This window comes from Zingiber officinale, chromosome 5B (assembly GCF_018446385.1).
Source record: "Zingiber officinale cultivar Zhangliang chromosome 5B, Zo_v1.1, whole genome shotgun sequence".
Taxonomy (NCBI): domain Eukaryota; kingdom Viridiplantae; phylum Streptophyta; class Magnoliopsida; order Zingiberales; family Zingiberaceae; genus Zingiber; species Zingiber officinale.
In genome coordinates, this window is record NC_055995.1 from 117,002,600 (window position 1) to 117,072,037 (window position 69,438).

Sequence of the window (69,438 nt, forward strand, 5' to 3'; positions counted from 1 at the left end):
TTTAATGATGTCATATCAAAATTATATATATATATATTATCCTAAATATTTTACACCGTATACTTGTGCACATCTAAAAAAATTTGGTATGAAATTTTTTTTATATTTAATATTATAATCTAACCTTTAAATTATAAAATAAAATCTTAGTCGCATAGCTGAGAGGTTAACAAAAATCATCAAAACAATAAAAGTTAACAAAAAAATTTTTTTATTGTGGGTGACTGTGTACATGACTCTTACAGGCCCTGCTATAAAGATAGCATCGAATTAACCCTATATTTCTATGAGTTTAAAGGATTAAAAGAAACAGAGGACCAGCCTATTGAGAATTTAAATTTTACCAGAGTATATTATAACTGGAGAGTTGAAAAACTTAAGATATTGGTCTTTTTTGAAAATTTATTTATACTTTCCAATTTATTCTAAAGGTCAATGAATATTTTTTATAGAATTGAATCGATTGTATATCTAAATTATTAAAAAAAAATTCTTGGGATATGGTGCGATGGAAAAAGATATAACAGGCTTTGTACAATGAAAATTCAAAATTTTCATAGGGCATATCATACGTTAGGGATGACAATGAGTAAGATTTAGATAGATTTCATATCCTCTGTACTCATTCTTATTTATTATATATATATTCATACTCATCTTATACCCATTGAATATTTAACTTTTATACTCATCCCTATATCCATTAGAGTTTTGGATATCCATATACGACTCATCATTCTATTACTCTCTATCATTCTTGTTTTTTTTAAAAAAAAACTATTCCAATATACTTGTCAGCTCTTACTCGACTCGCGCTCCTACGATCGAGTGAATATTTCTCGTGGAAAAGAAGATGAAATACGTGTTGATGATCGGATAAAGAGACAAACTAAATTTTTTTTTTGAGAATTAAAACGACTAAAATTTTTTTTTTCTAATAAAAACATGAGGCTATATATATAGAGAGAGGATTTTATCACATCCGCTTCCATACATTAGGTATAAAAATTATCTCTATATCTTCCTCCATTTAGGTCAGATGTCAAATATCAAATTATTTATTATATTCGAGTAAAATGGTCATCCCTATTATAAATATTATGATCTTTTTGAATTTACTTTGATGGTATGAGAAAATTGTCTGAGGCAGATCGATTTAATCGTTAGGTGAATATTTAGATTAAAAAAATACCATTAAACTCTCTTCCACTCGAGTGAATAACTTTTCGTTGTGCCTGCAAAAGTTTAAAAAATAAATTGCAAAATGTTTTTGTAATTAATAAGAAATCGATGATAAATTATTTTGTACCATTCGTGTTAATGTTTAAAATTATTATTATTATTATTACTTTTAACATGGAAGGTGGAGCTTTCCTCAGTGTATTTTAGTCTTTGTCTTTACTTGCACGAAATATAAAGAAAAAGAAAGCCATTTAGGTTCATTTATTAAATTACAGATTTATTTATTTATTTATTTATTACCCCCGCATCCTGACATCCGCTTGATTTCGAAGGAAATATTAAAAAAAAAAAAACTATTTGACCCTTTTTTCATTATATTGCACTTTTAAGTAAAATAAATAAAGTCGATTAATTTCTTTAAGATCTAACTTCTTTATTTTACACCTTTTGTCTCCGGGAATATGATGCCATAGAAAAATTTTATAGGATCCGTTAGCACGGAGCATGGCATCGTGCTAATAATTATAAGGACAAAATGATAAAAGTAAAATGTTAAGAGGTATGTTGACATTTTGGAAACTTTTCGTGGTCGAATGAAAATTTCCTCTGATAATCAAATTAATTAGATTAGATCAAGCATGTGTATAATTAAAAATTAAATAGGGCTAAGCGCCATCGTGATCGATCTCATCGGCCTTCCCTTTCCTTCGCACAGGTTAACTTTGGATCGCCCACCGCCACCCACTTCCCGATTCCTCCTTCCTCGATGACGAACAGCCTCCGCCTGGAATTCCAATCCAGCTCCCGATGATGGACGACAGCAGATCTGTCGAGTTCGACGTCGAGAGGCGTGGATTCATCGAGTTATCGTGCTCGCCGGAGGTCGTTGTTTTTGTAGCCCGATCGCCATCGGCGGAAGTGAGGCGATGAGGAGGGTGCCGTCGCGATCAAAGGGGCACTTTTACTTCACGCGTAAGTACTTCGATCTGACCCCGTCCTAAAAAGTCGTGTTTTTTTCTCGATCGACGCGGAATCTTTGTTCATGTTCGTGTTCGATCGGAATTAAATGCGAAATGTTGGATCTTGATGCGTCGGTATGGGCGGCGATCTTCGGATGTGGCTTTGGAAGCGTTGAAGGATGCGCCTTTAAGGGCGGAGGCGAGCCTTTGGGAGCTGAAAAGGTGAAACCAACGCCCTCGCCATTATCCTTGATCGAGGACGAGCAAAAGCAACGCTATAACTGCGAATTAACATCCCGCAGGAGAGTGAGGCAGTTGTTGGGTGGGTGGCGATTGCAACACTGCCTCCCACGAGCGATCGCTTTCAGTAGCTCTGTGCGGGCTAGCGACCAGGCTGTACGCTTCGTTTTCCACGGCTGCGATACAAAAAAGAGAACGGAACGCCAAGCCGCGACGGGCAAGGCTCGTGGCTTTTACTGACACACCTAAACGCAGAGGATTAAAGAAAACAGTCTTTTGGGTCTCATGCTCCATTCACTTGCCCCTTCCCTCTTCTGTCACACGTCTGTTGCTTTGCGAGGGAGAGCGTTGGGAAGGCGTGCCCACCGCCGCGCGTGTCTAGGGATCGTGCGGGATCCAAGCTGCTATTTGGGCTTGGGGTGCGGCTACCGAGTAACTATTCCGTATAGGTTTCGGCTTGTTTTCCTTACATCAAAGTGGGCTCCGTAGAGTCGTTTTGTCCTCTGTAGCATAGATTTCGATTCATCTCGCCAAGCCTTGGAGTCGGAGTGAGGTTTGGCCTAGGAATCCTGGAGTTCTCCGTCGATGCCGGTGTGCGATGGGTGCCGTTTAGTCGGCGATTTGCGCGTTGCCTGTAGAATTCAAGGTATTTCCAGTAGGATTTTTTTTTTTTTTTGCATTCTTTATTCCGCTTCGACTATTTTGTATGGAGTTCACGAAACCAGATGTAAAATTTTGGGAATTTGTGTGGTCGCCTTGCCTCTCGTTTTTATTTTATTATTATGCAATAGTGTGCTGAAAGTTGGCTATTGGTGCACTGCTTCTGAGGTAGACGTTAAATAAAAAAAATTTCATCTAGATATTTGGCTGTATCGAGTTCCAGGGATAAAATTTTTACCATTGTCTACTAAACTTGTTTAGTTGCTACGAATGGTTTTTAGATCGAAGTTATCTTTCATAGAGTGCGAGCTTCAACTATTGATTTGGTTTTGTAGTGTATGCAGGGTTTGCTAGAAATTGATTAGATAATTTGCGGTGGCATTCCATGCTTGTTTTTTTCTTCTTTGTTTATGGTTTTCTCTTTTTCTCCCTTTTCTTTGATATGCACAAATTTTCATATCTAGATGGTTCAATTCTATGCACTTTACATAATTTACGTATGTCTATTGTGCTTTTGAACTTTAATTATTACCATCTTTTCTGAATTGTATCTTCAGTTAACTACTGCATCTACAACAGTGATGCTCAATTGCCTTGTGGAATTCAAGTTTCTTCACTGTAGCAGGAAGAACTTCCTGAATAGTAACCAATTCTGATTGACATGATGAGCCTTGATGGAGGAGAAGATAAATTTTTCGATGCAAACAATGAGATCAGCAATTCCATAAATTCCTTGTCAGCTGACAACTCTCTTGCTACAAATCAGCAACTGTTGTGGAACCTTGATTATGAACTATGGACAAGCGAGCCTATGAGCGTTCAGGATAGGCGAAAAAGATTCTTTAGAGGAATTGGGTTTGATGAGCTTGTGCCAGCTTCTGTAGGCTGTTCCAACTCTACTGAAGTACCAACTGTCGTATCCTCAGAAGAGCATCTGGATTCGGACAGAATTACAAATACAAATGGCTCAGTCTTGGACCCTTTGTCATCTGCTGATGTGGGTATATCTGAAGATTCCTTCAACTACATTAGGGATCTGGACACTGGTAGAAAATTTATGATCCATGATGTTGCTAAAGATAGTGTACCCAGTACCTTTAAAGAACTTGGCTCAGAGAAGCTGATGACACTGCATGATTTTGAAAATGCTATTGGCATGTCACCCTCTGTTCAAAGATACTTACAAAGAGAACTTGTTCCTTGCGGGGAAATAACTGCATGCACAAATGATGCAAAGAAAAGCAAATATTTAAAGTGGTGGAGATGTTTAATAAAAAGGAAGCCATCATCTGGATCAAATAAGTATTATGATTCAAGTAAAAAGCCAAAAATATCAAAATCAGTGAGAACAAAAGTTTTTCGGTACAAGAAAAAATGCATGGAATTCACGGCACTCTACTTGGGTCAAGAAATTCAAGCACACAAGGGCATGATAACCGCCATGGAATTTTCACCAAATGGAAGGTATCTTGCAAGTGGCGGTGAAGATTGTGCTGTACATGTTTGGCAGATTGTTCAAGTAGAAAACTCTTACAGATTTAACAGCGCGGATGGATCATTATTCTCACCCAAATTAGTGGATAAAATTAAAGTTATTAACATGTTTGTAGGAAAATGTCATAATTCAGCTCCTGTTTTCATTCCAAAGAAGATATTTAAGATTGAGGAAACCCCGTTACATGAATTGAAAGGGCACACTGGTGATATCTTAGATCTCTCTTGGTCACAAGCTGATGTAAGTTCTGATTTCTGACCAACTCATCTCCTTATCACAAAGTGATTGTGCTTCTTGCCCTTTTTAAAATTTTGATCTACATTCATGATTCAACTATAGTCCTTTCTCATTGTGGTAGATCTTATATTTCATTCTCCCAGATGATCTGGGAATTCTTTTGGACAACATTATATACTATAACCTTCTATCAAGCTAAGCAATTTATTAAAGAAGTTTATTCCACTGTTGTTTTGATGCTACTTTCAATGGTTTTAGCTGACTTCAACCTTTTTGTTGCAGTGTCTACTCACATCCTCTAAAGACAAAACTGTTCGCATGTGGAAAGTAGGCCGCGCTGAATGCCTTAAAATTTTCCAACATAATGATTATGGTAATAAAGAGTTGTAACATTGTTTTGTTATTGTTAGGTTGGAGTATTTCTTTATATTTTATAGGAAATTTTGTTGACTTTGCCCATTGTGATCATATGAATCAACCATTTGTTAATGTAAATTTGTAAGTTCAATTTGCATTTGTGTTCAACATGGGCTTGCTCTTGAAGTCGTTATTTTAAGAATTTCACGTATATAGGTTGAGTACATGTCCTAGATTTTCATGCAACTTTTTTTAGATTTCTTGTTTCATTTTTTGAGAATTTTGTTCAATGATGGAAAGTCTTATTTTTTTCCCCCCTTTATTTTCTATGGTAAGCAGTGACATGCATTCAGTTCAACCCTATTCAAGAACAATTATTTGTTAGTGGCTCAATCGATGGTAAAGTTCGTATATGGGAAATTCAAAAGAATCGTGTGATTGATTGGGTGGATGTAAGGGACATGGTAACTGCTATATGTTATCAGCCAGATGGAAAGGTTTCCTTCTTTTTAAAACTATGCAATTCTCTGTTTTTCATCCTTCAACAATGCCTATACTTATTTTTTACTATGGAACAGGGTTTTGTAGTTGGTTCGATCAAAGGGGACTGCAAACTATATGATTGCTTGGGTACTCAGCATAACTTCTTATCTCTCTTGTATGGGATATGGTTCTGCTGTATAATGTTTTTCGCGTTCTTCTCTTTTATAATCCTTTCTCCCAATTCTTCTATGTAGCTAAACCAAGCCAACTTGCATTGCAATTTTGCCTTTTCGGTAAAAAGAAATCTTCTGGCAAGCGGATCACTGGATTCCAGGTTAGGCATTTGAAATTTTTATAGTTGTTAAGCATGTTTAAGGTTTTATTGGTAAAATTTTGGCCCAACCATAGGTCTTTTCTTGCAGTTCTTCCCAGGAGATTCTAAAAGAATTATGATCACATCTGCAGACTCTTTAATCCGGATCTGTGATGGGCCTGATGTCGTTCAAAAATTCAAAGGTGGAGATCAATTTCATCTTCAAACTTCATAGTCTTAAAGACGAATATTTCTTATTTATTTGGAAATGCTATGGATCAAACTCAAATACTAACCTAATGCAGTTAAATTTAGACGTAATTCGATAATGGTTTTGGCATTTCAACCTGAGTCTTTTGTTGACATGTCTAAAAATACAACACATTGGGATATCTGTTTTTCTTTTTAGATAGCTTTTGTATGAAATTCTCTTTTGCATTATTTCTAAACTGTGTTTCTTAACTAAATGATGCTTCATAGGTTTAGGATGAATGCAGTTAGCAAAAGGAAAGTTGAAACAAAGTTATACATGCAAACAATTGGCCTAATCATTTAGAAATTTAAGTAGCATGTCGATTTACAACGTACATGTATGCTAATCTACTGAAGAAAAATTTTGTATGAGCATGTGAAACATCTGTATTCTCGGTAAGTAGGCATGTAGTCCAGGGCCAATATTCTTGAGTATGCCACTTGCATTGTCTATTTCTCTGTGGGAAGAGGAAGCATCAATATATCTCTCAGCAGAACGATGTGGAATTCATTTTGCAATCTAAGTTGAATGTGTTACTGAGATAATAATTTGTCCATTGCTTGATTGATGCCTTCATCGACGAAGTTTTTCAATGTAGGCCCCCGGAAGTCCAAATGTCATTTATCTGCATCATTCTCTTCCGATGGAAGGCACATTGTATCTGTAGGCGAGGACTCAAATGTCTACATCTGGAGTTGCGATAAATTTGACAAACAACTATACAGAGGTGCCAAGTTGGCCCGTGCTTCAGAGTTCTTCTATTCTGAAGGTACATCCATCGCAGTGCTGTGGCCCGGCATGGTCAACGGAGAAACAATCACAAGTGACAATATTCAGGTTCCCACTCAACCCCGCAGAGCAACATCAGAATCAATCCCTTGGCTAAAGAATCCAGACTGCATCTCTCTTGGAGCATGGCTTTTTCCTGACGGTTCCTCAAGATCATCAGCTACATGGCCGGAGGAGAAGCTTTCCTGCCAGACGAAGCTGCCATTGCAATCTGGAGACACTCGCGAACACTGTCTACGACTTCGTGGAGATTGTTGGAGCCTCACACCTAAGCAAGCAGGCGCATGGAGTACAGTCATTGTAACAGCAGGAAATGACGGGGCGATTAGATCCTTCCACAATTTTGGTTTACCTGTTAGGCTGTGAATCAAGAAGAGTTTCACACAACTGTGGATAGTCCAAAAAAAGCAATCAAGGCAAGAACAACCTGAGATGCTTACAGTAAGGACTTGTATTGTCGGTCGTGATGAGTCCGGGAAGTGTGGGCAGTATAAGGCGAATGGAGGATCATAATAGATCAGTTCTCATCAATGTTGTGTTTGGTTGAGAGAGTGAAATGATGATCATAATAGATCAGTGTTCATTGTCTTATTTCCCCAAGTCTAGGGAAAAAGAGGGATTTTTTGTTTGCCAATGTATATAGCAGAAGGCAATCACTTGCATATGTGAAGTATAACACAAGATCCTTTCCCACAAAAAGGAAAGACCGTTGACATTGCTTGTGTCTGACAATGGTTTGAATATTTATAGTTTTTTGTGATTTCTTGAAAGAAAGAGGGAAAGGAATTTTTAAAGTTTACAAATATTTAAAAACTGATTAGTTAAATAATCCAAATTCGTTATATAATCTGTTATTGTCGTGTTAGTTTGATCTTTTTAAAACAATATTTTAATAGAATAGAAAAATTAATTTTTGTAGACAACATAATAAAAGAATAAAATAAGAATATATTTATAAATTTAACTTACAAAATTAAATAGATGTTGTAATTACCAAAAAAAATATTTTTTGGATAGTATTTTTTTTTTAGAACAATATTAAATAGTTAGAATCTGACCAATCAAAATAAAATCTTTTACATTTATTTTTAGAATTTTTTTTTTTTTGGTAAAATGAGATTAGTTGCAGGTTGATTGACATCTATTTGTAAACGTGTCGATTAAATGTCAACTACACAGATAACGTTTACCTAACACTTAAGTTTTCAACGCTAAAACCCTTCAAGTTTGCCGGCTGCTACTAATTTATTATTACGAAGATGAGCTCACAATCAATTTTATATCCCTCGTGCCGTAATAAACTTAATTACTCACCTAATCCTCAACATTATCAGAATACCCCCAGCAAATTTGTTTTTTTTCGTGAGGATTTTGATAATTTAAGAATGAGAAAGAATGAACAAATTTCGAACCTTTGTGAACTGGAAACTGAAAAGTCAGCGGGTGATCGATCGGAGTAGCAACAGGGATCGTGATCCTGATCTTGTTTTTAGAACGAACGAATTGAAGCTTGATCTTCGGTCAGATATCTGGAAATTGGCTCATGAGATCCCAAAAGGCTCCGGGGGAAGGCACGGTAGGAGTGGAGAGCAAATTGGCGACGGGGCTATTGTTGATGAAGTTGCTATTGAAGCTGTTGTTGGCGAAAATTGGGCTCAAGTCGTGGAAGAAGCTAATCACGCCGGGGTCGAACGCCGGCGGCGTGAAAAGAGTGGGGGAGATCGGCGGGAGCGAGGCCGGCACCGGCGACAAGATCCCAGGGAAGGAGGCGGTCGGGTCGAGGGTCGGCCCACCCTCGATCTCCCACCGACTCGAAACCCCCGGCTGCGCCCTGGCCTCCCTCACGCGCGGCGAAGACGCGGATGCCGATCTCTCGAAGGAGGCGATGCGGGCGGCAGGGGAGATCGCCCCGGACCGGGGCAGAGGAATCGGAGCGGCCGGGAGGGGCGGATCGGCCGAGGAGGAGCCGGAGCCGGTGAGCCTCTGAACCAGGGTCATGAATTCGCTGGGCTCGATGTGGATGGGTTTGGGGGAAACGGTGTAGATGATGACCGGGTCGCGGGGCCGCGGCGGCGGAGGGTCACCTGCAGGCGGGTGGCGGTGGCGGGGCGGAACGATTGGCGGTTTCCGGATCTTGTAGGAGTCTTTCCCGACCTTGAGAGGAGATGGGCGGGGACCCTGGAGCTCTCGCCGCGGCGACGGTCGGAGATCCGACGGATCCATAAGTTTGTGGGGGAGTGGTCAAGGAAACGAGTAGGCGGAGAAGGAAAAAGGTTCGTTTGAGGGACGCGGACGTTAGTTGGTTCGTGTTTCAAGTATCGCCCAAAAGAGGAAGAGACAAAATTGTTTATTTCTGAGAAAGAAAAGTAAAATTGGTTACTTGTGACTGTGTGCCAACTCAGGGCGAGTATAAAACTTACACGTGTTCCGCGATTTTGAATTGGCCCCGGAGTCGGCCGGCGACGGCGGTGGGGTTGACGGAATAGCGGGAGGATATGAAAATTTTGACAAAACTGACTAAGTCAATGCTTCAAGCGGATAGATATGAAAATTAAAATAAATACGTTAAATAATTATGTACATAAGTAGACGGAGGATTCAAGTCAAAATTCTAAGGTCAATAGCTGTCATCCGCCGCCATCTCAAATCTCAAGGCGAGCACGCAAGCTATGGTTAAACGTAAATTGTTTTTACAATTAAATAATTAATCATGGATGAATTTCTTAATGGGAATTAATTTCCTAGAAGATAATTCTGGAACACTGACTTTCGCACTTTCAAATTTATTCAGGAAATATATTTAGGAAATTAATAAATATCCCAAGTCCGAATGATTTCCAGCCGGTGCCGATCTCTTACTAGGCCTTGGCCTTTGGGCCTTGGGCCTTGGGTGGTGCTCGATCGCTGCTTTCCTGTTGTCGGAGATTGTGGCGGCTGGGAACCGATCGGGACCGCAGATCTTCCAGCCGCCGACGCAGCCATTGGCGTTTGCCTCGTCAAGGCCGCCATTTTCAGCGCCGGGTGAGTTTCCGGTGGAGGTTTGTCAGTGTCTTCTTCGTTCTTAAAATGAACTGAAACGATGCCTCGATTTTGTGTTGCACTTGCGTTGTTAATTATTTCATTGCTGGTTTGGAGGTTCTAGATTCTCACCTGGGAAGATTTATTCACTCTAAAAATTAGTTTGGTCAAAAGTAGATGTATCATCGAGGTGGTGTTGTCCAGGATGAAAAAGAATGAGAGGAAGAAACAGGGGAAGTCCTAGCTCATGGACAATCTCCTCCACACCACGTCTCCTATTACAGCTCAGTCTGATAGTGGCTCACGAAATTGGAGAGAGGTGCCGACCACTCTTTCTTGGCAGTTGAATTGATAAATTAATGATCGAGTAAGTGTGTAGTTATTCAATACCTAACTGAATAACAATTGTATGTCTCTGTCTGTACACTCTGTGAACTGAAATAGGTGGACCGCTCCTGTTTTCTTTCGAGGAAAACAAGCTGACACGTCGTTTGACAATCGAACAGTTTGCAAGTTTTAATATGAAATTTCAGTTTTGATTCATCTTACATGTAAATTGAAGTTATAAAATATTTAGCTGCAAAAATTTATCAGCAAAAAATAATCACTTTTTTTTCCAAATCGTCAAGAAAAAAAAACGTCCACTTTAAATTTTTTTTACTAAAAGAACATACAACTATCCTACAATACTCCGACTATGATGCTACAACTAACCGCGTGTGCTTCCAGATTTATTCTAGTAGTTGATGAGAAACTTCTGTAGGACTAGACCGATCATTCCAAGAATAGTCAATGAAACTAATTGAAATTATCATTTTTTTTTACTATTATTGTCTACTAGTAGCCAAATAAAAAGCTATGAGTTGTCAAAGCTTTCCTAATAGTTAGGTTGTAATAACTGCTATTACATAATTATAATAGTTACAATTACACCTGTTATAACTATGTGACAATTCAATTGTAGAAATTATGAAATCATAATTACTATAATTGTGAACTCATAATTACTATAATTGTGAACTCATAATTACTATAATGCACCTCAATTCAGGATTTAGATGGAAAATATAAATGAGATATAATTATGAGAATAGAATAGTATAGTGGATGATAGTTGAATAATTGTTTATCGAAGTGGGACACATAAAAAATAAATAAAATAAATAAAAAAGTGAGACATCTTAGTGATTCTAAGAATAATGCGTGCCTTTTTTTTTTTTATCTTGTCCAAAATTTATCGCAGTATCTCTAAAACTACAATTTTATAAACTTTTTCTAACTGACTACAATTGTTGAGCAAAAAACAGTGAATCTTGAGTACAAACAAGAATCTTCCAACTGTTTTGATTAGGATATATATACATAGCAGACCAATTATAGCATCAGAGAATTTTTTTCTTCTATATTGCTGTGTGGACCATCAGCTAGTTCTTCTCTTTTTTCGTTGTTCTTTTGTTTAGTTTCGGGATGATTATTAATGGCATACATGGAAAGAACAAAACATCCAGGCCTACCATCCTCCTCTTCCTTTATGGCAGTGAACTTGCTAATCAAGAGACAATAATATTGTTGCATCAATAATTGCCTTGCTAACCATATCCATTCATATCATGTAATCACTCATGTTCAGTTGATAGATTAGATTTACTTACTTTTAGACCAACATGTACAGCTTTCTGTGTAAGAAGAAATAGGAGACTCATTTGTTAAATTTAGAGAGGCTCATTTGATCAAGTATGCATGCTAAAATTTATTGGAGGGGCAGTGAAATTTTTTCTTCATTGTTCATCCAGTGTTAACTGTCGACCTCCCAATTCAATCTCCCTGCGCACCAATAAATCCATCAAAACCAAATTAAAGCCAAAACTATTCTCTGCATTAGGTGAAAAATAGACAAACCTTTCTTCACCACCACGAAATGAAAAGAATAATCAAGATTTACTCATTTATTAATCTATAAAATGTCATAAATAGCTTGCAGATAAAGAGTATTCAATGGCGTTCGTGAAGTCAAACGTCGATGCTGCTTTTCTTTTTCAATTAATTATAGCAATTAATCAGCATGCCAGTTTTCAGGGATCCATTACTTTACCGTCTCCTTTATTTTTAACCAATTTTCTTCCTGTAGCTAAAGCGGTAAAGCCAGACAACAACGGCTACAAGACGATATATAGGCCAAAAGCTTTGATTCTGACGTCCCACAGCTTCCAATCCTGTCTTTTTCTCGAGGATGGAGGAGCAGACGAAGTTTCTGCGTCCTAAAAATTCGATCTTTACCGACCAACGTCGTAAAAATCTTATCTTGATCCAGCGGCCGTCAACGGTTCTCCGTTTCTTGTTATCCTAATTCCTAATCCTGGAATCCTTATTTGGCTGTGTAACCTCCGCTTCATTTTCGCCCAAGCTATGGCGGAAGTGCTCCGGTTCCCCTCCCTCTTCTCTTCGTCCCAGAGGCGAGAGCTTTATTGCGACCCGGTCGATGGCTCCAGCAGCGGAGAGGAAGAGGAGGAAGGGCTTGGGCGTGGCGGTGGCGGTGGCGGCGGCGGCGTAGTGGAGGGGAAGGACGAGAGGAGGAGGAGGAGGAGGAGGGGGAGGAGTGGAGGAGGCGAACAGGAGGAGGAGGAGCAAGGGCAGCTGCCCGTGTTGGCGTTACTGCTGACGGTGCTTCGGAAGTCACTGATCGGGTGCAAGGCAGTGGCCGTCTGCGACGAGGCGATGGAGATAGGCTGGCCTACGGACGTGCGCCATGTCGCCCACGTCACATTTGACCGGTTTCATGGCTTCCTCGGCTTGCCTGTCGAGTTCGAGCCGGAGGTTCCCCGCAGAGCCCCCAGCGCAAGGTCTGAAACATCCCCATCCTTCCTATTCATGTTGAATTAAATCTGAGTTTTTCGGTTTCTTGCTGGTGTTTCCAACAATTTCCTCTCTGTGCTTGTCTTCTCTTCTCCTCCTTTCTTTTTCCTTGTTAGATCAGAATCATTAAATTCTCTTTCAGCAGAGGTGCTGGATAAAAAATAAAAAAATTGTTGTTTTGTGAACAATTTCAGTGCCACCATCTTCGGTGTCTCTGCCAAATCTATGCAGTGTTCGTATGATTCCAGAGGCAACAGCATTCCAACAATCCTCTTGCTAATGCAGGAGCGTCTTTACGAGCAAGGCGGCCTTCGGGTATATTTGCTGATTTCAAATAACAAGTAAATGTGTTACAGCAATACATTTCGATTCGCAGAATTTAGTTTCATCGATCGATACTGTAACAGGCAGAAGGAATTTTCCGAATCAATGGTGAAAATGGCCAAGAAGAGTATGTGAGACACCAGCTAAACAACGGAATAGTGCCGGAGGGCGTTGACGTGCACTGTCTAGCAGGTTTAGTGAAGGTAAAGAAGTGTTTAACTACAACCTCAAATTAAAGACAAGAAGAATTCCTCGGCTTTCATTTTTGGTAAAAAAAATTTCCCTGGACTGTTCTGCAGGCTTGGTTCAGGGAACTCCCGACAGGATTGTTGGATTCTCTTTCGCCTGAGCAGGTAATGCAATGTCAAACCGAGGAAGACTGTGCTCGCCTAGCTACATTGCTGCCCCCAAGCGAGGCCGCATTGCTCGATTGGTCTATCAATTTGATGGCTGATGTTGTCCAACAAGAACACGTAAACAAGATGAACGCACGAAACATCGCAACCGTGTTTGCCCCAAACATGACCCAGGTGAATTCTAAGCTAGCGCTTTGGCATGCATCGATCCTGTAAACTCGATAAATTAACTTGGACGATCTGCATTTCGTTTCTCCTCCTGAATTCAGATGGCGGATCCTTTGACTGCACTGATGCATGCAGTGCAGGTGATGAACTTGCTGAGGATGTTGATCTTGAAGACGCTGAAAGAGAGACAAGATTCTTTGTTAGAGGAAGTGTCTGTCTCCAATTACGCTGATCCATCCGATGAGAACGGCCACCGCAGCCCTGAGCTTGATAATACTTCTCAAGTTGCAGATCAGGAGAAGTTCTCAGGAAATGAGGCATTTCATTTCCCTCAAAACTCTCATGAGAATCCTGCACCTGAGAAAGAAGGCATCCCTGTTCGATCATCGAACGGACATGAATTAGCGACGAATGGCCCTAACTTTGCGAATCGTATGAGAAAGAAGGGGCGCAGCTTGAGCGGGCAGCATCACAGGAAAGGAAGAACAAAAGAACACTCGACGACGAGAGCTTCCGTGCGAGATGAGAAGTCACAGGGGACGAGTAATTTGAGTCTAATAAATTCGAAGGTTGAACGTGTAGAGGCTATTTGATGGTCGTTAATGAATATCAATTGTGATCGATGTGTTGTTAAACTAACTCTAATGAATTCTCTTTTCTTTGTTCTTCTGTAAAGTGTGTTCTTGTGTTAATTCGCTCAATAACTCGCTGTTCTCAGCTTCTCGTGTATATCTAAATGATCAAGATGCTATTTTTATGTCCTGCATATTCAATGATTTGATAAAAGTTGTCCCGGGATTATGACCATAAATTAGTCATGATCGATCTCAAGTCCGGATAAAAAAAGAGAGTTGTGTTATGTTATTAGCTAGCGTTAAAACTATGACAAATATTCAATAAATGAATCCATTGAACTATTATATTAATACTAGGTTATTCTCTGGAAAGAACACATTGTAGGGTCCGACTGTAATGTCTCAGCAAGAATCGATCTTCAGAACTCGGGTGTAGTGATAAATATATAAGAGTTCGCGTTGTATGATCCGACTGTAACGTATCAATAAAGACTGCTACATCTGTAGGATAGAGGCACATGAGGGAGGGAGGTGAATCACCTATATTAAAAATTTGTCTTTTAAATCTTTTCAAAACAAATTGCGCGGTGGAAAAAATCAAAACAATTAAGTTAAGAAAAAATAAAATACAAACACAAGAAGTTATTTGATTCGGAACCTTTGGTGACTCCTACTCTAAAACCTACGATTCCTCAGACCGTATCGATGACCAATCCACTATAAATCTCTTCCGAAACCTCCAGAAGAGAGAATCAAATACAAGTACGAAAAAGGGAAAGTATAACAATCTACACTTTCCTTTTGCAAATATAAAAGATGTACAGGAATATTAAATTGTTACCAATACTTTAGAAATGTAGAATCTAAATGGACTCATGTGTCAGTGTCGATCTGACGGCAATGGTTGGATGTTCTCAGAGCACTAGTGCAGTCACAGAGTGTAGTTGAAGTAGTAGAAGAGTCCTTGAAGCTTGTAGAAGAGAGGGATACATTGTGCTGCTCGGACACTTCTTTTAAAGAGTGTTGAGGACACCTCCAACCTTAAGTTTAATCATTTAAACTCCAGTCATGATAAACAACATGGACTTTAACTTCTATCTGTTGAAATCCCAAGGTTGTTTTGATGTGATCAACAAGTTAAGTTAGATCCTGTCGTATTTTTAACCTTGTATCTAAGTGTGCAGGAGCTTAGGAGCACAAGGAGTCGAGTAAAAGCCGCAGCTAGCGAGAAAGATGGCACGGGAGGGAGCCGACGGGCTCGGTGCGTCTGAGGTACGAGGCACTGCGAAAGAGTACGAGGCGGACGAGAAGGATGCGCTCGGCGTTTCCGAGGGACGAGAAGCTGGAGCGGAAGGTTGCTCGAGAAGGCCGAAATTAGGTTCGGATGAGCCTTATTTCGGTTGGCCGAAATCACCCAAGCGATCGGTGCCAAGCGGAAGACCCGGACCGAGGCGAGCAGCACCGAAGCAGAGGGACCGGACCATTAAAGTCAATAGGGCCAAAAGTCAACCCTATTGACTTTAATGGTCCGGGCGCCCGGAGCCATTCCGAGTGCCCGGAGTTGAACTTTGACCAGGATCGCGTCAAACGCGATCCGTTGCGAAGGGGATAAAAGTTTATCTCCTCCCAGGCGACTGGACCCCTTCCAGGCGCTCCCGACCAAGGTTATAAATACAACCTTGGTCCAGAAGCTTCAATTCATTCCAAGCAATTCATTCATTCAACACTTGTACGCTTCGTTTGTAGTTTAGCTTCTTTATTTGTGCGCTTCATTACTGTAAGAGGCTTCTCCGCCTGAAGGATATATTCTAGTGCGACACTTTTCTTGGATTAACAATCTCTCCGGTTGTAATCAAGTAAACATCTTGTGCATCTTCTTTTCTGTTTTAATTTATTTTATATTTTATGCAAGTGTTCTGTTGAAAGTTCGAGAAGGGTTTCTTTTTATTATTTTTAGGGCTATTCAACCCCCCTTCTAGTCGGCCAACGCGATCCAACAAGTGGTATCAGAGCGAGGTTGCTTCAGGAGGACTAACCGTCGATCGAAGCGAAGACGATGGTCGGACCGAGCATATACCCACCGAAGTTCGAAGGGGAATTCGCTACCCGGAAAAAGCGAATGCAGGTATTTTTTCAAAATCGACTTTGAATTACTTCTTATAATGGAATTTGGTTTTGTAGCGCCGGAGGGCAAAGAAAAATATCAATGGATGAAAAAGGAGCAGACTGACTACGTGGCAAACGACAAAGCAGAGTATCATCTGCTGAGCATTCTTCCGCCACAAGAAGTTAACCGAATCGGCAACTACGACTCCGCGAAGGAACTTTGGGAGAAGTTCCTAGAGCTGCACGAAAGGACGTCCAAAGCCAAGCTCACAAGACGGATCTACTTCGCAACCAGCTCACCAACCTACGACTTGGAGAGACGAAACAACTGTGCATCTGCACTCGAGAGTCAAAGAGCTTATCACCGAACTTTCGAATCTTGGAGAAAAGGTAAGTAACCGAGATTCGCTCAAGTACGCACTAAACTCTTTTCCTAGAAATACGAAACGTGCATCACTAGTAGATGCCTTTTATATTTCTAAAGATTTAGAAAAAATTACTTTAGAAGAATTATTCTCGACATTTGAAGTGCATGAATCAAGATGTGCAGGTACGAAGGAGTTCAAGCACAATGTCGCCCTCAAAGCATCGAAAGACGAACCTGAGTAAGAGTCCTCTTTCGACGATGAAGAAATGGTTATGATGGTGGTAAGACGTTTCAAGAAACTTTGTAAATCTAAGAATACTAATCATCCGCAGAGTAGAAAGAAAAGGACAATTCGCTGCTACCATTGCAATGAAGAAGGGCACGTCAATGACAACTGTCCCAAGCTTAGGAATAAGGACAAGGACAAAGGTAAGAAGTCTGTCCAAAAACGCAAGGTCTTAAAGACGACGTGGGACGATACTGCTGGTGCGGCTAGCACTAACAGTCTAACTCAGGTTTTGATGAATGACAAATCGAGTTAAGTTAGGTTTGTCGTGATCTAACACTCTGACCGAGTGTGCAGACGAAGTCCAGACAGGTCGACGGGCTGATCGGATGTCTGGCACGAAGTCCAGACAGGTCGACGGGCTGACCGGATGTCTGGCACGAAGTCTAGCTAGGTCAACGGGCTGACCGGGTAGCTGGCGAGAAGTCTAGACGGGTCGAAGGGCTGACCGAACGTCTGGCAGGTAAGTAAGGTAAGTCACTGGAAGGGAGTGACTGTGAGGACGCATTCCCGGGAAGGGGACATTAGGCGTCGATCCGACTTACATCCATTTCGGATATCTAAGTCGAGATCGTGACTAGATTCCGGTCTCGGAAAGACGGAATTTAAGTCATACTTTTTATGTCAAACGTATAAACTGTGCTAACACTTTGTTTTGCAGGATATACAACATTTATTTGCCTCGGACTAACCGTGTCTTGCAGGAAAGCTGGTTCCTGGAGCAAGGTGATCCGGGCGCCCGGGAGGCAAAACTCATCCTGATCGCTCGTCGCCACGTGGAGCTTGCTGGTTGGACCTGCCACGTCCCACCAGGGCGCTCAGAAGGGATCCAGGCGCCCCGAGCCTCCTATATAAGGAGGGTCAAAGGTAGAGCACAAATACAACTCAGAATTCTCAGACTGCTTGCTCTGCTGCTCTACGCCCCAGCGACGCTAATGAAGCTCCGACAACTCGCTCCTGTTATTTTAATTTCCTCCTTTGTCGGTATAAGCTTTGTTTTATTTTCATTAGCACTTCTGTACTTAACTTTCTGTAATCAAATATTCGAACTGCTAGTGGATTGCCCAACGAAAGCACTCGACGAGTGCGGGCCTTGGAGTAGGAGTTGACACAGGCTCCGAACCAAGTAAAACCAAACTGTGTTAGCCTTGCCTTGCTTTCTTACTTTATCTTTACTCTATTTCCGCTGTGCGCTTAACTCTCTTTTCTAACGAACGTTTTTCGATATTCACCCCCCCTCTATCGAACGTCTACGATCCAACAGATACGTCGTCCGAATCGGAAGTCGAGGCATTCTCTGGACTTGCACTAATGGCAAGTCATCAAGACAACGACTGTGAGTCAAGCTCTTCCGAAATGAGCATCGAGAGCATCAATGAAGGGGGAGCTACGTCGGAAGATAACAGCAGTTCAGGGGGAGACACGGACAACGAGATCGACAAGATAAGCCAGGTATGATCTCTTCCTCACAATAAACTATTTAAGTTTATTAAATTGTTAACTAAGGATTGTTGTAAGTTAGAAAAAGAAATTAAAAATTTAAAAGTAATACTTGCTAAATCTTGCCCTTTAAAGGAGTTAGACAAATTAAAATTAGAAAATGATAATTTAAAAATACAAGTAAATAATTTAAAAAATTGTGCATGCTCATCTGATATAAATGTTAGAAAATTTAATAATCTAAATTGGTATTTTAGATACCACAAGGGACAAATTAGGAATATCTCAAAAAGGTATGTCCCTAAGAAATTTGTAGTCAATCTAGTAGGTTGGAACCTATATTAAGTTCCAAAGTCTTGTTTAACTTGAACTTAAACTATTAGATTTAGAGCTTTCAACAAGAAAATTAGACATTAAATTTCTTTATGAGGTTTTGTCTAAGAAAGTGGTTGTTGCTCCAATAACCAAGAAGACCTAGTGCCTCGCTATTGCCTGAAAACCAAAATATTGAAATAAAATGTTTAATTAACTTTCTGATAAAACATTAAGATTGGAATTTAATAATGCTTTAAAAAGTTTTTAAACATTTTTTTTTAAATCTTTCAAAATTATTTCCATAGAAAAAAAATTTTGCGTAAAATTTTTACTTAGAAAATTCTCAAAATTATTTTTGCCTAAGTTAAAATTTCTTCTGAAATTGTTGCTTAAATTTTTTTTACCTAAAGTTCTTACGTCGAAAATTCTCAAAGATTTAAGTTAGAAATTTTTTCAAAAATATTTCTTTTGCAAATTATCTAACTTAGATTTTTTTTAGAATTATTTTAAAGAAACTTAGAAACTTTGTTGAAAATTATTGCAAATGGTTAAGTAAAATCAAAATTATTTTTAAAATTTTTTAAGTTTTACCCTTAGATTTTTTATATGAACCCCATTTTTTATGTGATCAAAGGGGGAGAAGGAAAAGTATAAGTCTAGGGGGAGGTAGACCAAATTTCTCTATCTTTTTGCATTTTATTGCAATATTAGTCATTTATATTTATGTCTATTTACTCTATCTTAACTTGGGTTGCTCACATCAAAAAGGGAGAGATTGTTGGAACCCTAAGGTTATTTTGATGTGATCAACAAGTTAAGTTAGGTTCTGTCGTGTTTTTAACCTTATGTCTAAGTGTGCAGGAGTTTAGGAGCACAGGTAGTTGAGCAAAAGACGCAGCTAGCGAGAAGGACGGCATGGGAGGGAGTCAACGAGCTCAGTGCATCTGAGGTACGAGGCGCTGCGGAAAAGTACGCGGATGGACGAGAATGAGGCGCGCAGCGTTTCCGAGGGACGAGAAGCCGAAGCGGAAGGTTGCTCGAGAAGGCTGAAATTGGGTTCGAGTGAGCCTTATTTTGGTTGGCCGAAATCACCCCAAGCGATCAGAGCCAGAGCGGAAGACCCGGACCGAGGCGAGCAGCATCGGAGCAGAGGGACCGACCAAAATTCAACCCTATTGACTTTAGTGGTCCGGGCGCCTAGAGTCATTCCGGGCGCCCAGAGTTGAACTTTGACTAGGATCACGTCAAACGCGATCCGTTGCGAAGGGGATAAAAGTTTATCCTCTCCCAGGCGACCCAACCAAGGCTATAAATACAGCCTTGGTCCAGAAGCTTCAATTCATTCCAAGTAATTCATTCAACACTTGTGCGCTTCGTTTGTAGTTTAGCTTCTTTATTTGTGCGCTTCATTGCTGTAAGAGGCTTCTCCGCCTGAAGGAGATATTCTAGTGCGACGCTTCCCTTGGATTAACAACCTCCTCCCGTTGTAATCAAGTAAACATCTTGTGCCTCTTCTTTTCTATTTTAATTTATTTTATATTTTATGCAAGTGTTCTGTTGAAAGTTAGAGAAAGGTTTTTCTTTATTTTTGTAGGGCTATTCAACCCCCCTTCTAGCCGGCCAACGCGATCCAACACTATCCATGTAACACCCCAAATTTCATGATTTGGAGTCCCAAAAGACCTTATTAAAATCTAGAAATGTCATAGAAAAATTCTAGAGATTTTTAGGAATTTTTAGAATATTTTTATGCAATTTTTGGAGTTCGTTTGGTATTTTACCAAGAAGAAGAAGTTTAAAAAAAAAAGAGAAAAGGAATATGTTAAAGCCAGGTTTTGAACCTGCAATCTGCAATCTGGGACTTCGAGCAAGACCAGCCTAACCAGCTGAGCTACACGATTTTTGTTAACCTTATATGGAGCGAAACGTATATATGCAGTAGATGGAACGTTTAAAATAAATTGGAGAAAAAAGGGCGCGGACGGGAATCGAAGCCCAGACCTGCGGCTTCGAGCAAAGCCCAACGGACCAACTGGGCTAGCAGTTGTTATTTAATCAAATAAGGGTCGAATTATACTTAAGCCGTAGTTCGGAAATCAAAATTAATTAAAACGAGAAAGGGCGCTGCGGGGGAATCGAACCAGCAACGGTTTGATTTAATCAAACGCTGCTGACCAGGTGATCCAACGGGAATTTCGTAATAAAAAGGAAGCGAAATATTCTTAAGCTGTAACAGAAGTATTAGGTTATAAAAGAGGTTAAGTTAAGAGAGGAAATTTACTCTCTCGATCCCTCTCCCCTTCTCTCGAGTTCGACGGCGCGACTTTTCTCGGCGAAAACGCAGCCGAGCTTTAGGGCGTCTCCGGTGGCCGGCCAAAGGCTCATTCAAAGGCTTCTTCATCTCCTTGCGTTCCTCTCGTCGAGGAGGAGCCGTGAGCACAAGGAGGGACCGAAAGCTCGAGTTCTCCGAAGCCCTAGAATTGTTCTCGCCGGCTGTAAGTCCAAGAAAAGCCTAAGGTAAGTGCTTCCTCACCTGCAGTAGGATAGCTCCGAGGTTTATTCCGTGTTCCTCTTCTTGGTTTCGGATTTTCAATTGGTTTTCGATTGGTTTGGCTTTCGAATAGTAATGGGTAAGCAAAGTTCCGAGTTCCTGTTGAGATGGTTCATAAGCTAGGGTTAGATTCGAGTTCCATTGAAGCAGAGACGAATTTTTGTATTCTGTTTTGATGTGTTAACTCCAAGTGATGTTCAGATTTCGTTTGTGAGTGTTTATGATATTCTGTGAACGGATTTAGGATTGTAGTTTTGATCTTTCTCTTTGGAATTGTAAGCTACAGATGTGAACTTTGACTAGTAGTACATAAATAGATGCTTCACTAGGACAAGTAATCACTGAGGATAAGCTTAGAAGCACTAAGTTAACCCCGCATTACATGAATTGCAGTCCTATCTTTATGAAATTGTGAAGAACGGCCCATTCCTTTTGTGCTATAAGTTGAACAAGAACAGCCCATTAAACCTATCCTAGCTTTGGAGCTTGCATTGCAGATTTTTGATTGTCTAGCATAGCAGATTTTGAATGGTTAGCATTGTAGATTAGCATTTCAGATTTTTTGGTTTATTCTAGCATGCTGTTTGGACTTTTCCATTTGCTATTGAATATGCATGATTAGATTTCATTTTCTATTTCGTTGCTAAAGGTTTGAGCATGAGTAGATTTAGATTTTTAGTTCCTTATGTTATTAGTTGAACATGAGTAGATTTAGAGTTCTAGTTCCTTATGTAATTAAATGTGCATGAGTGGCATTCCTTTAAAGCAATCAGTTTCTGGTTTATTTTGTATTGGCTATGTATGTAGAATTTAGATTTATCTTTAGTCCTTATTTGCTATTTTAACAAGCATGAGCAGCTATACATGTTATTTATTTCAAGTATTCAGATTTAAGTTTTCTTGCCACCTCAATATGCATGAACGGTGTTATTTATAAGCATGCAGTTTTATTTAACATCTCAGCGTAGTTTTATTAAGCATTTCAGTGCAGATTTTTGTTAAGTGAAATATGCAGATTTTGTTAGGTTTTATAGTATTTTGAATTTAAGAAAAGTATAAGAAAGATAAAGAAAAGTATAAGAAAGATAAAGAAAAGAAAAGGCCGAGGCCTTAAGTAGATCCCAAAGTCGAGACTTTCGGGATTTTTGGCACACAAGGTGCCTATTAAAATGCCGAGGCATTTAAAGAAGAAGTAATTAAGATTATAAGTATTTTACTTTTAAGAAGAGGCTAGTACCCGACATCCAAGAGCTTGTCGTTAAACAAATCCAGGTCTGCTCTTTTAGGATTGGTGGCTCGCTACCCCAACCTATTAGGGAACGCGCATAAGATGGTACTATGCCTGGGCCCAAGAAGAAGTTGATTATTATTTTGAAGTATTATAAGTATAAGTTTTTGAACAAGTAAAGCAAGTTTTACATAAGTATAAAGTATTAAAGAATAAGTCTTTAAGCAAGTGAAATAAGATTCAGAAGGTGTTTAGAATTCAGTAAGTTTAGTTCTTTATGCTAGCATGATTGTATAGATTTACTTTACATGTTTAGCCTTTCAGTATGTTTCTTTCACTAGTAGATGAGCATGAGTAGATTTCCTTTTGAGTATTCAGTTTTTAGCATGTTTTTACTTATATACATGCATATCGAGATTTTGTGAGTTAGATAGTGCTTACTAAGCAAATTTTGCTTATAGACTACACTTCCTCTTACTGCAGATACAGGAAAGGAAAAGATATAGAAAGGAAGGCGACAAGGAGGTGCGGATGGATGTGTGATGCCAGGACTATGGAAGCCTTGGGACTAGGAAAGAAGTTTTAATTTTAGTTTCCGCATTTTAGTTATTGTAAACATTTGAGTTGTATTTTAAGTTCATGTCATTTGAGATTTATTCTGTTTAGATTGCATGTAGGATGAGTTCAGTTTAGTAAGTAGATAATTGTGTGTTTGACACTTATTTAACTGCGTGGTTGATTGATATGTGTTCCAGCCGCTTGTGGCTGTGTATATTATGTCATGTATTAATGATTATGGTCACCGGTACAGGGGAGACTCTGTCGGAATTTTTCGGTAGGGTTTCCATGTGATTTTAATCACACCGGTTAAGTAGAGTTAGTAGTTAAGTAACGGTCATCCTTAGAGAGTAGTAGTAGTGTAGAAGGGTGGTCGTTACAATCCACTAGAAAGCACCTTCCAAGCGCTCCAAGACACCTCTAAGCATGTATCAGGGGCACCTCCAGTGCACTCCTGGGCGCCTCCCCGTAACACAAACTTTATCTCCTTAAGGGTGCCTCCAACTGGTCCAAGGCACCTCCAAGCCTGCTCCAAGGGACCTCCAGTCAACTCTGTGATGCCTCGAACACTGTTCATTCGAGGCTGTTTTTGCTATTTTAGTCCTGCAAAATGTGTTATTCCAAAAATAAAGTGTAACCTGCAAAACAAATTTAACACAATAATAAAATAACATTAATATTTAGATCTTGTTTTCTCAAGATCAGAATTTAGTTATGGTCTCAGTTTATGTATCCAAAATGGACCTAAATTGGATTAGTGCCTAAAATCCCTAATTAAGACTCGTCCTCACTGGAGCACTCTCCTCAGTGACTTATCTTACTTACCATGCAGAATTGCTTGACTTGCTTTTGACCTACTAGGTCTTCCAGTCAATTATTAGGTCCGCAGATCCAACTAGTCTTCAGCTAGTTATCAAGTTCCGCGAACCCAACCAAACTTCTCGCTAAATATCGGGTTAGTCCTTGATTTATCTAGACTTCTCACCAGCTATCAGGTCCAATAAACCTAGCTAGATTTTAACCTTGTGTAAGGTCTTCCAGACCTATCAAGTCCTGAACACTTGGTAACGAGGTTATATCACACCACACCTAACTTTAATCCATTTATCATTCATCAAAAGAATTGACCATTGGTGCTAACTGCACTAATAACATCTTCATGAGAACTTGAGTGTAGTGTTAAATAGGTAAGAGTTCTCACACCATAGGTTTGATAAGAACAAATATAATAGAAAAACTAATAATCTAATATTTGAAACATAAAACATAGGAATCCTCACTAGTAAATCAATATAGCTAGTAGATACAATGATTATGAAAAGAATTAGTATTTTGTGTGTACAAGAAACAAAATGTGTAGGAGAGAATGCAAAGATGATAGAGAACTCGAGTTTTAAGTTATAGTACACAAAAAAGAGTAAAGTAAGAAATAGAATGAGTATTGTTGCAGATAATTCGTTAAATGATGAAGTTATAATGGATAGAATTTTAACCCTTAAGATAATAGTAGTGAAAGAAACTATGAACATAATTAGTATATATGCGTCGTAAGTAGAATTAGATGAAGCAACCAAATTAAGGTTTTGGAATGAATTGGATGAAATATTACAAAACATTTCGCCAAATGAAATGATTTTAATAGGAAGTGATCTAAATGGGTATGTCGGAGTGCAAAATAAGGAATATAATTGGAGTTATTCATTTGGAATGAGAAATGAGAAAGGAAAAATTATATTAGATTTTGTAATAACATATAACTTTATATTAACTAATATGTTTTTTAAGAAAAGAGAAGAACACTTAGTCACGTTAAAAAATGAGAATAATAAATCGCAATTGACTTTTTTATTGTTAGGCAGAATGATAGAAAAATTTATAAAGATTGCAAGGTTATTCTTGGAAAAAACTTAACTACCTTACATATGTTAGTAATGTTGGATATATACCTCAAACATAGTATCAATAGAAAGAAAATATATACGACTCATAAAATTAAGTTGTGAAAGTTAAAAGATAGGAAATAGAATATATTTAATGAGAAGGTAAGAGTACAAGCATTAGATGAAATATACGGTGACTCTAATATAACATGGGATAAAATGATATCAAAGTTGAAAATAGTAGCTAAAAGTGTACTCGGTCAGTTAAAAGGATATGCACCACTAAGTAAGAATCTTAGTAGTAGTGTTAAGTATTTTTTAAAAAAAACAAACAAATACACTCATGCCATCCACGTGCACAAACCCTCCCCCATACCCCCCTCCTTTTTCTTCTCTTCCCCACCGAAGCCTCAAACCCTTCCCCCTCTCTTCTTCTTCGTTTTTCTTCTCCAGCGGCGACGAACAACAGGGCTCTCCCTGTTCTTCTTCTCCAAGCTTGCAAACCCCTTCTCTTCTACTTTTCTCTTCTCTAACGGCCACAAGCAACAAGTTTCTTCTTCCTTGCTGCTGTCCTGCTTCTCGGCAGCATCGTCGGAGCTCCTCAGAGTGTGCCGGAGCTCGCCGGACCACTAGGAAAGGGGGCAAACAAAGCCCTAGTTGCTCTCTCCTTTTCCCCACCAACAGCGGCACCTTGCTGCCTTTTGTTTCCTCCAACAGCAGCCCTAGCTGTTGTCCTTTTCTTGGCAGCACCGCCGGAGCTCGCCGGAGCTAGCTAAGACGGCCAGCGATAAACCCTAGTTGCTGCCCTCTTCTTCCAGCAACCATAGTGATCCATAAAAGGTATATTTTATATACCTTATGTTGATCGAATTGTGGTTAAGATGAGTAAAGAATTAGATAATAATGGAGGTGTCTTTTAAGAATGTGAAATGGTACGAGAAAGCGAGATCAAAGTTGTAGATAAAAAATTTAGATGTTCATGTCAGGGTTCTTATTAGATAGTATTTTGACTATTTGAGTTATGTTGTATTATATTTGTAGAGACGAGCTCGAGTGGAGCGCGGTGACCTGCTGACACCCGCATATTTTGCTGTATATAAGGTGGATACATCTACTCTTGTATATTTCCTTGTGCATGAATAAATATATAAATTGTATTATGTATATGTTGTATCATTGTTTTCAAAATGGGAATTAAAATGATACTTAAATAGTGAAATGAGTATTAAATAATTAAATCATTGGAGGGTAAATAATTGATATTATTTCTTGTTCACATGTGGGTTCATACTGGGATTTATATGGGAAGTGTTGTTTTTAAATTTAAAAAAATGTTTTGAATTACTCTTCTGTTGATACTTTGTCTTTTTGACTTGCTTGATCTCTCATACTTCATGCTTTTGATACTCTATCTATTGATACTTGTAGCTTTTTATCTGTGGACCCTGTAATGATAAATTAATAGACTTGATACGAAAATATTACCTTGATTGACCATTAAATTTGAAAAGAGAATAATTATAATAAATGGATGAATATAATCATAAAGGTGAAATAATAAAGATAGTAAATGAAGAATTAAAAAGTGAAGATTATGAGCCTAGCTTTATACCAGAGCTCTATATTAGAGTACTGGACCGCCCACATGTTATTGTGGTAGCGCTGCGGCCGCGGTCCAGAGTACCTGACCGTACACCCGAGGCGTGTTGGCGTGATGTAACCCTCGGTCAGTGTTTATTATGTCTTCCACCGGTGAGGGCTGATAGCCCGTACGTCAGATGACGTATGCGACAGTTTTATACTCTGAGGAGGCATTTAGTCTATCCATATGATATTACACTCTGATGATATTGACTCTGGTGATTCATTTTTTAGTTGATTTATCAGATTCAGACTATTGATATACATGTTGATATTACCATGATAACTTATAACCGAGTGATTAAATAATAAGATTGAAAAATTGATTTTATTAACGATGACAAGTGATGATAAGGTGAAGATCCTAAACTCTAATATAAAAATCTTACCTGATTATAGATAATGAGAAAACGATGATACATATATATGTATAAATATAGAACTTTAAAATAATCCTAAAGTTGTAACAAAAGATTGTGATTTATTCTACTTCCTTGACTTCTTCAATAAGATTAAATTCATGCACATCTTTCTTGAGTATCCACTTAGCCATTTGGCTAACTTTCTACATTCCTTGGCCTCTAGTTTTGCAGGCACGGAGATCCTTTTGATATTATAGTTGATTTTGGACTTCCATAGAGTTGCTCAGAGATCTCGACGTGCTGATTTTCTGGTTTGTTTTACTTTTGTTTCGCTGTATTTACATTTTGAAATTTTATTACAGATGTCGTTTATTTGTATAGTAATTGTAGTTTACGAAAACTATGACAGATATATATAAATTTGATACATTTCGTGGTTATGTTATTTCTATTTTATGTATGTTCCAGTCGTGTGGGCTGATGGATATATTGTTTATGTTTATGTTTTGTGATGTATGTATGTATGCTTCATATTGTCACCGGTACAGAGGAGATGCTGTCGGATTTTCGTCTGGCAGGGACTCCTCTGGGGGCGTGACAAGTGGAATGAGAAAGTACCAGAGAAAGTGAAGGAAAAATGAATAACTTATAAGAAATTATATATTTGTAAGAATAAGGAATATTAAAAAAATATATAATAGCCAAGAAAAAAGTTAAGAAAGTAATGAATGAAGCAAAGAATGAAACTTTTGAACGATTATATCAAAAATCAAATACAAAAGAAGGGGAAAGAGACAATTATAGAATAACTAAAGTGATAGAAAAAAAGACAAGAGATCTTATCCAAATAAAATATATTAAAGATGAATATAATAGGGTACTAGTAAATAATGGAGAAATAAAAAAATAGTAGAAAAAATATTTTCATTAACTTTTTAATGAAGGTGTAGGTGACCGACTTAACTTAGGTAATTTAAATAGGTAAAATAAGCATAGAAATTTAAATTTTTATCATAGAATTCAAACTTCAGAAGTAGAACAAGTTTTAAATGGGATGCACAATGGAAAATCCATTGAACCAGATGATATTTTGATTAAGGTCTGGAAGTGCCTAGGGAAACAAGGTATTAAACTAATGACTTACAAAATTATTTATCATGATATTAAAAATAGAAAAATATTTGATTAATGGAGGATAAGTACTCTAGTTCCCTTATATAAGAATAAGGGAGATGTATAAAATTGTACAAACTATAGAGGTATTAAATTAATGAGTCATATCATGAAACTTTGAGAAAAAGTAATACAAAAAAGATTAAAAAAGGAGACCTCAGTGATTGAACCTCGGTGATTGAATATCAATTTGGATTCATGCATGGAAGGTCGACAATAGAAGTTATACATCTTCTTAGACAATTAATTGAAAAATATCGGGAGTAAAAATAAGACCTAAACATGGTATTCATTGACTTAGAAAAAACTTATAATAGAGTCCCAAGAAAAATTATATGAAGAATTCTAGAAAAGAGAAGTATTGGCGTAACATATATTGAACTAATTAAGGATATATGTATGAAGATGTAATGACCAGAGTAAATACTTTAGGCGGAGTAACTGAAGCATTTCCAATAAAGATAGGGTTACATTAAAGATTATCTCTAAGTCCATATCTTTTTACACTATTTATGGATGAACTCACTACATATATTTAAGATACAACACCGTGGTAGGAAACACTAGAAGTAAAAGATTTAGGCTTAGTAGAATAAAGATACAATATATGGAATTTAAGGTTAACAATATTAGACGTAATGAAATAATTATTAAGATAGGAGATGACGAATTGTTTGAAACCAAGAGTTTTAAATATTTATGATCATTTTTATAAAACGATGGAGATATTGAGAGAAATGTCTTATATAGAATACAAACATGATGGTTGAAATAGAGGAAAGCGTCGGACGTTTTATGTAATCGTAAAGTACCTCTAAGTTTAAAGGAAAGTTTTACAAAATCGTAATTAGATCTGCTATGTTATATACAGCTGAATGTTTGACTATGACTCGAGCATATATGAGCAGAAGATAAGAGTTGTAGAGATGAGGATGTTAAAATAGATGTGTGGACATATGACAATGTGCAGAATAAAAAATAAGAACATTATAGAAAAAGTCAGAGTTGTATCTATTAAGTAAAATTTTGAGAGACACGTTTAAGATGATATAAACATATACTTCAATAAATGCTCCAGTTAAGCAATATAAAACTATGACAAACACGCATATTAAATGAGAAAGAGGAAGATCAAAAAAAGATTTGGTTAACAATAATAAAATAAAATAGAATTTATTTAAATATAAATAATGATATAATAAAAGATGAAACCCAATGACGTAAAATAATCCATATAGTCGATCTCATGAGATAGGACTTTATTATTATTATTATTATTATTATTATTATTATCCTAGGATTATGATATAATAATTAGATCCTTCCAGCTAAACGCACTATTGAAATTTATTTTAATGGAATGGCAATTTAAAAAAAAGCTGGCCGTCAGATGAACCTGAATTAAAAAAAAAACAAATTTGATAAAAGCTCGTCCTTGTTTTTTTTCTTCTCCATTTGTTAATGGGCTAAGAAACTTGCATTAATTGGGCTTGATCTGCTAACGTACATTCGATCCATTCGAAACCCTAATAAAAGTTTCTCGTCCATAATTACCACCGTTTGTCTTCTTTTTGTGAAGCGCCGCCGCTTTCTTCTTCGGTTCCGCGAGTTCATCGTTTGGATCTCGGAACAACAAATGGTATGCTGAATTTTTCCTTCAATTTTACGGTATCGTCAAGGTTCGGATTCGCTAATGGATTATATTATCCTTGTGACAGGCGCCCAAAAAGGAAAAGGCTCCACCTCCGTCCTCGAAGCCGGCGAAATCTGGCGGAGGAAAGCAGAAGAAGAAGGTCAGTGAATGATTTCTAGGTCAAAGTTAAGATCTTTTTTGTAATTTTATGCCCTTTTTTTTTTCCTGTTTTCTTCGTAATTTGTGTTGTGACGGTGCTCAAGTAAATTGGTATTGGACTCGCAGAAGTGGAGCAAGGGAAAGCAGAAGGAGAAGGTGAATAACGCTGTTCTTTTTGATCAGGCAAGCTATGACAAGATGCTCTCTGAGGTTCCCAAGTACAAGCAGATCACCCCTTCTGTGCTATCCGAGAGATTGCGGGTAAACGATCTCGATTTTATGCAGTGATGTGTATCGGTAGATGTTTGTTGAAGTTAATTTTTTGCTCTTTTTCAAATTTTTATTTCAGTTGGCAGTATTATCACCTCATGCACCTACATTATCTTTTACAGTGTGGGAGGCCTTATTCACCAAAACTTAGCACTAAGCATTTTTGAGTGATTAGGAGAAATGCTTTGTCCATGTCTTCACCAATTGCCTCTTGGTGTTTAGCAATTGGTTGCATACTTTGAATTAATCAAAAATAATCTTTGAGATCACATTATATAATTCAGTTCTTATTAACTGACTGATCTGAAACATAGATGGTAGTATAGGCTTTAACAAACTCGATTTGCTATGCACATCCATTTAACTTCTTCACATGCACAAACGCTTCACACTAAAAATTTACCTATATCACTTGTTTTTGTTCGTGTACTTTGAAGATGAACACATACTTTCTACTTTATATTTTTCAGTAGCTTCTTTTGACTGATCAGAGTCTCTAACAAGTATCACAGGCACTGACTTGTGATAGCCATCTTTTTTGAGATGCATCATGCCGGTGGCTATCACATATCAAGATTGTAACAATCTTCATTTTCTTTGTTAAATACTGCAAGTCCTCAAGCATTACGTTTCTTTGTAAATGGCTATTGCAATGACATGCTCACTCTGTTTTCCCCTTTTCCTTTTCAGATCAATGGATCGTTAGCTAGGAGAGCCATCAAGGATCTGATGGCAAGGGGTGCTATAAGGATGGTTTCCGCTCATGCCAGCCAACAGATTTATACTAGAGCCACAAATACCTAGGAGGTCATGTTCCTCGGAAATTAGTATGTTCAATTATGTGTTCTCTATGATATTTGAGCACTTTGTCATTTTCACTTTTTGTTGCTTTGTTTAGCAAAAGTCCTTTGAGTTAATGCTTCATGTACCGACTAAGTTGTTTTTGAACATGTATCACATTTTTCTAAGTTGTCCAACTTTTTCCCATTCAACTAAACATTCTACTTAAGATCTCAATCTCTTGGACCTTTCTAATTCTTGTGATGTAGTTTTACATTGGTCGGGATTTTCTGTCACCATATTGATGAATAGGCCTGTCAGATTGTAGTTTTATATGTTCATAAACAAAATTTCCAACTTCAGTTTTATTCTTGATATATTAGCATTTCAAAAATTTCCTGAGGCCTACCAATTAGGGAGACAATCTTGACCTGGGTGCTGAATCTAAACTTCTAGTGGTATTGTGTGATACAATACAGGCCTATATGCATCTTCAATTCATCTATTATATGCCTATTAGTTACGGGGATAGTGTGAGAAGTTATTTTGGAGGATTTTTTTCTACTCTATAAACAAATGTTTGTATTTTTTATTTAATATTTTTATTAAATATAAGTTACATCGATTATTATTAATGATCAATAAATATTTGTAGGTGCACTTCAAATGGTAAGATTAATACTTCATCATTAATACTGATACATATAAATTATATGGACTGCGTCTTCTTTTCTCATCAAAGCTGAACAACATGCATATTTATATATTTAGTCATTTGGTATTTTTTTTCCTTCTTATTTTCCTTTTTTGAAATATTAGAGAGATACCTTTCTCCCTCTAATTCATATAAATTTGAAACATAATTTATATACAATTCAGAAGTGGACTTTTAGAATATTCATTTTTAATAGGATTTATTGTTCTTTTGAATGCTGTATGATTTTACTGTCTTATTTTTTTTTAAAAAAAAGGTGAATTAGAGATTGAACAGGATAACTATTTTAGACGTCGATTTTTTAGTATATATAAATTGTGAAGGGCATCTATTTATTATTGTAAAAACAATAAGTGATCTCTATGTTATTTATTTATTTTTTATTTAAAATGTATAATTTAGGATAAAAAAATTATTTTATTAAATTTGAATATTTATTTATTATTATATTATATATTAGTTTTTTTAATAATATTTAAGGAATAGAATTTATTTTTTAAATTTAAAGACTATTTATAAATATAAACTTTAAAGAAAAAACACACCTCGCCCAGATTTCTTTTACTGAAGCACAGCCTAACCATACGTTTTTATCAAGAAACTCGTAAATTTATTTATAAGTCTCCAAAATTCAAATACGACTTGTAAGATGTTAATTCTCACCATATACAAATTTATAAATGAACGTAGAATTTGTGCATTTTTTTAAAAAAATTATCTTATTTTAAAATTATATTGCAAATTAATTTACGAATTGCTATGTAAAAGATCAAAGATCATCTTAAAATAAATTATGACAGAGATGCGATTGAATGAAAAACGCAACATGTGCACATGATTTGATATAAAAAAAATGCATACAAGAGTGTGATTAAGTAAAAAAAACTCAATGCTGTAAAAGAAAATTCATCTAACTAATGTAAAACAATTTTTTTATCATTTATTGACATATCTTTAACCTTCATAACAGCTGAAGATCCACAAACTCCTATTTGGCAATACGTAATGGTCAATGGCATGAGCAATATGATCTGCATAAATGTTTACACCCTGTTTAGAATACTATGAAATTGAATTCAATTTAATTTTATAGTTTGGAATGAATTTTTGAGATGAATTTGATATGAAATTCAATTCCAATTCCATTCAAAATGTGAATAGTAAATTAGCCCTCAAATGGTCAAATTTGGATAGGAAATTTACCATGAACAACTAAAATTACTTAATTGCCCTTTTAACTTAAAACTCTTTTTTCCATCTGCCGACTCTCTTGTTTTCTCATGCCTTTCTCCCGTGCGCCGAAAACTTCTCCTTGCACCGTTTTTCCTGTGCGCCATCTTCTCGCCCACCTTCTTCCCGTGCGCCACCTTCTTCATACTGCTGTCGCCCACCTTCTTCCCGTCGCCATCGCTGCATCATCAATCGGAGGTATGGATGTTGTTGATTTTGTGTTTCATTGGTTTTGACCCTTGTTTTGTTTTGTGCTTTATTGGGTTTGCCTTTGTTTGGTTTTGTTCCGTGTCTTTGTGGCTTTGTTTGGTTTTGGTTTTGTGCCTAAACTATTCTGTATTGAAGATGATACTTATCTTGTTATTTGTTTGTGTGGTACAAAATATAGAAGGTACAAACTATACTGTTTGTTTGTGTGGTACAACTTATTTTGTTATTTGTTTCTTTCCAAACTATTGTCTACTACATGGAAGTTGGTACTTGTTCAAGCAAAGATTGGTAAATCCAGAGTTAGCATTCAATATGGCTATAAGTGAGCCAAGATTGGAAAATTGAAAGACACTTACATTGTACGTAATATGAGGCAATTTGATAGAAATGCAATCTTAGCCATAGTTCCTTATGCTGGTTATTTAGCTTGCATGCAATATATGACTCGACATGTGTCTCGTATTGAAACCCAATCACAACGATGTAATGGAAATCAAGTGCGCCGAGAATTGATGGCTCAATTAGAAGCCCATTATAACTCACGCTCTGTAATACGCATGAGTTATGATGCTTTCACTCGATTAGTTACAATACTTCGTAGAAGAGGACTTCTGAGGGATAATCAATACAGTTTTGTTGAGGAACAAGTTGCTAAGTTTCTACATATTTTAAGTGGTCAAGGACGTGTTCGATCAGAAAGTTTTTTCTTTCGTCGATCTACTGAGACCATTAGTCGTCATTTCCACAAAGTTCTTAGAACTTTAATAACACTTCAAGATCAATTTTTAGTCCAACCAAATGGTTCTACTGTCTCACCACAAATACTCAACAGTGGAGGAAGATTTTATCCATACTTTAAGGTATTTTTAAATATAAATATTGTTTTGAATTTATTTTTGTAATGTCACATGATAATGATTACTTGTTTATGTTGAAACTTTTAGAATTGTATCAGTGCAATAGATGGAACACATATCCAAGTGAAGGTTTCAAAAGAAGATGTGTCAAGGTATAGAGGAAGGAAAAACTATCTTATAATGAATGTTTTGGCAGCTTGTACTTTTGACTTGAAATTCACGTACGTATTAACTAGGTGGGAGGGCTCCGCTTCAGATTCAAGAATTTTAGATAATGCGTTAAGTAGATAATATAATCTAAATGCCCCTCAAGGTATTAGGTTTTTCCATAAATTTGTTTCATGTCTATTTAAAACTTTTCTAATTTTTTTATATAAATATTTTAAATTCTATTTTTTAGGTAAGTTCTACTTGGCCGATGCTGGATATATGTTGAGGTCAACATTTCTCACTCCATATCGAAGCACTCGATATCATTTGAAAGAATATTCTCGACATTCGTCTGAAAACCCAAAAGAGTTATTCAACTTAAGACATTCCTCATTACGCAATGCAATTGAAAGAGCTTTTGGTGTTTTGAAGAATAGGTTTCCAATATTAGAAGAAATGTCTAGATATGATGTAGAGACAGTGAGTGAAATTGTTTTAGCATGCTGCATCTTGCACAACTTATTAGTGGATTTTGATCCAGATGAAGAAATTATTGCACAAGTTGATAGGGATCTCATGAATAATGAGCCTGGTCATGGACTTGCTAATGGAGCAATTGCTAGAGGAGAAGATGGACGAAGGGGGGAAATCTTAAGAGACTCTATTGCCGCACAAATGTGGAATGATTATATAACTAGACATTGATTATTATTTTTTTTGTGTATTATTGTTACTCTCAAACATGAACTAGAATTGATGTATGGTTTGATTTATTAGTTGTTATTGGATGTGACATTATAATGGATGATTAACTTTCATGTTTTATAATTTATTATTGTGTTATTTTAATTTCAGTACATTATAGGTGGTGATATGGATGCTGAAAAAGTTTTTGAAGTGGAAGGAGGAAATGATTGTCATGCATACTTTAAGTGGACCACAGAAATGGATGGTGTGATGCTTGAAGTTCTTAGGGAGCAAAAGAGTAAGGGTCAAAAGGAAGATAGAGCTTTTTCTGCTGAAGCATATAGGAAGGTGGTAGAGGAAATTAATGATAAATTTTCTTTGAACATCAACAAAACCAAAGTGATGAATCGTCTCAAAACTCTTAAAGAACAAATGGTGCTAGCAAAAGAAATTGAGTTTAAAAGTGGAATAGGATGGAATGATTCTTCTAAAACATTTGAGGCTCCTCTAGAAGTGTGGAAATCTCTGATAAAAGTATGAGTATTATATTTCATTTCCTATAATATAATTGGTAGCATCTTCCTTGCACATGCTTGTTTACGAACTTTCTTATTGTGATTTCCTTTTGTTACTAGGCCAATCCAAAGTACAAAAATATCAAAGGAAAATCCCTTCACCACTTGGAGATTCTCATAGAGATATACGAGAAAGATGTAGCAACTGGAGCTCAAGCTGAGAGTTCTAGAGAAAAAGTACAAAGATGGGAAAGAGAGGAGGCTCATATTAGTATTGATGAAATTGATGAGATGCAAGCAAACAATCAGGTTTATTTGGATAATTTTTCTACCTTTGTTTTTGAAAATATGCCATCAACACCGGGATCATAATTTGGAACATCAAATCCTTTTGTACCTAATGCTTCAGTTGCGAAAGGTAAAAAAAGAAAAGCACCAATGACAAATGAGTACTCATCATAATTAAATGAGATGTCTTCGACAATGAAAGATATTGCACAAGCTATTTTAAATACAAACACTCAAGTTTGGAAGCCTGCAGAAATATATGAAACAGTAGCTAAATTGGGTTGGAGGTTGATAAACTTTTTGAAGATGTTGAATTGCTAAATGAACATCATAATCTTATTGGAGTTTTTTTTTTGTTTCCCAAAAGAGCTGCGCTTGCAATGGTTAGCTAAAAAGTTAAGTTGGTGATTTTATGTATGTATTTATTTTTTGGGGGGGGGGGGAGAAGTTAGGTTTGCTACGGTATGTTTGTGTAGGAAAATACTCAGGTTGCTACTTTCTTTTGTATTTGCTTCTTGATTATGAGCTGCAATATGTGATTATTTGACTATATGTTTTCTCGGATTATTTGACTATTTGATTATCATGAGATGCAAACCTATTATATTAAACGGATATTTTCCTCTATAATTTCTTGTCCATTAGAAATAGCTTTTGATGCAACATCAACCAAGTCCTGCTGTTGCTGATCAAATGCCTGCAAATCTCTGACATTGAAAATTCTAGGGATTCAAGTGAGGATGGAAGGATGCTAACAACTTTATTACTATGATCAAAAACTGAGGAAGATGATGCCGCAGGTGAAATTAAGTCTTGACAATTACAAATATCCAAGCAGAAAGGATGCTAACAAATTCTTGTGACTCAACCTTAGCAGAAAGGAATTTCAGACAGTCATCAATATCTAGATGTTTAAGAGATTTTATAATATATAAGCCTCCAGGTGAAATTAAGTCTTGATAATTACAAATATCCAAGCTTCGAAGTGTAGTGAGATGTTCCAGAACGGAAGTTGCCTCGTAAACATTTTAATGACAATTTAGTGAGCGAAGTAAGACCTCGTAGATAACTTGTCAAATCTTTGTGTTTGTTAAGAATTTCAAGTTTTGAGTTTTTTCAGTGCTATATATTTAAGTGACAAAATTGTAAATGAAATAAGTATTTGGGTATTGATATTTCAGTTTGCTGTTTTATTTTTTTTTCACTAAAGGCGAGACTGGAAATTACTAGATTAATAAAAAAGAGAGAGACAATTCATATCATTTACAAGATCAGTGAAATTCGTGGTTGGAGCGTTCATAATCCAGTTCAAACTTTCATTTTAGAAAACTCCAATAAAATTTCAATTTGGTTCAATCTTGGTAAGTTGGAAAAACCGCCATCAGAACAAAATAGACAAAGAAAGAGAAATTTTACTAGTCACGTCAAAAACTCTCATCAATGAGTAATAGCATAAGATATGGATAAACTTAATGTTACATTCCACTATATCCAGAGATATATGCCTATGTAGGGATGGCAATGGGTCGGGTTCGGGTCGGATTCTATATCCTCCGTACCTATACCCATCAGGTATAGGATATCCAATGGGTATACTCATACCCATTAAAGGACCGGATATATTCTATACGTGTAATTTTTCTTCTTTCTATCGAGCTATTATCATTCAACAAAAACATATTAAAATTAACATCCTATTAAAATATATATATATATAATTAAAAAAAATAGATTAAACATCTATATAGGCCTACTAATATCAACAAAAAATAGTAAATTGATTTTAGAAAAAGAAAATTTTCTTTAATATATGTATATATATTATTTAATCGGGTATTCGGGTCGGGTATCGGGTATTGATAGTCCCTCCATACCCTCCTCCATTCAGGTCGGATGTCGGATCCTCCATCGGGTTCGGGTGAAATTGCCATCCCTATGCCTATGCTGTTCAATTCCAGCAAAATCCTATTATCAAGAGACATGTTCTTATATTGGCACTCATGTGGAGAATCACCCTACATTGTCCGCAGAAGATTACAATCAACTTTTTTCTGGTAGTCAGAAAGCGACCCATACCACTGGATCATCAAAAGACATACAATTCTGGAGGTTCCGGTGCTTAAAGTTGTTGGGGGTCATAAATCCATCAGACTCTGATTTCTACACAACTAGTTCAGCTGAACAGATGCACAACTGAGAGGAAAGAATCGGGGAACGAAGGTGAAAGAATTTTTTTACTATTGGTTTTGCTTCTATCTCTGATCTTGCTTACATCCTTATTTTATAGGAGCACTCATCCCTGGTTATAATGAATGATCAAGTTATGACCATTCAAGGTTGGATTTAATACCGTTATTAATGAGTTTATTATTGATTATTATTGTCGAGAAGTTACGAAATCACCATGAATTTTAGATTAATACTTCCACTACACCTTTAAGTAAGTAGCAAAAAAAGATTTAGGTGGCAAAACGTTGATTCATTCGTTTGAGTAAATTTTACTTTGATCGGTCTGACATTAGACACGTGCAGGTCATGTTCGAATACGAGTTAACTTAGTTCAGTATAATCTAGACCATGAATTTTGCACCCTTCCTACGCACTTACATGTAAGAGAGAGTTTCTCTCCATACATATATTCATAACATTAATGTAAACTAATAATAAAATCAAAAAATATCTCAATGTGAAAAAAAACTCATATATCATTGAATCTCTTTTTCTTCGACTCTTTATTTCATCCAGGAGTGGCCCCGATTGTTACAAAACTAGGTCGTACCAGGCCTTTCGATGTTTGAGAAAATTACATTTTCAGTCCTATAACTTGCATCTTTTTCAATTTTAGTCTTATTATGAGTTAATTTACGTTCTTAGTCCTGTAACTTGTAATATTTTTTAATTTCAGTCTTTTTTCCTCCAAAATTGAAATTTTTCAACGAAAAATGTCTAGTTTGTAGTTGGAATATAAAAAACACATGAGTCATAAAAAATCAAAATCTCCAAATTCAATTTACAACTCATCATTTTCCGTTAAAAATTTTCAATTTTAGAGGAAAAAGGACCGAAATTGAAAAATATTACAAGTTACAAGACTAAAAATGTAAATTGACTCATAATATGATTAAAATTGAAAAAAATGTAAGTTACAGGACTAAAAACATAATTTTCTCTCGATGTTTTATGAAATATAACGATAAGTAAAAGCCTATGTATGAAACAAAATAAATTATCAAAAAGAAATCCATTTAACTAAACCCACAAATTCATTGCACTTCTTCTCACAAGTCAATTTAGATCAATAAAAAGCGCATAAAAAAAGAGAAAGGAAAATAAAAAAAAACACACATCACACGATTATGAAGCGAGTAGGGGGGAAATTTACAAAAATTAAAATAAAAAAAAATGAAGAAGAAGGAGGAGGAGGAGGAGGAGAAGAAGAAATTGCAAAGCATCAAGGTGTTTTGAAGGCTTGTATGAGGAGGGAGAAGCCGGCGGCGCCACCCGCTTGGTACAGCATCTCCTCCTCTAGCCACAGCCGGCTCTCCAACGCGCTCCTCGCTCGGAACATGAACACGGCCGCCGACCCGCCGCCGAACCACCAGTCGTGGACGTCCCACATCATGTCCACCGGCGCGCCATCGATGAAGATCGTCTGGTTCCCCCGGAAGTTCCACCGCAGGCTCCGGGCGTGCACCACCCGCTTCTTGTCGACCGTCACCGCCAGCTCCGACTCCCTCGCGTCCCACCCCTCCCCCCTGCATCGGATCGTGATCTCGTGCTCCTCCCCGCCCTCGCGGAACCGCGCCCTCGTCGTGTGGGTCGCCGCGTCGCCCACCACTTGCTCTTGCCGGAAAACCATCGAGCACTCCACCATGAGCTCCCCCTCATCGAACCTCTTCGCGAATTCCTCGCTCAGATCTCCCAGCAACAGCGCGAACTCTGAATCGACCACGACCGCGATGTAGAAGCCGTCGCTGGGCTCGGGACCCGCCCCGAAGTTGGCTGATGAGATGTCCCAGTGAAGCCCGACCTCGCCATTCCTGACGGAGATGTAAGATATGCTCCCTTTCTTCTTTCTCAATTGATGGCAATTCTCCTCCAATGCATTCGCCGATGAGCCGTCGTCGATGGCGACTGAGAGAAGGGGATTGAGCTGCCCCTTGGCCCAGGTGACCTTGACGAGGAGCTCCCGCTGCGCCGAGAGCCTCGTGCGGTACAGGGAGGTAACCGAACTGACGACAGAGGTGGCAGCGGTGTGGTCGACCGCCGACGAGTTGCCACTGCTGCTGCTCCCGGAACAGGAGGTGTCGGACACCTTTACTGCGTGCTCGCTGAAGCACGAGGCGAAATCCTTCATGGACGGAGGAAGGAAGAAATGATTGGAGGAGAGGTGGCGGCTCTTCTTTGCTTTGCTCACCATTGTTGTTCCTCAAACGAATTTGGAAGCAGTCAAGTTGAAATCTTTCTGTGGGGAAAGCATGACAGAAAAAAAGAGAAGAACAAAAAGGGAAGGGAGGAAGGAATAAGGTATGCCTTGCTAACTGATAACCTCTTTGTTGATGACTACTTCAGCTGAGATGGAAAGCAAAGAATTCTTTGAATTGATATAGAACTTGCTCTGTTTTAAGGTTCTTTTCTTGCACATCAACCTCGTGTATTTGAAAAACTAAGAGGGGAGAATTATACTTTGCTTAGTGTCACTGACAGAAATTGTGGGACATCCTATTTAGAGATTAAGCAGGGAGAGTGATTTAGCTAATTAAGTACAAAACTTGTATTTTTGTAATTTCTGCAAAAGGTCGTACGCAGCGTCCCCACACGGCTGGCCCCATAACCATATGTAGAGAGGTAAATCGGAAAACCGAGTAGGCCACTATATGGGAAGATATTTCTGTCGCTTCGCCGAAAATAGACCCTTGCCAATTTCTACAAATCTACCATGTGGTTAGCATCTCGGCTATGCCCTGGGAGCAGTACAAGACTTGTATCGATGCAAGGCCTGAAGGATCATCTGGAGCAATCACTAACTGGTTTAGAAGGAGATTAAATAAAAACAGTATTCAGTAGAGGTACCAACCCTAACTGCCTCACCTTACAACTCACAAGGTAGCAGAAAAGAGGCCTAACCACTGTACCTATCCCACTGGTATTAGTTTGGAAGGTTCATGGAACAAGGAAAATAGCCATCTTCTGCTAGGAATCTGATTTGCTGCAACTCTGCATTGGTTGGCAATGGCATGCAGCAACTGCAGCTCAACAACTAAAAGGGTCTGACACAGCTCCGTTCACTGTTAGCCTTCATTGCTTTGTTTGCATATCCCATATTTAATGTGACCCACTCTCCATTGCCTCACACATGGCTGTGCCTGTTCGAGTGGCCTAAGGAAATTACAGAATGGCTGAAGTGTTTCCTTTCCCTAGCAGTTCCAGTTATCAATTTATTTTTTATTTATCTGTTGGTTTGTTTTTCCTCATGCTAATTGTACTTTTGGTTCAGTTCAAATCGTACAACAGCATGTGACAAGAAGTGCAAGAACAAGTGAGGACAAAACTATGATGACTCTTAAATCTATAAACGAAAGGGACCACTGGTAAACACATATATGATCGATCGGTTCGAGGAGTATTGCAGCCAACAATTAAAGTCTTCTTTGCTGACTTCCAAAGTTTTGAGCCCAAAAGGATTGATGGCGATGCGGTTTGCTGGAAGAACAAGCAGTATAACCTTTCTAGAAAATCCCAAGATTTGACAATAGAAAGGAAATGGAAGAGGGGGGACAAGAATTGCAAAAGAGAAATGAATGTGACAGATCAATTTTTATTGAATTCTATTCAGTCGGATTTCTTTGTTTAAACTTTTGGTTTAAAAGAAGTACAATTTGCATATGGCAAGAGGTAGAGAAGATTCCCTGACAAATCCAATTGGATCAAAGTTGTAGGAAGAGGAGCAACAGTGGAGTTGCATGGATGAAGATCTCAAGCCACCCGGAATCTTGATCATTTCCACGTTGCCAAAAGGAAAAAAGATATTGAGGACCAGAAACATGCATTAATTGAGGCTAGTAAACACTGTAGATGAAACAGGTGATATGAGTTGTGTAATAATACAACCCTTTAGGCCCTAAGGATTCAGATGCTACTTTTTTCTAATTTTTCTTTTCTTTTCTTTCTCATTGATGTGAGTGTTTGGACTCCTTCACATGGGTTTCCATTGTTTCAGCTTAAATACTGCCTTTTCTGATAAACTTTGTATCATATTGTCATGGTGATCATCCTCAAACTCTTTAACCAAAAGAAGTTAAATAAGTAATTCAATTCTTATTTTGAGGGAAGTAATGCATGTAATGCTATTCTAACTGGTCCTTCAGTTGCTTTCAAATGCTTTTAGTAATCTCTTGCACTTCATTTTCTTCTATAAAGAAGAATATTCCATCAAATTTAGCTTCCCATTCAAGTTTTAATGGTCACTGACAGGAGTTAGGTTTATTTTGATATGTCACACTAATTTTATTTATAATTGCAGGTTGGAGGATATCCTTATCTCCACATCGTCATTGCCCTAATCTCCGGTAGTTCAATATTCTTTAGTGTGTATTACCTGCTTGCTCATGTTCATCTTCTCATCTTCTACCTTCTGAAATATTGTTTTATGATAAAGAAAAACCATTAATCTGACGAATCTCAACCATTGTCACATTGCTTTCATGATGCACATGTGCCAAACCAGCATAGCTCATTATAATTATGTGCTGCAAATTAAAATATACACACAATGTCTTCTTCATCTCACTATTCCTCTAGAAAAAAAGTCTTCATCAAGTTTTTAGCCATTTTGGCCTGTTATATGCTGTCATGGTCGCCTAGAAACTGAAAATAATTATGCTAACACTTCACTTCACCACCCAAAAATTAATAAAACTAGTCAAACTTGCTAATTAATCTCAAAATTAGCCAACTTGCTTCAGTATGACATTATTAAAAGAAGTTGTTTAACGTGTATGTTTTTGACTAACAGTATTAGGCAAGTCGGTAAAAGTTTTCTTGATACATGACCAGTTTGTGATTTAGAGAGCAGGTATCTCAAGTAGTCTAAACAACTAAACAAGTGCAGGCATAAATGTGTACACGAGATAGTTTGGCACTGCCTAATCTTCTGTTAAGCTTATTAAATTCCAATCTATTGGATGTTAACTCTGTTCTTCATTACCACGGTTTGTTCAGGACTGGCTAGTTTTAGAATATAAAGTTTTGGCAATCAATTTTTCATATATTCTATTAATGGTTTGGAATTTGTATGTATATTTTGATTATTGATCCTATAAATATATATAATATGGGTGCATAAAATAATATATATTTTATTTGATAGATCGATGATAAAATCATAATGAATTTAGAGAAGCTAGAGTTAAGAGTACAGATAGCAAACTATTTAATAAATGAGGTTAAACAAGTTCAGCAACCCAAATAAATAACCTTAAGCTTGATAACATAATCTAGATGGATCCATCAGTTTATCACTATTCAATCGACAAGAAAACTCCTAAAATAATCCCTAACCTAATGCATTTCTAGCAGAATCATTACTGAAATATTGGATTAACTTGGTAGTGTTAAGGTGCCAAGAGAATTACATCAGTGTCAATACTCTCCATGCAAGCATATGTTTATATCTGGAGAAGGCTTGTGTTCCGATGACTGCAGTCCATGCCAACTTGCAGCATGAAGAGTAGGGTTTGGAGTGGCATTATCCATGCTTCCGACTTGGGGTTGGACGGGTAATGTTGAGGTGGGCGTCTCGCAGTCGACTTGGGGGTTTGCCTGTGAAATAGGCCTTGCGGCTGTGAGTGGACCGGCGGTTACGGGCAATGCTTCAGGAGGTGGTTGTGGTGTGGGTTTTGGTTTTGGGTCTTTGAAAGTGTTTGGAGTGAAGCTTCCAACCACCACCTGATAATGGAAAAGATTAACAAGTTAAGGTAGTGTTCATGGTGAAACCAAAGCTTAACAAGGCAATTTGTAGTACTTGAATTGGACTAGCTGCAAGCAATGTTCCAGCAATCCCTCCACCAATAACTCGACCATCAGGACCTGCAAGCGACACACTGATCCCGCCAGTTCGACTCCGAATGCCTCCATTTTCAGTAAGTGTGAAGGATCCAGACAGGGATAGAATCTCAAACCGGCCCTGCTTATCATCATGAGCAAAATTAGATGGAGAGAAAAATGAGAAAATTTCAATAAACAAGTATGTGATCGACAGACAGTATCATCAGAATTCGTTCGATACTAATTGTCCAACATGTATGCCAAAAATGTTATTACAGAGTGGTTGGCAAAACTCTGCGTAACCATCAACTGAATGATGTGCTCTCATTTTTGAACCAACGAGACCATCAACTCAAAGATAATAATCCTTAATTCCTAAACATAGTTCATCAAGGATACTTTCTGACCAGAACACAATGCCAGATTATATGCAAAATGGTGAACATTTAATAGAAGAAACAAACACAGTAAATGATTGAATGGTGTTCAGCTCAATCACCTCATAAGTCAAGGTGCCACCGGAAGAACCAGGCTGCCTTAAGGTGACATTGGAGATGGCTCCATTGGCAGATAGTATGCAGATAGATTGCGGTCCCTTTTGCGAGAAGGAAAGTATTCTTGCAGCAACATCCTTCATCAAATGCCCCATCAAATCATCCATATCCAAAAAGAAAATAAGGAAAACATTAAAACAACAACAAAAGAAGAAGAGAAAAATCTAAGTTTTGTTCGAAATATTTCACCTCCCCTGCAGAAATGGTGACTACATGGGGTGTAAAATTTCCACCAGCTGAGTGCGCGAACCACTCTCCTACATAGAGATCAAGCAAATCGAAGTTATAAATTACTTCTGTAGTATATATTTTCATGAAAATAATTTAATTTGCGATTTGCATCGTGACTAAAAACAGTGAGATAAAGAAGGAAGAGATGGTGGTGCAGACAGTAACGGGAATCCATCATTACCAAGAGCAGCGAGGAGCTGGTTCTTGCCCGACCCTGGCGGCCGGCCTTTACTTTGTTTGCCGCCCGAGGAGAAAGGGGGGCCGGAGCTGGGTGACGTCAGTGCCAGAGCCATGCCGTCGGGCCCGTACTTCCTCGGCCTCCCTCGCTTTTTCCCCCGGAAAAGGTCGCTGGCACCTGCCATCATTCCCGTGGCCAGGCCTGCTGACTCCGGCGCCGCCGCCATACCATGAGCTCCTGCCATTGCTACCGAGGGAAATGCCGGTGGCGGCGACGGAGGCGGAGACGGAGAAGAAGTAGAAGATGCAGAGTACTGCTTCGCTTCCGTTCCTCCGACTATATCTACGGCGATTCCGCCAGGTTCCACTCCTTCCATGAATAAAAGAAATTAATCAACAAAAAAGGTTGCTTTTTGTGAAGGCGAGAGCGTTCTTGCTAGCTTCCCTCCCTAGCTTTCAAATATTGAGTTTCCTCCGTTATGCTCTAAATATTAACTCTTGGCGTCTTGTTACTCGTCTCATCTCTCTCTCTCTCACTCACTCTTTTTCACTGTTTTAGTTAATGCGGTGAAAATAAGCAACACAAAAGGAAGACATTGAAGGATGGCAACTGGCAAAAGGTTGGGAAGCTCGTCTCTTATCTTTAATTCATCGACATAAGTCCAGCATGAAAACAATAAAAAGAAAACAAAAGAAGGAAGAAAGCAAAAGACAATTCAAGAATTAAAATATGAAAGAGGAAAAAGCACTAAAACTAGGCATTTAATTGCACAGCAGTAGCAGTCTTTCATGCATGACGTTTCCATCCAGAGTCTTCTTTTTCTATATGGTAGCTTTTGAAAAGAAAAGAAATGAAAATTGTAATATTGAGGCAGCAAAAGGAGCCTTCTTCACGTGGAAATGAAATTGTTTACTTATTCTAACTTGGTAGGGTCTTATTAAGCCAAGTACCAAGAAAAGTGATATTGTCTATATGTTTTCCTTCCAGGGTGAGGTGAAAGGAGAGAAGGGAGGAGGAAGAAGGAAAAATTGGATAGAAAATATATTCATATTTTTATCCTAGCCTTTAGTTGTAATATTAGTCATGTGATCTAGTTTGAATATATAAATAAGTCAAAATGAATGAATTGATCCATTTATAAAAAATTATGTTTTAGATAATGTATAAAAATTATTCATATGACATAATAAGAATTCTCATCCTCTAAATCTCTTAGCCTATAGCTTGCACCTTCACCATGATTGATGTTCCTTGAGCCTTGTCGACCTCTCTAAATCTTGTTGAGCTCTCTGAGCTATCATTGACAATCTCTAAAACCTCATCAATCACCTTGCTCGTCGCCACTCTCAACCATGCTTGAGACAATAACAAGGACTCTGAGCCCTTGCCAACAATCCCTGGTCGACCTTGCCAGAGCTTGCATTTCTTAAAATGAATCAGATGGAGGAATTTCTCCAGTATTACACAGAGCCAGCTGTGCCTGCTCAATGAACGGACAAGATTGGACTTCAAAACCAGTACCTACCCAGAAGCTTAGGAGTTCCTTCCTCCTAGTTTCCTTTTTCAACCCAGGTAAACAATGGTAAACCTTTCTTTAATCCAGGTAAACAAAGTCATATTTTCCACTCGTCATCGAGATAAACAGGTGACTGGGAGAGAGAGCAGAGCGTGAAAACAGCTTGGTCCAGCACAGTTCTTGGATGTAAGTGAATGCTTGAATGCTTAAAAAAAACAAAGTATTATAGAGAGGAATCATCTGTCTCACAGTAGGAAGAGGTTCACATCCCAACACACACACAGGAGAGGCAATGCATGCACGCGGTGTGAGAGAAGCAATTAAGTATTATTAGATGGCACAGATTCAGAGAGAGAGAGGAGCAGTGGCAGGAGAAGAGAAACTGGGAGTAGGAAAGGAAATTTCTGTGAGAGCTAGAGATAAAAGAAGAGTAGCTCAATCTCAATTTCCAAGCTGCATTAAACTTTCGCGTTCATGGTCGTCGTCTCCTGCGACTGTATGTCTCTGACCCAACTGTCAGGGTGTAGTATTTAGTATTATTCACCATCTGCATTTATCTCTGTATTACATTTTACCAAATTGCTTCATAATATCTAAATCTTACAACATAACTGTAAATTTGGCCTGAATTTTAGGTTCCTAGTGAATATTGTAAAACTCTATCTCTGATGGATTTTGCATAATCTAAGATTTTATGCAGAGGATATTTGGTTTCAAAAGAACAATAAAGACTTAAGGTCGAGTCCTTTTTATCATCACATTTTAATCAAGAAAGGGAGAAATGCGCCTTTAATAAATATAGTTACAATTTGAGGATTATGAACATTTAGATGCACACCTGGAATCACTCCAAAGTCCAAGCCAGCCACCTTGAGAGGATCCTTGTCACCAAAGGCACCTTTTCAGCTGTTGGGTTCAGCTACAATTTTGATCAAATTAATTAACAAAGAGTGATCATAAGTATTCATTCCTCTAATGATACTCATGCCATAAGCTTGAAACTAGAATCTATACCCCAACTAAATGAATTGGATATCCGTAAGCATCCACTGGAATCTAACTTAATAGTAAAGCATGCAAGAAAAAGGACAAACTAAGAATTTCGCATCAAACTTATTAAATCTGAAATTCATCCCAGTCTTCTAAATTTTTACTAACTTTCTCATAATAAAATGTCTACATGCATATTAAAATTGCAAAGGGATCGCAAATATCTATTAATTCAAATGGACATCGTAATATGTGTTTACTGAATTGATGTTATTTTTTATTTAAATTTAAGAAAATGTTTAAAAAATATATACTATTCTGCAAGATACTGCTTCTAGTCACCCGCCTTGGATTATTCCACCAGTTCAAACCTAATAACTTTTTAAGATAACTAAAAATCCACATGGGTAATGAACTGTGAAGCTAGAGGTTGGCATTAGTCAATGCATCAAGAAAAAAGATATGAAATGTAACAATGTGATTCAAAAAGAAAATAGAATACCTTGTCCTCTTCCCCTTGTTTTTGAATGACTGCAGTTTCCAATAAAAAACCTTGGAAGAAGGGATACAATTCTACATTAATCAACAAATTCGACAATATTTAAGTGTCCAACTGCAGATTTATTGCATAAAACAAAAGGGGAGAAAGTGCTCAGACATCTTTTTTTTTTTTATCAGCACACTTAAAAAGGAGAAAACAAAAACCTGAAGCAAAGCTGCAGGTAATAATTAAAGTGTAAATAGAATACAGCATCCAATGCTAAACTATCTAGGAAATCTTTAAACATTAAATGGAAGTTATGAAATAGGATTGGATATAGGAGAAAAACTTGAAGATGGAGTCATACCTCATCCACCAGTTCACCTAGGCTCCCTCCCTCCACTGTCCGATAAGTCCACATGTTGCTTTGCTTGCTCTCCAGCGTATAAAATCTCCTGCAAAAGAAAAAGCTTTTATATACCACAATGCAACCCTTTTAAAGATGAATCTAGCCTTAAAGTGCACAAAAGGCTGAGTGTCGACCATTTGTTTTGTTTAGTTGTGCCAATCTGATTTTTGTAATTTTGCCAACCTTCTTTTGGGAGAACACCAGGCATATAGTCAGAAAATAAGGATAATGTAATAAAAAAAACTAATATTCACTAGATTCGGGAGCTAAAAATTTAAAGTTGATGGAATTATGAGACTGCACAAATATAGCCGCTGTGATTAATTAAGTTTCCACTCAGCATTTCACTTCTTTAATTCTCGATATATTGTCGACACAAAACTGAAAAAAAAAAAAAGACTGAATTTAACAACTTGTTTTCACATGATAACTATTTGGCAAGGATATGGAAATGGTGGCTACCCAAGATGACAAAAGGCGAATACGCTCGTTAGACCTGACCATGGTTCGGAATCGTCGGTTCAACGGTTCAGAACCGTCGGTTCGACGGTTCCAGGCAGGTCGACCCTTAACCTTAACCGCTAAGACGGTTACGGTGCACGGTTCGGAACCGCCGGTTCACGATTCGTTACGGTTCAAGATTATTATGTTAAAAAAATTATAAATTATAAATTATAAATTAAACATTAAAAATTACAAATTACAAATTAAAATTTATTGAAAAAAAGGTTTGCACTTATTTAAGTTGCCTACGTATCCCTTAGGAGAATAAAAGTCCACGTAGTTCTTTTATATTTTTATTCTTTTACATTTTCACTTGCTTCCATTTCTCATTCATGTCGTATTCATTCCTTCAGTATCAAAATCTTCCACTTCGTCATCTGAAAGTTACATTCCTTGGATTCTTTTCTCCGCTCTGGTCCAATCGTCCAGTAATGCTTGGGCTTCCAATAAGTCGGGAGACAAAGTTGATTGTCGTTCATCTAATATGTTGGTGTTGGTACTGAACGTCTGCTTCACAGCAACAGTTGACACTGGACAAGCTAAAATTTCTTTGGCGATCATGAAGAGGACGGGAAAACTTTGAGCCTTCTGTGACCACCACTTTAAGATATTGAAATTTTCGCTATCTACTTCATTAAAATCAAAAGAAGTCGTAAAATAATTCTCAAGTTCCTGTGTAAAACTTGAGGATCCTCGTGGGCGTTTTGTCCGTTCTTTTAATAAAAGTTGTGCTTTTGTAAGTTTTAAATTACTACTAGTAGTTTGTTGTATTTCAGAAATATTAATTTGTGTTCCATATTTTGCATAATATTGATTATAAATATCATATAAATAAATTCTAACATTATACATAATTTTAACTGGATCATGAGAAGAAGAATCTTTAATTGGAATTAAAGCGTCGTAATATAAAGTTAACATTTTTTGTAAAACTTCTAATTTAAATTTAGGATCTAAAACAAATGCAATTAAATAAATTTTATGAATAAAATAAGAATACTTTTTCCATTTAGTTTTCATAGCTAAGATGTAAGGAGATAAAGATTCATTATTAATATGTTCATTTAAAACTAATAATATATTAGAAAAATTTTCTAAAACTAATTGAGCGGATAATAAACACCGGAAAGTTGTTCAGTTGTATCATTAAATACTTTTAAAATTTCACAAAAACTACTACAAATATTCCATTGTTGTGAAAATAAATATATATTAGTATTAGTATTTTGTGCAAAAAATGAACATAATAATTCTTTATATTCAAATGAATCTTGTAATAATTGGTATGTTGAATTCCAACGTGTTAATACATCACGTGGAAATTTTTTAGGTCTCATTCCATTAGTTTTACAAAACCTACCTCATTATTTCATTATAGATAGATGAGACCATAAATAAGAAATTGCAATTCTAATTGGGTTAATATAACTTTCTAAAAATTTTAAACCATCTTGAACACATAAATTTAAAACATAGCATACACAACGAATATGAAAAAATAAACCGCCAATAATAAGTTGGCAAACAAATTTTAGATCATCTATACAAACGGTATTGGAACTAGCATTATCTAATGATATTGAAAATATTTTGAGTTAAGCAATATTCTTCTAAAATTAAACATAATAATTGTGCGATGTTATAAGCATTATGTGATTCATCAAAAACTCTATAAGCTAACCATCTTTTTTGGAGGTTCCAAGAGTTATCGATCCAATGACAAGTCACACTCATATACGAATATGTTTGCCAATGATCACTCCAAATATCGGAACATAAAGAAATTTTATTATCTAATTTACTAAATTCATCAATTAAATTCTTTTTTCCTTGTTTTACTAATTTTTTAATTGTACGAGTAAGTGTAGTTCTAGGAACACATTTAGCACATGGATTAAGAGATTCTTTACAAAATCTTCAAATGTGCATTTAGATCCAAAAATAAAAGAAACATGTTCTACGAAAACAAATAGCTAATGATTCTCTTAATTTATTATTCGAATATAAAAATAAACCGGAATCGGTATTACCGCTAGTTGAAGAAAATCTTGATAATTGTGTTTGAGAACGGTCGAGTCCAAATTTCGTCGGGTGCTTCGTTTCCACATGCCGTTTCAACGACCCATAGCCGTCACTGGCTTGGAATTTGTAGGAAGCATTTCAGTGCTTACATTTAAAATGCATTTCTCTCGATGGAAGAGTGACCTTCTCAAAATATTTAGTGAAAATAGAAGACTTTAGAGGAGGAAGTTCCCGAACCTTAGAAATAATTGCATCGATACTTCCTTGTGTTTCGAGTGTCGAATTCGGAAAATACTCGATCTCATCATCGATGGATTGAATGTTGGGGTCCTCCTCCCGCGGATTCATTGTTTCCTTTCCCTTCCGAGCTCGAGATGACGCACCTCCGCGGCCTCCTTCCATTGTAATTGAAAATTGGAAACGAAAGCGTGTAGAGAATATGAAATTGAGATTAAGAGTAGAGAAGATGTGTGTGAAAATAATGAAATAAGCTCTCTATTTATAGAGTTTTGATAGTAACGGACACTAAATCATAGTCATTGATCAAAAAACGGTCAAATGATCCTAACCGTTGAAAAAAATATCCAACCCCCCCCCCCCACCCTCTCCCAACGACTATGAACCGCCGGTTAACCAGCGGTTCAAGCCGATAAAAAAAAACAAACAAATGTTGAATTGGCGGGCCGAACCGGCGGTCTGCCGGTTTTGCACCAACGGACCGGAACCGACCCGGCAAGTTGCCGGGCCGGTTCCGATTCGACCCGGCGAACCGGGTCAACGGACAACTGGCCCGTTGACCCGGTTACGGGCCCAGGCCGGGTCCGGGCCAGACCTAGCCCGGGGTCGAGTCTAACGCTCGCCCCTAGCGCCCCCGCCAAATCGTCACATAGCCAACACAGAGGAGGTAAATCACGGACGACTACTAGCCTTTGGAATAATGACTAGCACATAAGGGAGGCATTTACCTCGGCTTTGCCGAAATTCAAACCCAGACCTCATGATGGCAACACCTCATGTGCTAACCACTAGACCGTCCCAAGGGGACGAAATGGTGGCTACACAAAAAAATGATTAACCAGGCTGGGTAACGTCGAGCCTGGTGTGATCGGCCCGGTCTCGTGGAAGTTTTCCCACCGACCACCAGATAAATCGGGAAGCGCTAGCAGCGGACAGCTCAAGAGCCCAACATCCTTTAGTTGCGTGCCTCATTTGGAGGAAAAATTCCTGCAAATTCGTCATGGCTGGGGCTCGAACCGTGGATGTCTGGATGACAACCTGAATGCCCTACCGCTGCACCATAGCCCCGGGGCGAAATGGTGGCTACACAAGATGGCAAAAGGCGAATACGTTCGCCCCGAGCGCCCCCGCCAACCCGTCCCAAGGCCAATACGGAGGAGGTAAATCACGGACGGCTACTAGCTTTTGGAATAGTGACTAACACATAAGGAAGACATTTACCTCAGCTTTGCCGAGATTCGAACCCCAGACCTCATGATGACAACACCTCATGTGCTAGCCGCTGTATCATGGTGGCTATACAATTATGGCAAAAGGCGAATACGCTCGCCCCTAGCGCCCGCCAACCCGTCCCAAGGCCAATACGAATGAAGTAAATCACGGGCAGCTACTAGCCTTTGGAATATCATGGTGGCTACACAATTGTGGCAAAAAAGGCGAATACGCTCGCCCCCAGCGCTCCCGCCAACCCGTCCCAGGGTCAACACGGAGGAGGTAAATCACGGGTGGCTACTAGCCTTTGGAATAGTGACTAGCACATAAGGGAGGTATTTACCTCGGTTTTGCCGAGATTCGAACCCCAGACCTCATTGTGACAACACCTCATGCGCTAGCCATTAGACCCATCCGAAAGGACAAAATTTTAATGAAGTGGCTACACAAGCACAATGGAATGGAGGGCAAATGAAACCGAATGAGCTAACTCAAAGTCGTCAAAGAAGATGTAGCAATTTTTATTCCAAAAGTAGGAATCTGGTGGACAGAGATCAAATGTCTTAAGAAGCAGGACATCCGAGAGAAGCCTCTTGGTGTCACCACTGACATCTAATACAAAACTAAATCTACGTTGAGTCAATGTCTGACTGGCATATAATTCACAAACTGTACGATGTTATTGCGCTCTCATGGTTCCCCTCCTTTCAAGGACTAAACTCAACGTTAGGTCGATGACTAGAATGGATAATTGCAACATCCAAACCTCTGTGCTCAAAATGAAACGAATGGTCCCACATCAGAGTATTTAGTAGATCTGCTCAGATGTATACACCCATTCTGTTCAAAACACTTTATATAATCACCCAAAAAAGCTTAGACATATCTGACTGTAAACGATTTTACAACTAAATTACAGAAGGAAAATCAATCTAATTAACTTATTTTTACATTGTTAAAAGCACATTTGACTTTTCCAATTTCTTTCATAAAGGAAATATTTTTGCCTTATATATGTACTAATTTGAAGGAAACCTGAAGTTTCAAATTTGTGATAAATAAAAATATAAACGCAATCAGAATTTGCAAGTCAGAAGGGTATTCATTACTAGAGATAGAGCAGGTAAGTTAGGTAACCATTGTTGATGCATATTTGGAGCAAAAGATGAAATCGTCATCTTAACCGTCCCTACAGGGCGACCCCACATTCTGAAAGAGGTAAATCATAGAGGACATTTGCTCTAACCCAGTGGCCCTTTGCATGAGGGGCACACACCCAGCAAGACATTTGACACTCGCTGGGAATTGATCCCAAGATCTATTGAAACAATGACCCATGTAGATACCAACTCAGCCAACTCATGGGGGCATTGATGGGCATTGATACCCCGAAACAGATTCAAAGAGAAAATTTGGTTTATCATTTTGCTTTGCTTTCCATACTAGGTAATCACCTGTTTCAGCTAGTTGTACCTTGAACTTGTATAAGCCGTTAAAACCAAATTAATATTATGTATATAGAGAGGTTTATATGTAGAAAAATGATATGTCAATTATCATATTCATTCTTGTTATTACTTTTTTAGTTTCCTAATCAACAAAAATCTTAAAAATCTGTGTTGATTTTTTTCACATTTCATTAATCAACAAATTTAAAATAATTAGTGAAAATTAATGAACATATTATTAGTCTCATGCTTCCAGTATAGCTAGTGAACTGTATATTGACTATCAGTTCAATAATAAACTTGTTCATAGTTCCGAGCAATTTGGGCAGAAACTACAATGTAATCAAGGCTGAACCAATTTGTTATGGCTTTTGATTGATATTGTCATATATATTTTTGTTGGGAATTAGATTGCTTCAGCAATATTTCCCAACTGCTCTCATGTTTGGTCAATTTAATTCATTTTGTAAAGATGAAATTGACAATTCAATTTGGCTATTCAATCCTGGACATTCTTAAAATTTAAACCAATCAAGTGTTTCTTGCACCAAACAATTTTTGTTAGTTGTGGCAAAAGATGAAATCATCACCTTAGCGGCCCCATACTTCCTGGAAAAAGGTAAATCACGGAGGACTTCGCCCAGTAATAATAGCACATGCAGGGGTTGAGACAATCAACAGGACATTCTGAACCTGTTCGGAATTGACCCCTAGCTTATATGTGACAACTCCCTTGCATGAACCATCTGCAGTAGCCCACAGGAGCAACAATTTTTGTTAACGAACTTATCGTCAGTTATATTAATTTTAGATATCCTGCTCATTGCACAAAAATAGTCAAATATTAAACCATAGCTGAACAACTCTCTAAGCAGTAATATTAATAATGTTAGTTATTCTGATACAGATTAATTGCATGATATAGGTCATTTTTCTAATGTTAAATCTTAACCTCACTGATCCTCAGGTTTTGGTCCTCCCTACACAAACTGATCCTAATATAGTCTCAACATTATAGCTCTCGTAAATACAGATTCTAGTTTCTTAGATAACTGAGCTACCTCTTTCACTTCAAATTAATATAGACACTACAACAAGCGTGCTTCTGTACATTTCATAAAAGAAGGACCGAGAAAGCTCGAAATTGCAAATTGTGCAAACGTCAATTAGCAATAGATAGCGCAGCCCAACCTTAAGAATGCACACAAATGAAGAAGCATAGTATCGTTCAGCTAAGTTCGCTCTGAAATTAACACAAACACTTTAAAGGCGCTATCATCTTTGTGCGTTGTCAAGCGCTCCAACGAACAAGTAGCAACACAATCAACTTCGTCAGATAGGACTCAAGAGAAACTTTTTACAACGATTCCATCGCAAATGGCAATGATAATTTCGATATCTCAAAGACGTCAACAACACTACTCGATACGATGGGGCATACGGTTCAGGTATGGCATAAACAACACAATGCTCCAGGGGAGAAAGAGGAAAGCGTACCGTAGCAGAACAAGAGAGCGACCAAGCAGTCGATGTAGGCCAATCGCTAGGCCTGCAAAGAATCGATGGCGGCGGAAGGATGGACGGCCGCCGCCCTCTCTGCTTCGGGATCCTCATCGGCGGTGGGGAAAGAAGACGAAGAAGCAGAAACCGGAGGTTCTCTTTAAACCGGCGTTCGCTTGAATACGTTGGCCCGGGAAATTAAAATGAACCGGACCGGATGGCGCACGATCCTCATCTTCGAGCAAAAACGTTAAAGGTGCCAGCAAAAACGTTAATGATTTAATTAACTACGAAACATGGGAAGGCATAAAGGTTACATCAGTGGAGCAATTGCCAGCCTAAAATCTCGACAGCGATTAGATGTATCAGAAGAACACGACATCAAATCCAGCAAGAATTAAGCAGAAAATGACAAGATTGAGGGTCATTCGTTCATGATCGTCGAAATTATTTTTCGAAAATCATTAATCCGTTTTTCATAAAAGAATTAAACTAGTCGATTAAGCTATCAATGTTTTTTTACTTGTTCTGAAAGCGCTTGCTGATTATCGTATTAAATATTAATCCCGATGTTTTCTGCCTACTTTTGTAGGCGCCGCTTGAGTTGAGTGGGCGAGGAGGCTCACCTCGCCGCAATTAAGACGATGGGGCAGCGCAGCGCAGCGCAGCTGCCGGGCGGGCGCTGCTAATAATTGCCTTCTGCTGGAGCGGCGCCACCACCGCCACCTCGACGACAATATCTCCTCCTGCTCTTCTGCAGTAGCCACAGAGGAAGTAAGCTTCCTCGTTGCTTCCTACTTGATCTCCAAAGAGATCAAGCGAGCGAGCACCAAAAAGATTCCAACTTTGCACTTGTTTCCACATGTCGTGCAGTGTTTCTGTAATCTTTATCTCTTTCTACTGCAGATCTTTAGCTGCATTTATTGTTTCCACCGAAATCTTGTGATCGGTCGTTCGATTGACGTTTTGGGAGTGTGCTCCGCCATCGGCGTCGAGGTCTTTGGCCATGAGGAAGGTAAAGTCGGAATCTTGGCTGGGCCGCATGTGGCTCGTGAAGAGGAATGGCGGAGGCGAACCGGAGAGAGTAGCCACCGTTGGCGTCCTGGCCTTCGAGGTGGCGCGTCTGATGTCGAAGGTCGTCCAGTTGTGGCACGCCCTTCGCGATGACTGCTTCGCCCGGATGCGCGACGAGGCCCTTTGCCTCGAGGGCGTGCGCAAGCTCGTCGCCGACGATGATCGCCACCTCCTGGCGCTGGCGAGGGGGGAGATGGAGGACGCGCTCTGCGCCCTCGCCCGTGCCGTCGCCGGCCTCAGCCGCCGCTGCTCCGACCCCGCGCTGCAGCGGTTCGACGCCGCTTTCGCGGATCTGGTCCGGACCGGGGCCGACCCCCATGGTTTCGAGTTCACTGGCCGCAAGATGGAGCGCAAGGTCAAGAAGATGGAGCAGTTCATCGCCGCGGGCGCCGACCTCCACCACGAGCTGGAGGTGCTGGCGGAACTGGAGCAGGGTCTGCGGCGGATGCTCGCCAACCCCGATTCCGGTGGCCAACGCCAAGGGAGCGGCGGCGCGGTCGATTTCAAGCAAAAGGTGCTCTGGCAGCGGCAGCGGGTGAAGTACCTGCGCGAGGCCTCCCTTTGGGTGCGGACCTACGATTACATCGTCCGCCTTCTCGGCCGCTCTCTCTTCTCCATCGCTGGCAGGATGAGTCGAATCTTCGGACTACATAAAAATTCCCACATTTCCGACTTCTCCACTTCCCGCCGGAAGCCAACCTTCCGCCTCTCCCGCAGCCACTCCGTCGCCGGGGTTATTCCGCATTCATCCGATAGCGATGCACACCATCTGTTCGACTCAGGGCCGCTGGTTCCCCCACGGCAAGAGAGCAGATCTGGGCCTATAGAAACCAATAGGGCCGGCTTGCCTCCTCCGGTTCGGAAGCGCCACAGTCCCCGCACAAAGTGGCCGGTGGCCGGCAGCCCCTTCGGAGGTTGCATGATTGGTGGCAACCAGCCGGTGGTTCTTCAGAGCTGCATACCTCTAGAGCCTGGCTTTCGCAAGTCCAATGCTGCCGATGGCGCAAGCCCGAAGGCCAACCTTAAGCAAGTGTTTGAGACAGAACCAACCTCCCATTTGGCGAACGCTGCGGCGATGACCCTCGGCGCGGCCGCGCTTTCTCTGCATTATGCTAATGTCATCATTGTGATCGAGAAGCTGGCGGCCTCCCCCAATTTGATCGGCCCGGACGCGAGAGATGACCTCTACAGCATGCTAACTACCAGCATCAAGGCATCGCTGCGAGCCAGGCTGAAATCGTACGCTACCAATTTGGCTTCCTCTGTCTACGACCCTGTTCTTGCTGCAGAGTGGAGTGCTGCAGTGGCGAGGATACTGGAATGGCTAGCTCCATTGGCTCACAACATGATCCGTTGGCAGTCCGATCGGAGCTTCGAGCAGCAGCAGAGTGCCGTTTCGAGCTCAAACGTTCTGCTGCTGCAGACGCTGTATTTCGCAGATCAAAAGAAGACCGAAGCCGCCATTACTGAGCTACTTGTTGGCTTGAACTACCTGTGGAGATACGGAAGAGAGCTAGATGCAAAAGCCATGTTGGAGTGCGTTGGGAGTGGAGACTTGGACGATTGTCTGCGAATGCAGGTGGAAGTGGATGCCATTGCCAAGCCTGCGATGTCGGATCATCAAACATAATCTGAGGTAAACTATGACGCGCTTTGTGATGCGCAGACTGTCTCGTATTGAAATGTGAACTTGCTGTATTGGTGTATAGAGTTAAACGAGTACGATGTTATGACTTTGGACATACGCATGTACTTTTAAATTTTTAAACCATTGTTTAATATTACAAGAATTTTCTACGATAAAAGCTAGCAACATGGTGACTTCTGCCAACCCTCCCATTCTGGACGTTTGAGTGCAGCTGTTAGATCCACAAGGCCATTAAAATTGAAACGTATAATCCATTTAACCAGTTCACACCTTCTGCACGACTAGGAAACAGAATAACTGAATTGGCTGATACAAATACATTCTGCTGCGTTGAGAAGATCCAAAAAGGATGGTCTGATGAAAGAAAGTTTTTCATCTAAAATTCATTGCAATAGAAATATAGTATAGTAAAAAATGATTATATTTACGTTTCTCATATTTATATTATACGGAGGAAGGTAAATTATATAATAACTTTTACAGTAAATCATGTATCTTATTTCTATTTGCAAATCTTACATGGAAGCAATGGTGTAGTCAAGATTTTTAAATAGGGTGAATTTAATAAATTTTAAAAAATAATACAAGGGTGAATCCATTCACATTATACTCAAGATGTTCTCATTCGAATCAGCATCTCAGGAGGAGGAGGTGGTGGAGGATATATCATGTTTTAAGTAGGTTTATTTCATATTTTCTTAAAATACCTCAACATTACTATTTCACCTAATTTATCATCAATATAATATTTTAAAAACATAATCACCGAATTTAATGATTATTTTTCCAATAATTCAAAAACAAATAATAAATAAAATTGATATAACTGATTTAAGAGTTATTGATCCCTTATTTTCATACATATTTGTCAAGGTACTAAATCAAATGTTTATATTATAAACATATATTTTTTAGTCATATAAGTATCCAATTTTAATTTTTATCCTAAAGACTATTATTTCCCTATGCATGTGGTTATTATAAAATATCCGTGTAAATTATATAATGAGTCTATTCAATCAATAAATGATACTGATTAAATTTTTGAACGATCGTCGATGAAATTGATCATCTCTATATAACAAATTAACATGAAATGCATGGAAAACCTCAATATCCGTAAATATTTGACATATTTAACTAGCAAATAAAAATATGAATATATGAAAAATTAATACTATATATTTTTTCAAATTCGTAAACGAAAGAGATCAAGAAAGAAAACTTCATCTCAGCCAAAAAAACATTTGCTGTGGAGTATCGGTGGAACGATGGCAACGGCGCTAGCAACAAACGATAATGGCGCTGGTAACAATAGCATGTGGCGATAGAGCATGAGGTGATAACAACTAGAGCTGTCAGACGGGTCAACACATGGCGGGGCGGGTCGGCCCGTGGCGGGCCAACCATTTGGCGGGGCGGGGCGGGCAATCAACTTGGCGGGTTAGGAAATTTCCAACCCAACCCAATCCAAGGCGGGTCGCGGGTTTGGCGGGCCAACCCGCGGGCCTATCAAATTTTTTAAACAAATAGTTCATATTTTCAATGTTTTACTTCAAAAATATTTTATCAATCAAATGTATTCATAAATATGTATTTAAAATATAAATGGACATAAACAAGTACTTATGTTGGGTCAAAAGTACTATTTTTATTTTTAAATTATAATAAAGAAAGATAATAAACTGATATAAAATTATGCAACGAAGAGGAATAGTAATTAGGACTCCGCGACCCGCCTTGGATTGGGTTGGGTTGGAAATTTCCCAACTCGCCAAGTTGATGGCCCGCCCCGCCCCGCCATGGGTTGACCCGTCTGACAGCTCTACTGTGCTTGCGTAAACGAATCAAATAAGAAGGTCATCTACTTTTAAGAAGACCATCTAGTTTGGGTACACACACCAAGCTCTTCATTGTGTATAATGTATGTTTCAGATTTATCCCATAAATGAATCAAATAAAAAGATCATCTACTTTTAAGATTAATCGACTTTATGTACATATATATTTCTGTAATTTTTGTCTATCACACTCAACTTCACAAGTATGAGCTTTTCTTAATTAGTATTCCTCTCAACGAATAAGATAATGAAATGCTACAATTTAACCCTTGGTACTCTCGTAGTTGCAGCATTGACTACTGATATAAACTGCTTACATGTGTTTCTCAACCCGCGGACCAACCCAAGCCCATTGCGGGCCGACCCGCACGGGTCGCGGGCCTAGGCGGGTCGGCCCGCGGCGGACTTGGGTTGATAAAATTCCAACCCAACCCGCTTAAATTATTTGGCAGGGCGGACCAACCCGACGGGCCTAACCCAAATTGATGGCTCTAATAACAACGTGGCTTGCAGCAGCAACAATGTATATCCGAGGATTTTGAAAGTAAAATTAGAATTAGGAAAATAATAAAAAAGGGATAATAAGAAGGAGAAGAACAGGAGAGAGAAAAAAAAGAGGGGATTAGAGGAAGAATAAAACACTGGTGGGAGAGTGGGAGAGGAAAAAAAAAAAAGGTTCAGCAATGGCTAATAGGAGAGAGTAAATAAATTTCTGCAGAGAGAGAAAAAATCAAGGGAGATAGGAAAAAAGAGTTGGGCGGAGAGAGGAATTTTTTTTTAATTATTTTAATTGAACATTTTACCAAACCAATCTTTAAATTTTTAAAATTTATAACTAAATCTTTTTTTTAATTTTTTTCATTGTATTAATTTTTTTCCTGAATTCCAAAGCAGTCACACCCCCACCTCAGCATAGCTACGCCGGACATGGAAGATTATAATTCTCCCACCTCTCCTGATTTCATTTATACAATATATTATTTGTCCTTAGGTCAGTGGAGTGGTAGGACATCTCTCAATCTCTAGTCTCAATTTCAATAAATTAACAGATAAATTTTCTTTAATTGATGGTTGATCTAAGAACGCAAGCTTGATTAGTTGTTTATTGTTAGTGCTTTCTAATTTACCCTAATAATTAAAAAAAAAACTATACAATGATAATTTACAACTCATTAAATAACAACCACAACCGAACGATAAAAGTACAAGCTAGATGAATCTCTTTCAAGGTGGCTATGATCTTGTATTGTGACACCATCAATAATTCAAAAGAAACATCAAATAGTTGTAGTTGAAAGAACGATTTTATAGGTGATGTAGTGGATATCGGATCCTGCACGTGGAAAGGTTGGGTCAAGAGTCAAGTCGCTAGATCAACAATCAAACCAGGTGTGAATCAGATATATTAGATCGGGGTCAAAAGTATAGTCGGTCTCTTGACTCCAATAGCTCAAGAGTCCGACTCCAACATCTCAAGGGTCCGACTCCATCGGCTTAGGAACCTGACTCCTTCAGATCAGTCGTCCAACTCCAATGGTTTGGTCAACTGACTCCATCAGCTCAAGAACTCGACTTCGTTAGATCAACCATCCGGCTCTAATAGATTAGTCATCCGATGTAGTGGATATCAGATCATACACATGGCAAGGTCGGGTCGAGAGTCTGTTGGAATTCCAAGGTTGTTTTGATGTGATCAACAAGTTAAGTTATGTCATCTCATGTTTTAACCTTGTGTCTAAGTGTGCAGGAGTTTAGGAGCACAGGGAGTCGAACAAAAGACACAGCTAGCGAGAAGGACAGCATGGGAGAGAGCCGACGGACTCGATGCGTCTGAGGTACGAGGTGTTGCGGAAGAGTACACGGACGGACGAGAAGGAGGTGCACGGCGTTTCCGAGGGACGAGAAGTCGGAACGGAAGGTTGCTCAAGAAGGCCGAAATTGGATTCGGGTGAGCCTTATTTCGGTTGGCTGAAATCACCCAAGCGAGCGGAGCTGGAGCGGAAGACCCGGACCAAGGCGAGCAGCACCGGAGAAAAGGGCCCGGAATTGAATCATGACCGGATCGCGGTCAAACGCGATCAGTTACGAAGGGGATAAAATTTTATCCCCTCCCAGGCGCCTGAAACCCTTCCAGGCGTCCCAATCAAGGCTATAAATACATCCTTGGTCCAGAATCTTTTCAATCAATTCAAGAATTGTGTACTCAACACTTGTGTGCTTACTTTTAGTAGTTTAGATTTTATTTGTTTGTACGTCATTGCTGTAAGATGTTTCTCCGCCTGAAGGAGATTCTAGTGCGACTCATTCCTTGGATTAACAACCTCCCCGGTTGTAACCAAGCAAAAATCCCTTTGCCTCTTCTTTCAGTTTTATTTGTTTACTTTATTTATGCAAGTGTTATTTTGAAAGTTCGAGAAGGGTAGTTTTCTTTTTGTACAGGCTATTCAACCCCCCTTCTAGCCGGCCAATGCGGCCTAACAAGTGGTATCAGAGTCAGGATGCTTCAGGAGGACTAACTGTCGAGCGAAGCACCGAATTAATGGTCAAATCAAGCATCTATCTGCCAAAATTTGAAGGGGAATTTGCTAGCTGGAAAAAGCGAATGCAGGTATTTTTTAAAAACCAATTTAAATTTATTATTAATAATGGAGTTTGGTTTTACAACACCAGAAGGTAAAGAAAAAATACCAGTGGACGAAAAAAGAGCAGGCCGATTACGTGGCAAACGGAAAAGCAGAATTCCATCTGCTGAGCGTCCTTCCGCCACAAGAAGTCAACCGGATCGGCAACTATGACTCAGCAAAGGAACTATAGGAAAAGTTCCTTGAGCTACATGAAGGGGCGTCCGAAGCCAAGCTCACAAGACGAGATTTACTTCGCAACCAGCTCACCAAGATCTTATGTAGTTGTCTATTAAATGCGCCTAAGTGTATACTATTATTTGATACTTAGTCCATTAATTAAGATTGTGCCCCTTCAGATGGAGAAGATTACACATACCTAAATAATTTCCTATAATCATCCATAGAGGAAATTTGATCTAGTGATCCGCAAACAAACTCATCCGATATGGAGAAAGGCACTCAAACCAACGCGCAAGTTTGAATGCATCACTTACAAACCAATAATGGAGAGCATGGAATTTATTTAAATAATCCCTCTCCCACTTAGTTATTTAAATTGAGGAATTTTAACATGCACACACATCACAGCACATGAAAACAGGATCACAACACATAAAACAGCATATAAAGGCAATAAATATGAAAATAAAATTTTCAACTATTATGGCCTCATCCAACGCTGTCCTCCAATATGCCGCCAATGGATCAAGTCGTCACGTCTATCTCGCTTCCTTCTCCACCACGCCTCCGGTCCTCAAAATAGCACCACGCATAGCAATGATACAAGTCGCAACAAAAGGAAATAAAACTTGCATTTATCGATCCTATATTCCACAAAGGAATTTACATGTAATTTAGATTGAACAGAATGTAAAAAAAATGATACGACAACCGACCGTATTTCATTATTACAATCATGCACACACAAACAACCTCGACATGCCCGAAGGTTCAAATCATACACAAACACACAAAGAGCCATAATAGTTGGATCTAGGACGTCTGCAACCATAGAGTTAATCTTTCTTGCACATCCTACTATTATCAGACCTAAACTTATGTATGAACTGTTAGAGTGTATACTAAAAGCCTAGCTTTTTGTAAACATTTACTTTGAAATAAAGAATCACATTGGTCAAATGTCTACATTTATATGCTAAGTGTAGTTGTTCAATTAATTTATATTGTAGATAACATGATGTGTGGTGTTACACACAGAAGATCATGTTATCAGTTCATTATAAATTATAAATAGTAGCTCACGACTAAGATGAATAAGAACAACCCATTGGAATAGTCATAGTGTAATTTGATATTAGTTTATCTTGACTATAAAATTACATTAGTACACTCTGAGTGTATTGAGCAGGACCATTTAAGGTAGTTTCTTTTTATACTGACTACATAAAAGAACAAGACCTTTGTTATTATGGAAGTGTGTGCTCTTAATCCTAATATAATAACAAGCGCATATATTTAGTATTTATTTCTTTAATTTATCAGTGGGTGAGATTTAGTTCGATAAATCAATATGCCCGATAAGTTGGGAAATAATATTATTTATAATGTGTGTTATTGATTATAGAAGGAAACTGTATCCTACAATCTAGGTTGATGATGTCCCCAAGAGGAGCTTATAAAGATTGTCATGTAAACTCTGCAGGTGGATTTAGTCTGACATGATAATAAGGTTGAGTGGTACTACTCTTGGAGTTAGATATTAATTAAGTGAGTTGTCAGTAACTCATTTAATTAATGGGCATTCGATATCTTAAACACAGGGAGATTAACACACTCATGATAAGAAGGAGCTCATATAGTAATATCGGATTGGTGCGATAGTTCAATAATGACTCTTTAGTGGTATGAGTTATTATTGATGAACTTGAGTTGAGTGTTCGGGGCGAACACGGGAAGCTCAAGTTCATCAAGAGACCAAAACCAATTCCTCCTCTCGGTCCCTGTCGTAGCCTTTTATTTATAAAGTCTTATACCCACCTAAACCCAACTTCTTACCCACCTTAAGGTGGCCGACCAAACCTAGCTTGGAGCCCAAGCTAAGGCTGGTCAAACCAAGGAGAGATGGGTTCAAGTGGTGGTCGGCCCTAACTTGGAGCCCAAGTAGGTGGCCGACCACAATAAAAATAAAAGGGATTTTAATTTTAAAATCTTTCCTTATGTGGAAGCCATGATTTAAAAGAGAGTTTTAAAATTAAATTTTCCCTTTTATAGTTTCTACGAAGGATTAAGAGAAAAGTTTGATATCTTTCCTTATTTGTAGTTAAAAAGAAGATTTTAATTTTGGAGAAAACTTTCCTTTTTATAATCATCCACATGTTTTAATAGGGAGATTTTAATTTATAAAAGTTTTCTTTTATAACCAACCATGAAGGGAATTTTAAAAGAGAAATTTTTATTTTAAAAAATTTCGGAAACAAATTAGGAAGTTTTAATTTTGTGTTTAAAACTTTCCTTATTTGGAGGACTTGTAAGGGTCGGCCACAAGATGGATTAAGAGGAAATTTTAATTAAATTTTCCTTATTAGCTATTGGCAAGGAAAATAAGGAAGTTTTAATTATGTTTAAAACTTTCCTTATTTGCCAAGACCAAGGGATATAAAAGAGAGGGTAAAGGTGCCTCACCTTACAAAACATCTATTATTCCTCTCTTCTCTTCCTTGGTGTGGCCGACCCTCTTCCATTGCTTTTCCTCTTCTCTTCTTCTTTGGTGGCCGACTGCATCTAGTCTTGGAGAGATTTTTTGTGGCCGGATTTTGCTTGGAGAAAAAGGAGAGATAGGAGGCATTATTTCTTAGCATCCCTTGGAGCTTGGTTGGTAGCCAAAATTCTTCATCTCTAGGAGATTGTTGGTGGTCGAAATTTGCTAGGAGAAGAAGGAGGCTTGGGTGGATTCTCATCTCGGTAGATCGTCGCCCACACGACGTCCGAGATAAGAAGAGGAATATGACAGAAGATTGCGAGGTCTATAAACTACAAAAGGTATAACTAATTATTAGTTTCCGCATCATAACTAATTTATTCTTTTGTTTAGATCCTGAAATACCAAACACACGAGGCTAACAATTCTAGGCTATAGAATTTATGTTTCGATTTTGTGTTTCTTTTATTTTTCGATCTTATGATTCGATTATTCTTAATGGTTAAACCTAGGGTTACTATAAGGAGATTAAATATTGAATTTCGTTGAAAGGTTTTATCTAGGAAGTGGTGAATGATCCCATACCCAAGAAGGCCTAGTCCCTCGTCATGTTTAACCTAGAAGCCGATCTCTGAATTAAATATTTAATCAAATTTGTAACATAGGTGAATTTGGATTAATAATGTTAAGTATCGTTTGCGATCCAAGTCTAAACCTCTAAGAACAGATAAGTTGAATTTGGACTCAATAATGTTAAGTTCTGTTTGCGATTCCAAATTTAATTTCTAAAGAACACAATAGGTTGTTAGGAAAAGTTCACGACTTGTACAAAATTTTTGTATAAGGGAATCGTTACAATATTCCGAGTAGCAATCAACACGAACAATGCATAATTTAACTGAAAACCAGTCACACAGAACCAGAAAACTTGCTCTGATACCACTTGAAGGGTACTGGAATTTCATTCTGTTTAAATTTTCCTGTACAAAAATTGTACAAGTACAGAACTTTTCCTAGCAACCCGTATGTTCGATCAGACATGTGTTTGATCAATCAAGCAAGTTCTTGATGGATCAAAGCACACCTTGATCGAAGTATAAGATCGCTGGCCTCTTGTGTTGGTATTCAAAATCGATACAAAGAAAACTCGACTAATTACGCAGTGGAATTAAAGAATTAGTTGTACCTTTTCTTCTCTTCTAAACCGCCGGCCACCAAGGGAAGAAGCTCTAGGATGGGGCGTCTTCGCTTCTTCTTCCTCTTCTTCAAGCCGCCGCCCACAAGGAGGAGGAGGGGGTGTAGGATCGAAAAGAATTTAGATATCTCCATAATTACATGATATTGTCCACTTTGGGCCTAAGCCCTCATGGTTTTGTTCTTGGGCTCTCCCCAAAATGCCTCATGCCAATGGAGATATCTTTTCTCTTATAAACCCCTGATCTTTCCCATGTGTTTCCAATATGGGACTATGTTTGCAACCTTGCAACCCCAACAATCCCCCCCCTCAAACAAAGGACCATAGGCTTCCCACGTCCGATCCTCGACCCACCATGTCTTCCTGCCCCTCGGTCCACCCGACCTATACGACTTCCATGCCTAGTCACAACTAGGACTTCCTGCCTGGTGTCTGGTCCTCTTGATCCGAACATAGGAGTCCCCCACTTTCTTTGTTTGAGGTCAATATTATACCCACATGACTCAATCAAACCATAGCTCTTGTGCACAGTTGGTGGTTAAACCTTCTGGCAGTTCGGGCTTTGATACCAATTGTAGGATCGAAAAGAATTTAGATATCTCCACAATTACATAATATTGTCCACTTTGGACCTAAGACCTCATGGTTTTGTTCTTGGGCTCTCCCCAAAAGGCCCCATGCCAATGGAGATATCTTTTCTCTTATAAACTCATGATCTTTCCCATGTGTTTCCAATATGGGACTATGTTTGCAACCTTGCAACCCCAACAGGGGGCACCAGCCCTAAGCAAGGAAGAGGAAGGGGCGCCAATCACAAAGAAGGAGGAGGAGAGGGGGGAGGGGCGCCGACCACAAGAAAGGAGGGGAAGAATTGTGCCGCCGACCCTAAGCAAAGGTGGAGGAGGCTTGTGGGAAAAATTTGGTTTTAGAGGCACCACTTACTCCCTTTTATAAGCTTTCCGCCGACCTTAAGTAAGGAAGAGAAAACCAAAAACCAAAAATAAACCGGATGGGTGGATGCGAGGCTTTATATAGAGGCTACAACAAGGACCTAGAGGAGGAATTAATTTAGGCCTCCTGATGGGCTTGGGCTTCCTGTGTTCGGCCCGAACACCCAACTCAAGTCCATCAATAATAACTCATACCGCTAAAGGGTTATTATTGAACTATCGCACCAATTCCATATTACAATATGGGCTCCTACTTATCATGAGTGTGTTAATCTCCCTGTGTTTAAGATATCGTATGTCCCTTAATTAATTGAGTTACTGACAACTCAATTAATTAACATCTGATTCCAAGAGTAGTACCACTCAACTTTATTATCATGCCGGACTAAGTCCACCTGTAGGGTTTATATGATAATCCTTATGAGCTCCTCAAGGGGGCATCATCAACCTAAATAATTAGGACACAGATTCCTTCTATAATGAACAACACATCATATAAATAATACCATCTCCCAACTCATCGAGTCTATTGATTTAACGAATAAATATCACTCATTGATAAGTTAAAGAAATAAATACTAAGTATACGTGTTTGCTATTATATAGGGATTAAGAGGACGCACATCCATAATAACAGAGGTTCTATTCTTTTATATATAAAAAAAGATAGATCCGCTACCATAGCGGCCCCCCTAGTGTCGACCCCATAGATATGGAGGGAGGTTCATGCAGGTACACAGGTCATAGGCGCATGGCGGAGTAAACCTCAGGTCATTAGTAGGTTCTGTTATTTTATGTAGTCAGTACAAATCGAACAACCTCAAACGTTCCTGCTCAATACACACATAGTGTACTAGTGTAATTTTATAATCAAGACAGACTAATACCAAATTACACTACAATTGTTCCAATGGCTTGTCCTAATCCATCTTGGTTGTGAGCTACTATTTATAATTTATAAGGAATCGATAATAGATCTTCTGTGTGACACTACACACCATGTTTGTTGGCGCAATATCCCTTGGGTCAAGGTTGACCTGGTTGACTAAACTTGAGAAGACTCAAGTTTGAGTCTTGATGTTTGAGTTTTGATGTTTGATAATACATGGAGACTGACAATACATAGAGATTGCAGGTGCAATCATTCATTTGAGGAGATTGTTGGTATAATTCTCCTCTGGTCAAGGTTGACTAGTTAGATGTGAAGAAAAGTCAGATAGGTCAAGACTGACCCGATACTTGACTAGGAAGTCTTGGTGAGTGAAGCCAGGCAGTATGAAAGTCCTAGTGAGTGAAGCTAGGCAGATGGGAAATCCTAGTGAGTGAAGTTAGGTGAAAGCCCTGGTGAGTGAAGCCAGACAGTTGGAAAATCCTTGTGAGTGAAGCTAGGTGAAAGACTTAGTGAGTGAAGCTAGGCAGAAGGAAAATTCTGGTGAGTGAAGCCAGGTGAAAGATCTAGTGAGTGAAGCTAGGCAGTATGAAAATCCTAGTGAGTGAAGCTAGGTGAAGGTCCTGGCTAGTGAAGTCAGGCACATGGAAATCCAGGTGGATCAAGGTTGACCAGACACTTGGTATGGAGAAGTCCAAGTAGGTCAAAGGGTTGACCGGATATTTGGCACGAGGAGAAAAGTCCAAGTGGGTCAAAGGGATTGACCGGACACTTGGTGAGAAAGTCCTAGCAGGTCGAGAGTGACCGGATGCTAGGCATGATGTCCCAACAGGTCATGGTTGACCAGATGTTGGGTTTTAGAGGCTTGAGACTGGATTAGGGCAAATCAAGTTGGATCAATCGATCAATCGATCGATTGAATCATGCCCAATTGATCGGTTGATCGATTGGACTGTGTCCCGCGACAAATCCTTCTCCTAATCTAACAGTGGATCGATTGAGAAGTTGACACCGTTGCACAGAAGCCCTCCCAATCGATCACCCGATCGATTGGGAGCCTCCAATCAATCGGGCGATCGATTGGGAGCCTCCAATCGATCGGGCGATCGATTGGGAGGCTAGAAATCGCAGGAAAGCCTTGAATCGATCAGACAATCTATTCCAGCTCTTTCCAGAGAGTACAGAGGCGCTCTGGATCGATCAATCGATCGATCCAAAGTCTCCCCAATCGATTGAGAGGAATTCAATCGATTGGGATCCGACCGTTGACGCAGATTATAACCATTGGCGAGCGATTTCCTCAGCAGCTCTTTGATTCCTCTTCACGCAATCACAGCAATTTCTCCCCAGAGACTCATGCCAGTTCTTGAAGCATTCTTGGAGCAAGGATTGTTGTCCTTCCAAGATCAAGAGGCCCTCAACACAAGAAGAAGAAGCTAGGGTTAGGGTTTATACTGTAAATCTTGTAAGATCTTACTTGTATTTGCTTCCCTTTCTTTCTTCTAGTACTGAGAGTGTTGTAAGGCTTCTCCACCTTCAGTAGTTACTGTAAATGAGTGTTTTCATA

The 69,438-nt window shown here is 38.6% G+C and overlaps 9 protein-coding genes across 17 annotated transcripts; 6 read left to right on the top strand and 3 right to left on the bottom strand.

Annotated features, from left to right (window-relative positions):
* The first annotated feature begins 1,832 nt into the window (after positions 1-1,832).
* Positions 1,833-7,681, top strand: LOC121985494 (WD repeat-containing protein 44-like). Of its 4 annotated transcripts, XM_042538983.1 has the most exons (9): positions 1,833-2,363; positions 2,444-3,027; positions 3,599-4,776; positions 5,056-5,146; positions 5,467-5,627; positions 5,709-5,760; positions 5,868-5,947; positions 6,036-6,129; positions 6,778-7,681. In XM_042538983.1, the coding sequence occupies exons 3-9, from the start codon at positions 3,703-3,705 to the stop codon at positions 7,332-7,334; spliced, it is 2,109 nt and encodes a 702-aa protein (XP_042394917.1). In that variant the 5' UTR covers positions 1,833-2,363; positions 2,444-3,027; positions 3,599-3,702; the 3' UTR covers positions 7,335-7,681. The 4 variants fall into 4 exon arrangements, with proteins under 4 accessions (XP_042394917.1, XP_042394916.1, XP_042394920.1 ...); XM_042538982.1 differs by lacking the exon at positions 2,444-3,027 and having other exon boundaries at positions 1,833-2,154; XM_042538986.1 differs by lacking the exon at positions 2,444-3,027 and having other exon boundaries at positions 1,833-2,154; positions 5,470-5,627.
* On the bottom strand, positions 6,842-9,290 carry LOC121985495 (protein MKS1-like). 2 transcript variants are annotated; one of them, XM_042538987.1, is made up of 2 exons: positions 7,409-9,290; positions 6,842-7,328 (listed from the first exon to the last, which is right to left on the bottom strand). In XM_042538987.1, the coding sequence occupies exon 1, from the start codon at positions 9,189-9,191 to the stop codon at positions 8,490-8,492; it is 702 nt and encodes a 233-aa protein (XP_042394921.1). In that variant the 5' UTR covers positions 9,192-9,290; the 3' UTR covers positions 6,842-7,328; positions 7,409-8,489. The 2 variants fall into 2 exon arrangements, with proteins under 2 accessions (XP_042394921.1, XP_042394922.1); XM_042538988.1 differs by having other exon boundaries at positions 7,112-7,328; positions 8,381-9,290.
* A 3,034-nt stretch (positions 9,291-12,324) lies between these two features.
* On the top strand, positions 12,325-14,356 carry LOC121985496 (rho GTPase-activating protein 5-like). Its single transcript, XM_042538989.1, has 5 exons — positions 12,325-12,826; positions 13,034-13,154; positions 13,247-13,366; positions 13,463-13,693; positions 13,789-14,356. Exons 1-5 carry the CDS (start codon positions 12,393-12,395, stop codon positions 14,278-14,280), a joined length of 1,398 nt encoding a protein of 465 aa, XP_042394923.1. The 5' UTR covers positions 12,325-12,392; the 3' UTR covers positions 14,281-14,356.
* Positions 14,357-29,710: 15,354 nt separating this feature from the next.
* On the top strand, positions 29,711-31,248 carry LOC121987766 (40S ribosomal protein S25). The gene is made up of 4 exons (XM_042541496.1): positions 29,711-29,808; positions 29,888-29,962; positions 30,088-30,222; positions 30,922-31,248. Exons 1-4 carry the CDS (start codon positions 29,806-29,808, stop codon positions 31,033-31,035), a joined length of 327 nt encoding a protein of 108 aa, XP_042397430.1. The 5' UTR covers positions 29,711-29,805; the 3' UTR covers positions 31,036-31,248.
* Positions 31,249-33,006: 1,758 nt separating this feature from the next.
* Positions 33,007-34,878, top strand: LOC121986961 (protein ALP1-like). Its single transcript, XM_042540883.1, has 2 exons — positions 33,007-33,154; positions 34,424-34,878. The coding sequence occupies exons 1-2, from the start codon at positions 33,007-33,009 to the stop codon at positions 34,876-34,878; spliced, it is 603 nt and encodes a 200-aa protein (XP_042396817.1).
* Positions 34,879-35,046: 168 nt separating this feature from the next.
* Positions 35,047-35,747, top strand: LOC121986962 (uncharacterized protein At2g29880-like). Its single transcript, XM_042540884.1, has 2 exons — positions 35,047-35,394; positions 35,496-35,747. The coding sequence occupies exons 1-2, from the start codon at positions 35,047-35,049 to the stop codon at positions 35,745-35,747; spliced, it is 600 nt and encodes a 199-aa protein (XP_042396818.1).
* Positions 35,748-39,114: 3,367 nt separating this feature from the next.
* LOC121986963 lies at positions 39,115-40,083 on the bottom strand. Its single transcript, XM_042540885.1, has one exon. The coding sequence runs from the start codon at positions 40,081-40,083 to the stop codon at positions 39,115-39,117; it is 969 nt and encodes a 322-aa protein (XP_042396819.1).
* Positions 40,084-43,131: 3,048 nt separating this feature from the next.
* On the bottom strand, positions 43,132-55,228 carry LOC121985498 (AT-hook motif nuclear-localized protein 1-like). 5 transcript variants are annotated; one of them, XM_042538993.1, is made up of 10 exons: positions 54,989-55,228; positions 54,082-54,237; positions 48,027-48,114; positions 47,681-47,730; positions 47,027-47,107; positions 44,676-45,041; positions 44,453-44,520; positions 44,209-44,340; positions 43,687-43,848; positions 43,132-43,610 (listed from the first exon to the last, which is right to left on the bottom strand). In XM_042538993.1, the coding sequence occupies exons 6-10, from the start codon at positions 44,914-44,916 to the stop codon at positions 43,305-43,307; spliced, it is 909 nt and encodes a 302-aa protein (XP_042394927.1). In that variant the 5' UTR covers positions 44,917-45,041; positions 47,027-47,107; positions 47,681-47,730; positions 48,027-48,114; positions 54,082-54,237; positions 54,989-55,228; the 3' UTR covers positions 43,132-43,304. The 5 variants fall into 5 exon arrangements, with proteins under 5 accessions (XP_042394927.1, XP_042394926.1, XP_042394930.1 ...); XM_042538992.1 differs by having other exon boundaries at positions 47,681-47,751; XM_042538996.1 differs by lacking the exon at positions 54,082-54,237.
* Positions 55,229-55,564: 336 nt separating this feature from the next.
* Positions 55,565-57,870, top strand: LOC121985497. Its single transcript, XM_042538990.1, has 2 exons — positions 55,565-55,765; positions 55,898-57,870. The coding sequence occupies exon 2, from the start codon at positions 55,998-56,000 to the stop codon at positions 57,693-57,695; it is 1,698 nt and encodes a 565-aa protein (XP_042394924.1). The 5' UTR covers positions 55,565-55,765; positions 55,898-55,997; the 3' UTR covers positions 57,696-57,870.
* Positions 57,871-69,438: the final 11,568 nt, after the last annotated feature.

Excerpts from the sequence above, each read along its gene's own strand:
- LOC121985494 (XM_042538983.1), top strand. The coding sequence starts at position 3,703 with ATGATGAGCCTTGATGGAGGAGAAGATAAATTTTTCGATGCAAACAAT. Across the intron at positions 5,948-6,035 it reads AGCGGATCACTGGATTCCAG|TTCTTCCCAGGAGATTCTAA; the intron begins GTTAGGCATTTG and ends CTTTTCTTGCAG. Across the intron at positions 6,130-6,777 it reads TGTCGTTCAAAAATTCAAAG|GCCCCCGGAAGTCCAAATGT; the intron begins GTGGAGATCAAT and ends TTTTCAATGTAG.
- LOC121985495 (XM_042538987.1), bottom strand. The coding sequence starts at position 9,191 with ATGGATCCGTCGGATCTCCGACCGTCGCCGCGGCGAGAGCTCCAGGGT.
- LOC121985496 (XM_042538989.1), top strand. The coding sequence starts at position 12,393 with ATGGCGGAAGTGCTCCGGTTCCCCTCCCTCTTCTCTTCGTCCCAGAGG. Across the intron at positions 13,155-13,246 it reads ACGAGCAAGGCGGCCTTCGG|GCAGAAGGAATTTTCCGAAT; the intron begins GTATATTTGCTG and ends ATACTGTAACAG. Across the intron at positions 13,367-13,462 it reads GTCTAGCAGGTTTAGTGAAG|GCTTGGTTCAGGGAACTCCC; the intron begins GTAAAGAAGTGT and ends ACTGTTCTGCAG.
- LOC121987766 (XM_042541496.1), top strand. Across the intron at positions 29,963-30,087 it reads GAGGAAAGCAGAAGAAGAAG|AAGTGGAGCAAGGGAAAGCA; the intron begins GTCAGTGAATGA and ends TTGGACTCGCAG. Across the intron at positions 30,223-30,921 it reads TGCTATCCGAGAGATTGCGG|ATCAATGGATCGTTAGCTAG; the intron begins GTAAACGATCTC and ends TTTCCTTTTCAG.
- LOC121986961 (XM_042540883.1), top strand. The coding sequence starts at position 33,007 with ATGCCTTTCTCCCGTGCGCCGAAAACTTCTCCTTGCACCGTTTTTCCT. Across the intron at positions 33,155-34,423 it reads CGCTGCATCATCAATCGGAG|GTAAGTTCTACTTGGCCGAT; the intron begins GTATGGATGTTG and ends TCTATTTTTTAG.
- LOC121986962 (XM_042540884.1), top strand. The coding sequence starts at position 35,047 with ATGGATGCTGAAAAAGTTTTTGAAGTGGAAGGAGGAAATGATTGTCAT. Across the intron at positions 35,395-35,495 it reads TGTGGAAATCTCTGATAAAA|GCCAATCCAAAGTACAAAAA; the intron begins GTATGAGTATTA and ends TTTTGTTACTAG.
- LOC121986963 (XM_042540885.1), bottom strand. The coding sequence starts at position 40,083 with ATGGTGAGCAAAGCAAAGAAGAGCCGCCACCTCTCCTCCAATCATTTC.
- LOC121985498 (XM_042538991.1), bottom strand. The coding sequence starts at position 45,048 with ATGGAAGGAGTGGAACCTGGCGGAATCGCCGTAGATATAGTCGGAGGA. Across the intron at positions 44,341-44,452 it reads TCACCATTTCTGCAGGGGAG|GATGTTGCTGCAAGAATACT; the intron begins GTGAAATATTTC and ends CATTTGATGAAG. Across the intron at positions 43,611-43,686 it reads TTGCAGCTAGTCCAATTCAA|GTGGTGGTTGGAAGCTTCAC; the intron begins GTACTACAAATT and ends TTCCATTATCAG.
- LOC121985497 (XM_042538990.1), top strand. The coding sequence starts at position 55,998 with ATGAGGAAGGTAAAGTCGGAATCTTGGCTGGGCCGCATGTGGCTCGTG.